This window comes from Vigna unguiculata, chromosome 4 (genome assembly GCF_037176805.1).
Source record: "Vigna unguiculata cultivar grain cowpea cultivar isolate G323 ecotype 2 chromosome 4, ASM3717680v1, whole genome shotgun sequence".
NCBI lineage: Eukaryota > Viridiplantae > Streptophyta > Magnoliopsida > Fabales > Fabaceae > Vigna > Vigna unguiculata.
Genome location: NC_140795.1, coordinates 32,128,016 through 32,200,104, shown reverse-complemented (window position 1 = coordinate 32,200,104; position 72,089 = coordinate 32,128,016). Strand labels below are relative to the sequence as shown.

Here is a 72,089-nt window from a genome sequence, read left to right as displayed (position 1 = left end):
TATAAATAAAACGGTTAATGAAAAAAAGATCAAGGTTGTTTCAATTTTGTTGGTTAAGATATATTAAAATATACATCTTTTATATAAAACCTTAAAATCATGATTTTGATGGATTATGGCTCCGGATGAGTTATAATACTAATATATATATATATATATATATATATATATATATATATATTCTTTTCTGAACTAGGTGCTCTAACCCCTTCTTCTTGAAATGGACTATCTCCAGACCAAGTTGTAAATGCCATGCATTGTTCAGGAGTTATGTATTGAAGAGGTTGTTTCATTGTTGTTGAGTAAAATTATAAAGGATGAATTGAAGAGGTTGGTTCATTGTTGTTTGATGCTAGTTGTTGTCGCACGTATGAAATACGTGACTCAATGGACTATAGGGATTCTTCAAGCTTTTTGAACTGTTGGTTCTAATGTTGTGCTCGAGCTGTGGGATGTGGCTCAGGAGCAGGACATTGCATGTTTTTCAATGCATTGGTGTAGTTGGCCTGGATATATGCTTTATTAATTGGCAACCTCAGCTTCTTCCTTGGGTGGGAAGCATTTTGCACAACTCTATGATAAGGCTTAGAAAGGCAAGTGGCTTGGTTGTCCCTCTAGACGTGGGTTTTGATAATGTAATTTTGAATATTTCCTCTGTAATCATGTCAACCACATCCAAAAGGTAGCCTTACATGATGCAGAAAATCAGTTAGGCTTGAAGAATTGTGAGGCTTGATACATGAGAGTTGGGAATGACGTTGGCAAATAGGATTGTCATCCAGGTTTGTGTAATTGTTCTCATGCTAACACTTAAGATCTTTTTTAGGTTTTCCACTTCTTCCTACCTCAAAAGTCTTTCCAGGTACACACAAGAGGTCAATGAGACTCTATAGACTGACATCCTTCATTAAGCTATGAAATTCCTCTCTTTCTTCCTCAAACATGGCTCCACTAGCACTCAGTAGCTCCCAAATCGTATCTCTATCTATAACACCTTCTTTCCTCCAAGAAGCATGATCTTACCTATTTAGATTTTTGCTTAAGTGGATAAGCATTGGCATAGAACTCCCTCACAATCAACTCATTATAATGGTTTGCAGGTTTGGTCAGCTTCTCCCATCTCTTTGCTCTATCACCTCGTGAATTCCTCATATTCACCTTCTTGAATTTCCACTCTCCTTTTAAAAGATTGATCTTTCCTCTAGTTGAGCAAACCTCAGTTGTTTGGCCTTGCTAAGGAATTTGAATTTGTCATGTCTCTCCTATCCTGGTGAACGCATTCCTTATGTAAGGAATTCATTTTGGGTGGTTTGTTATGCTCAAGCCCTTCTCCTACTGATTCACAAGTTGGTTAAGTAGGAGATGCCACATCAATTTGGGCTTTTTGCCTTTTAGATATGGGAGTGCTTTGTTGAGTTGGAGGTGTAACATCTTGGTCGGCTATTACTAATTTAAATAAAATTAAAAAATAATAAGAAACAATAAATCTGCCATTACGAAACCTCTTTCCCGAAGTGCGGGAAAATTTAAGATTTATTAAATCGCTGAAATCAAAATCCAAAAGTGGTCCATAACAAAACATGTTCCAACATTGTTTTAATCAAAAAATTACAAAATAGTCAAAATAGTAAAACAGTTCCTGAAAGAACCCTAATCGATAGCCCCCACTCCAACATTAAGCATCACCAACACCACCTGAAATATCATCGTCAAACACACACGGAAAGGGTGAGCTAAAAAAAAAGAAATAATAAGCATCACAATGTAAACCTACATCCCAACTTATTAAATTAACCCAACACTCCTTCGGAGAACCTTCATCCTCTGACACTAGAAATCACGGCCACTACCATGTACATCTAGAATTTACACACTCTGGTAATGGCCTTAAGATAACACTTGTTGCCACGATCCACCACTCTCGTTTCCACTTCTACAAGCCACCACTCATAGATCACACGTGCGGAAATATCATGTTACGAACCACCATCCTTAATGCCAAGTGGAGCTCCCCAATACGAACCACAATCCGTATTCTCAACACAAGATTCCCAACATCATAGGCCACTACCCGTGATTGCAAATCAAGTGGAGTCAACCAATACGAGCCATAACTCGTATGCTCACACTGGATTTCCAATATCACCAGGCCAATACCCGCGATCGCCACATGTTTACCATCCATTCTAAGCTACAACTCATGAATGGGCCTTAGCACGTCGTATACCCAAAGCCATTACCATAAGTCGTGTAAAACTCTCAATATCGTTAACCTGACCTATACAAGATCAGTACACACTCAACCTGGTTCAAGGGATTTCAATGCTTCCATGAACCTGCCCGCTCGTGATCCAACTCTACGAACCTCCCTGCTCACAACAACTCTTAAGTGTGAGCATAGAACATATGAACCTGCCCACTCGTATCCTCACACAAGAGTATCATTAATATGAACCTCCCCGCTCATATTAATCATGCGTTCCATAACCAAATCACGAACCTACCCGTCCATGATATTGTCAAGCATATCTTGGCCTAGGTTCGACATTTCAAATAAGCAACATGCAACAAAAACAACCAAAACAGCAATTGCATCCTGTGCTATTGCTTGGCACTGCCTAAGCGCGGCCAGGTGAAATTCTAGCACAGACCGCCTGATAGTCTCATCATGCCACCAGGTGCCGCTCGCTCTAGAGACTTCCCTGGTTCACATATTGCCTAACGGTTCTAACACAGACCGCTAGTGGCTACACTGGTAGCATGAAACTAATGGTTTTCGGCACCATAGAACAAGTTCTAATGTAATAGGCATGCAAAAACCACTTCCAAAATCCAAAATACATGTTCAAATAATTCAACATGACTCAAAATTTCACTATCACACATCATGTACATCCATTATATATATTCACATGTATTCACCAATTTAAAATCATACCAACAAGCTAACACATTTTCCATAACCAATTCGTCATTCAAACTTAATCTTTAGTTCTAAACCATATATGCTAAGAAATAGAAAGCTACTTTTACTATGTATATATATAACTTTACTACACCTTCATAAAATGTATTAGAAACATTGAACCCATAGTTGTCTCTTTCCATTTTGATACACATGATGAAGACATTCTATTGTGATTTCTTGTCTTGTACATTAATCATTGCCCAAAACAAAGTAATTATACACCAAGACCTCACAAAGCATCATCCTATCCCCATTTCATATAATGTTACTAAAAGAATAATGCCTCGAATGCCAAACCAAATCAAAACTTAATAATTAAAAACCATACCCGTAAAGCCTTCTACTATAATATCATAGAATATATAATGATAAAAACACCAAATCAAAGAAAAAGCCATATCCAACTTGCAACTGCCCTAAAAAAACCATTCCTCGAGTTGCCAAAAGTCATTTAATTCTTTGCAGTTAAACCAGACGAAATAAAACCTTAATACCAAAATGTATAAACCATGGCCACATTTAAGAAAACTAAAACCGGAAGTTCAAAATCAATAACCAATGATTTTATCTTTAAATAACCATGTACAACTTAACACGTGTTGCAACAATTTTGAGCCCAAATAAAATACTAATTTCATATACATAATAATTCCACCACTTAATTAAAAAGACATTCAATTTGCACTAAATAAAGTATTGGTGTTTTATATTCTGCATAAATCAATGTTTTCACCTTAATATAAGAATTTCTATATAATATCCATATAATTCTTCACCTCATTGCCACTAGAAATCAATTTCTAATTTTATAATACTATAATAATATAATATGTTTTTATCATACATTCAATTCATGTAATAATTCTATAATACCCATACAATATGCTCTTATATAATTTGTAAACTTTACTCACCATAACCCATTCTTCCTTAAAGTAAAGTTTCATTACCGATACCCATAATTAAAACTTAAACCCCTAACTTCTCCTTTGCATGTAAATGCTAATATCACAAGATATCTCTAAACAAAAAAGAAATTAAAGAAATTGTTGACTCCGAACGATAGAAAAATAAGAAAAATTATAAATAAACAATTTTGAACTACACCTGACGATAGAAATTACTACAAAATCAAAATATTCAAAACTGATTTTTAAACAACATCACCATCACCAAGGCGACTCCTTATTGCTCTAGCCTTCTTGTTACGAAGTTTCTCAATGCTCAGAAAATTCCTGAGCATGTGCCTCCTTCCCCCTCTCATTTTTCAGCCATCTCTTTACCTAATTTTCCTCCCTCTATTCTTTTAATTAGGTTAATTAAAAAATGAATCTTCACCTACCCAAAATGCCACTAAAGCTAAAAATAAAATAATATAATTTTGCTCTAGCATATGCACAACCATCAAGCCATCACATTTTTCTTAGCATTTCATGCACAATGCTTTATAATTTCGTATTCCACAACCATGCATGCAAACAAAGTAATTAAATAATAAAATTAGCACACTATGAGCATGCATAAGACTTGAACCTAAGTCCTCTCAACAACATCCAACACCCTCAACCACTTAAACTATCATTGTTCCTTGTCATAACTCTCCACACTAATTACTATAAAGATCCTTTCAGTTGCATTTATATTAAATAAATAATTATTTATTTATTTAATTTTCTTGGGTCTTATAGGTAGTGGTGTTCTTTGCCTCTTTTTTGGCCTCCTAATTGGTATTTTCTCAGGCCCCTTCTCCTTCTCAAGCCCATGCCTCTTCTCATGCCTCTTGATTGGAATTTTATTTGGCCTTTGATCTTGTTTTTGCTTCGTCTTTGCTTCTGCCCTTGGAGAGGACTTTGGCTAATGACGTCTTCTTTGTGGAATTGGTGCAGGAACCTTAGGGGTTGTCCTAGTGGATGATCCATCAGTAGATTCCACATTAATTGGGGTTTGCTCCTTGGTCATTCCTTTCCCTTTGCCTGAAGCTGCAATCCTTTGGATTTTCCTTGGTGTCATTTTGCACAAGTCAAATACGAAACATTCAGTCCATAATCCAGATTATGTCACAACTAGGGTAGTGTTTTCCATTCATCCAAATAAACTTTATAATGCAGCTTTGCTCATCAATGTACATGCATGTGGATAAAAATGTGATCTTTAAAGCTTAGATGAACATGCATGACTGAAAACACTCAATCCATGTTTTGATCATTCCGAGAATCAATTTTTCTTTGAAAATGGGGATTCAAAACTCAGGCAAACTCTGAACACAATGCATTGTCATTGAAAATCAAGATCAAAGTTCCTTTTTGTAGCACTGGCTCATGGGTTAGGCTTGAGCGAACCCTAAGCATAAAGATTGATCTAGAGATGATGAACATATTGAAAGAATTTTTGTTACTTGGATGCTTATGAATGCAATGCGGATGAGGGTTTTGATTTTTTTGATGTAGAGAACTCAAAGAATTTGGGTGAATGAGAGTTGAGAGAGTGTACAGAATGAGTGGAAGGTAGTAGATTTTAAATAGGTGAGTTTCAATATATATATGCTTTAGTTTGGAAATTTAAACTCCACCTCTTTAAACTCCCACATTTTGTGGTTGAGCACCAAAATTTGGAGCTCAAGCCAAAAATAGTTAAATTCAGTTAAAGCTTTGTTTCACTACCCTATGCACTTTCTTCCAACAGACCTCAATCAATATATCCTAAAAACTATATGCATCCTAAATCTAACAATTGAAAACATATATGCACACATAAACTTAATTTATATGCTTTCTAACAGTAAGAATTAAAAAACAATTACACATATATAAACAACTTGGGGTGCCTCCTAAGAGCACTTATTTAATGTCTTATAGCTCGACGTCTTTTTCGTTTTAGTCCTTGAATGTGAGGGTGACATTTCTTTCAAAGTCTCCACCATGATAGATCTTTGATAGAGGTCGTACCCCACCAAATTAAAACAGATAAAATGCAGTATATGAAAGTGAACCAAGTCGTCTCCCAATGACCAATATTTTTGTCCAAAGTTTCAATTTCCAGATTCAAACACAACAACACAGGGGGGATGGGGGGTTTGGTAGACAAATTTAGAATTTCAACACAACAACAAAACGTAATTACAATTTTTGATTAAACAACCTCAAAGACAGTAGTGATTCCTTGCTTCAAATGAAATTTCACCCATCACAAATTGCAAACTGAATTGGTTTCGTTATTCCTCATGAACTCACTATTAAACAACTAAGCGGAGGTTAACCACGAATTCAACATGCAATTAAGCAATACAAGCGTTCATGGATTTGTCAAAGTTCATTAAGCATGAAAATCAACTAAAAATGAGTTTCCCACTCTGAAAATTAAGCAAATTCAGATTGTATTCTTCAATTAAAACGCAAACACAAATCCATAATGGAGAAACAACAAAACCCACCGAACAAAACATTAATCTCAAGGTTTCATTTCATTCTTTGGAAAGGAATCAATGCGAAAACTTAGTTCCTCATGGAATCCGAATTAGGGTTCAACAGAATTTGCAATTCAACAATTCAAATGACTTCAAATTGATGTAGAAAACTTAAAATGGTGCAACAAACGAAAATAAGCAAGGAGAAACAGGGAAAGAACCAAAACAACCAACAAAAACGAAAATGCTTCAATATAAATGTTACCTAAGGTGTACAAAACGTGAAAAATTAGCCTGTGCCTCCATGGGTCACCTTCCAAAGCTTAAAAACATCAAAAATGGAGGTTGGAGAGAATGGAGAAGAAGAAGAGTGCGGTTGCATGAAGGAGAAGACCTAAATTTCGTTGTCACATCAAATCTACCACTCATATTTACAAAATTGCCATTATGGGCTGCATAATTATAAAAATACCACTACTAGGCCTCACATGTTGGCCCATTCACTCAGATGACGTGAAAATGACGTGGCAATGATGTAGCGACTCTCTTCAACTGAATATTAATGTCCAAGCTCTAAAATTTGCTTCACCCAAATACCTAAAAATAATTAAAAACGAAAATTAGGCCAAATAATGTGAAATTAGTCTAAATTCGGAACAGTAACCTAATAAAGCCCAATATATGAAAACACATTAAAGATGAACAATTAAGCACCAGACAACTGTCAAATGGGAACACAAAGGCTAGTGGAATGGAGAAAAATAATGACTCATCAATCTTCAATCTCTGTCCATTCACAATTGAGCTCTTGTTGGTTTAGGATCTTCTATTTCATTGCCTCCATACGGTCTAACATTTTTTACATTGAATGGTCCAAACCACTTTGATCTAAGTTTTCCTTAGAAAAACTTGAGCCTTGAATTGAATAGTAGAACTGGTTTCCCTTGTTTGAATTCTCTTTTCAAAATCTTCTTTTCATGATATTTCTTCACTTTGGTCTTATAGATCCTAGAAGATTCATAGGCTTGCAACCTTAGTTCTTCCAATTCGTGAATCTGCAACTTCCCTCTTTCACCATAATATGACATTTTCCCCAAATTAAGACTGAATTGGTCTCCACACATCTCGATGATTTTCTCAATTGGATCTAGAAAGATGGAAAGTATACACCTCTAAAAAGTTGTTGGAGCATTGCACTAGTCAAATGACATTTTTTTTTGTATGTGAAGATTGCAAATAGACAAGTAAAAGTTGTCTTCTCCTGGTCCAATGGATCCATTGTAATTTGATTGTAGCTTGAGTATCCATCTAAGAAGCAATAATATGCCTTTCCAACAAGCCTCATGATGAGATCATATTTATGCCCTTATTTAATGTTTAATTTTGAATTTTTTATTGCATTTTGGTTCTTAAAAGATTGATTTAATTGGGATTTCCTATAATTGGGTTTATTGAGCATGAGATACAAAAACATGTTAAAAATAGTTTTTTAGTTGCATAATTGTTTTTTGGGTATTTTTAGGTGTGTTATTGCAGCTCCAGGTAAGTTGAGCTCATGGAAGTGTGAAAACAATTTGATTAAAGCTTCATGACACCTTAATGATAAATCAAGAATAGAAAATTATCAAAATCACAAAAATCCAAGCCAAGCATTTCATGAAGACGGCAAGAAAAGTTTGAAAAAGTGAAGAAGTTTGGCTAAGCAAAGAAGAGGAAACGGGCAACAAAAATTGGACCTTGCAATTTTCTCTTTCTTTTTCAAGAAGAAGGGCTTTGATAATTCATAAATATTTATGATAAAAGATAATTCGGGAAAATATATCTTTAGATATTTTATTTGATATTTTTAAATAATTATCTTATTGAATTATATCATAAAATATCAAAAGATAATAACTACCAAATCGTTTTAAATATGACAAGATCTTCTTGAATCTTTATAGATCTCCACAACAAACAAATATATCTTGAAGATATTGAATTATTTAGAAGATAATTGGAGGAGATTATAAAAAGGAAAAAAATGGAAATTAGATCGAAATTAAGTTGTTGAATAATTAATTAAAGATTTTTTATTAATTATCTTTGATATATCTCAAAATTATCAACCAAGAAAATCTTCCAAATATTTTAGAAACTCATAAATTTTTTTAATTATTTTAGAAATATTATATCAAAAGATAAAAGATTTCAGCAACACATTATATAAGATTCAAGTCAATTCAAGGCCTATATAAAGAGACCAAAGGAAAGTAGAAAGACAAGCTCGACACTTCGGAGTTTAGAAACCCTTAGGGGGGGGGGCTAAGTTCTTCCTCTGTCTCCACTCCCTTCTATTTTTTTTTATTTTATTTTGCATTCCATGGAGTGCTTAACTTCTTAGGTTAATTCCATTGTAATTTCATTATGGATTCTGAGGTTAAAATGAAATAATTTCTTTGTTCTTTTTATTATTGTTGAGGTTTTAATTTGTCTATGTCTTTTATCTTTGAATCACATGAAAAGTAATGGTTTTTACATCATAGCTAATTAGTGAAATGTTTTAATCTATATGCATATCAATCCTGAGTTCAAAGATTTTTAATTTTAATTGAGAATTTACTATGATTAAATTTAGAAACTTTCATGTGATTGAATGAGTTTTTGCCAATGATTGAGAATGTAGTTTGATTAGAGGTGAAAACTTTAACTAGAATTAATCAAGAATGTACTTTGGTTAATTAGCTTTTTGCTTGATTTTAGAGGTAAAAGAATGAACATGATTAAGGATAATAATATTTAATTGAGAATGTACTTTGGTTAAATTTACTATGATTAATCTACAAAGTTCTTGCTTTTGATTGAGAATTTACTTTGGTTAATAGTGAGAACGCCAACAAATTAATTGAGAATTTACATTGATTAATTTGTAAATCTACAACAATAATTAATTGAGCAATAATCTTTAAATAAGCGATGATGGATCTATTTTGAAAAAGTAGTAGAATCAATCTATTTTTCTTCATCATTATTTTTTTATCTTTTTAAAATTTTATTTCTATATTCCTTATTTTATTTGATTAACCATTTTGTATAGTTTTTATAACAACTAATTTGTTAAAAATCAATTTCGCGTTCATTGGGAGACGACTTTGGGTTACTTTACCCTTTCTATTTTGTTGGCTACTTTCTTAACAATACTGAAAATGTTATAGATAAGTAGTATTAATTTGATCGCGTTAACAACAACATTATCAAATTTGGCACCATTGCTGGGGAACACGATTAGAATTGTTATCATTTAGTTCTTATTTTATTTTATTGTTTTTATTTTTGTATATCACTAACATTTTTTCCTTTATTTTTGTTTCTAACATTTATCTTTTTTCTTTAGTTATTTTAATTTTTTTAAGCATAATTTTTGTTGGGAAATTTGTGAAACTAGTTAGGGAAGGATCTGGCTAAGGAAAGATAAGGTACTTAAGTTATCCACTGAGACACACCTCTCTTTCTTGGAAGTCTGCTCAACAAGCTTTCAACTTATTTCTTTTTATTAAACATGTCTCAAAAATGCAAAATCATTTTTTATATGAAAATAATCAACAATGTGATTTTCAAATGAACGATGATTACTATCCACAGCAACCACATGATTCAAATGGTTATCAACAACACATTTTCGCACCTACTTTTGCACCTGATATAAGTAGGTTAACTATACATCAATTTAATTATCTATGCCCTAGATCATCTTTTTTGGAATGTGAGCAACCACTATATCATGAGCAACAACCATATTGTGAGTATTCACTCCAGCCCTCATATGTTCCCTTTGGTTCTCAACAACAACATGCACCATCACAACAAGTTGCACCAATCAATGGACCATCCTATAGGCAAGTTGTGTTATTAATAGATGGACTGATAGAGAAATTAGACACCATAGATGAAAGGTTGCGAGCTTATCAACGATGCAAAGATATTGAACAAGAATGGTATAGAAATGATAAAGTATTATACGACGTGATGGAGGATGCAAGTAACAACAAATTTGTAGAATTACTTTGTACTTTGTGAGATTATTAACTTTTTACTAAGTGAAACTTTTAAACAATATGTCTCATAAGAAATCCACCAAAAATATTTCCCTGCTTTCAATTAAACATATTGACATTGAATTTTTAGGATTTAATTTATAATTATAATTCTGGAAAAATAAAAGTCATGTTGATATGAGTGGTTTGTTTCTATGATTTGCTAATTGAGTTGATTTGAGAAATTACTTGATCAAATCTTTTGTGAAAGAGTTTGACCTTGTGAGTCTTGAGCCTTAATGTAAAGGATGGACCACCACATGTTCCATTCCTATTTTTCTTAAGTGACTTGCTTATGTTTTATTTATACTTAAATATTTAGCTTGATTCTTTTGTATTGCATCTTTTAGGCGAATATGCATGATTTGATATGATTGAGGCATTTCTTGTTTTTAGCTACTTGGTCAAATAAGCTCATCTTGATATTAATCCATTGGTAGCCCCTTTAAGCTTTTAAACATCTTTTTCTTCTTTTAAGCCTATTGCATAACCATGAAAAGAAAAATACCATATTTTACCTCAGGAAGAAAGAAATGAGCTAGTGGATTGTGTTAATGATTGAGGAATTAAGTGTGTGGGCAAGTACCTCACCCACAAATTAATAAAAATGGCAAAACGGAAGAAGAAAAAATGATGAAAGAGTTTTGAAAAAAGAGAGTAGAAAAATTATTCTTTTGTCAAACAGAGCAGAAAAAGAAAAAAAATGGTTGTTTTTGAAATTATGCTCCATTATTTTTTCTATATTTTAATTTTAAAAACCCAAAAGTCCTAAAATTTTTCCTACCTTTGCCTTGGCCCCAGTATAACTTGTGAAAAGTTCTCATGATCTTTGAATGCATATTTTTTGAAAGTTTGTGAATATTAGAGTCTTGTTAAGTACTAAGAGTGCTTACTTCATGAGTATTTTGAGTGAAAACACAAGCCAAAACACTTGAGCAAATTTTGGTGAGAAAATATACATTTAACTTGAGTGCTCTCTTTCATAATTGATTGGGTTGTAAATTTAAAATATTAACCCATGTGTGAAAAATAGAATCTTTTCGGTTGTATACACATGATAATTTGATTTCTAGAAGAATGTTTTGTTTCTAGTTGTGTTCTTTCCTTTGATCCAATGTTGATGTGAAGTAATATAACAACTTCAGTATTGTTAAGAAAGTAGCCAACAAAATAGAAAGGGTAAAGTAACCCAAAGTCGTCTCCCAACGAACACGAAATTGATTTTTAACACCTCTCTAATATTTGATCTACAAATGGAAGTGGGAAGTGATCTTTTCTAGTGGCTTGGTTCAATTTTCTATAGTCAATGCACATCCTCCACCCTATTACCGTCCTTATGGGAATGAGTTCATTGTTTTCATTTTGGATCACGATCATTCCACCCTTCTTAGGAACAATTTGCACAAGGCTTACCCAAGCACTATCTGATATTGGATATATCATTCCAGCTTCAAGTAACTTTGTCACTTCCTTTCTTATCACTTCCTCCATAGTGGGGTTGAGACGTCTTTGGGGTTGAGCCACAAGTTTGTGCATACAATAGGATAGACTAATACCTTTCAAGTCAGACAAGGTCCAGCCTATTACACCTTTATTAGCCTTCAACACCTACACTAACTTAGTTTCCTCCTCACTTGTGAGTGTGCTACTTAGAATCACTAGTGGGCCTCCATCTTCATCAAGGAAAGCATATTTAAGATGGGCTGGAAGCTGCTTTAGCTCCAATTTTGGTTGTTGCTGTTGTTCTTTATTTTTGGGCTCAAGCTCCAAATTTAGGGCTTTGAAAGAAGAGACTTCTTTATGTTGGTTCAGATCTTCTAAGCAATTTTGAATTTCCTCCTCCTACTGAGCAATTCACCCTTCTAGTTGTTTTGTCAAAACTTTCTCAAAGGGGTATGCTACTGCAGCTTTCTTGAACTCTAAGTGTAACATCCCGATAGGATATTACGGTTTTAAATAATAAAATAAAATCACATTTATTATAAGTCCATTTCCCAAAACGTAGGAAATTAAAACAAAACTTTAACTATAATATAATTCAAAAGTTCGCAAATTTCATTATTACAAAATCAACCAAAATTCAACATAATTAAAATTACATCAAAAGTCTTAACATGAAAATCCTTTCCAAAAGCCCAAGTAGCCACTGTACTCCGTCTCTAAGTATCTCTAGGGTGAGCTATGCACACACACACACACACACACACACACACACACACACACACACATATATATATATATATATATATATATATATATATATATATATATATATATACATATATATATATACACACACACACACATAAAATACTATGTAATCCATCCCAAAGAAAATAACATCACTAAAGGGTTTCATTACTTTCAAATTACCGATTCCCTAATCTCATAGTCCTTCATGAGTCATATGCATGAACTAGGTCTTGGGACTTCACTGTGCTCCCACAAAACTAACCCATTCGTGGTCCAACCCTATGAGCCTATCATGCTCATAGTTCTGCCTTACAAACTCCTCGTCCGTAGTAAAACATCCAAGCCTCCCTCGCTCGGACCATGGCACGCATGTAATCACCATACTATGGACTCCTCGCCCAATAGCAGCCGACGGGAACATAACAGTTCCTTGCCCATCGTGCGTCCGACGCATGTAATCACCATACTAAGGACTCCTCACCACTTAGCAGCCGACGGGAACTCCACAGTTCCATGCCCATCATGCATCCAACCATCAAGCACATCGCAGACCCTTATTGGACTTAGTCCTTCAAGCCCAAACACCACAAACACAAACATATAATTTCCTATATTTAAGAAAAGTAATAAACTAGCTCATAAAGCACACACAAACCTAGAAATTCACAGCAACTCGCTCAAGCCAGGGACCCTCACCTAAGCTAGTCCATCAGTCTCGCCCAAGCAACCCCGCCTCACCTAGGCGAGTGCATAACTATTACTGCACCACACCATCTCGCTTAGGCGAGCCCAACTTGCCTGAGCGAGCCATACCTTCGCTCAAACCACCAAAACCTCGCCTGAACAAGAATACTACGTGAACTACGTAAAACCACTGCGAGACCTTGCTTAGGCGAGCCATTCCCGCCTAAGCGAGAGTATCTGTCGTTGAAAACCTAAAACCCCTCGCCTAGGCGAGAAATCGCGCTTAAAGTGTTATGGATTTCATCACGACCTCACTTAGGCGAGTCACCCTCGCCTAAGCGAGAGACCAAGTCGCTCAATCCTGATACTGATCGCCTAAGCGAACTGCGCAAGCCAAAAACCAAAACGTGATCCTGCAACTTTTGCTTAGGCGAGATGGACTCCCTTGGGCGAAATTTGCAGAGTTTCTTCTCTTTTTACGTAACCAAACCATTGAGAGCATACCAAAACACAATACAACCATTCCAAACAATGTATATTAACATTACCCAATTACAAGACCCTGTTTTAATTCCCTTGAAATTGCTAAAATCGGAGGTTTAACCATAATCCCCAAATACAATACCAAACCCTCCTTTTAGACACCCAAAACATGCAAGACTCTACAGCAAAATCAATTTACCCCAAATTCCCAATCCCATTAAGCATATCATGAATTTCCTCAAGCATACAAAATCAATTGAGAGTGACAGTTCTACAAGACCATACACAATACATGTAATTCCCACACACAAAAGTCAGCACCCCTAACCTGGACTTCTTGCAGAGATTGTGATGATATAACTCTTCCTCTTGCCTCCAACGACTTTCCCCTCAATGTTCCCATAATTTTCTTTGTGCCAACTTTTAACTCTCTTAATCTCTCTCAATCTCGCTCTCCACTCTATAGGTAAGCTAAACCAATTGCAGAAACCCTATTTACTCTTCTTAAACTTTGCCTTTTATAAGTGTCTTAATAGAGGTTTAAGTTAAAAAACGAAAATATCCTTATTGTTTTTCTGGTTTTCTTTGCCTCTTCACATTCAAACCACAACTAGTATTTAACAAAAAGGAAGTCAAATTTGGGTTCACCAAGGTTTGAACCCATACCATTCCAATGTTCAATTCATTACACAACCATTTAACCAATACATGTTTCATGATACATTCCCACCAATATAAAGTTACATTACCAATTCCATGCTCATACATATTATTAAAAATAATAATAAAACAACGACACATAATTGGCATACTTAGGACTCGAACCCAAGTCCTTTCACACAATCAAAGTACTCTCAACCATTTGAGCTAGTACTTTTCCACGTCACACCAAACAATATTTAATGCCATAAAGGCTCTTATACCCGCATTTATTAATTAATTAATTATTTAATTACTTAATTTTCACGAGTCTTACATTTTCCCCACCTTTAAAAGTTTTCGTCCTCGAAAATAGGACTTAACAACAAACAGGTGAGGATAAGACTTCCTCATGAGATCCTCCATCTCTCAAGTCATCTCCTGGGTTGCCTCTTTCAAGAGAACCTTCACAGTCTGAATCTCCTTCCCTCTGAGCTATTTGACTTGAGAATCTAGAATTATCACCGGTCCAACTCCTAGAGTCAGATTCTCACGCACCTGGACATCATCCTGCTCCAGCACATGAGTGGGATCTGCCACGTACTTCCTCAGCTGTGATACATGGAAGATATTGTGCAGGTTTGCTAAGTGAGGTGGCAATGCAATCTCGTACGCCATTGGTCCGATTCGCCTCGTAATTTGATAAGGACCGATGAATCGAGAAGTTAACTTCCTCGACTTCAATGCTCTCCCAATACCTGCTGTAGGTGTAACCCTGAGGAACACGTGGTCACCAGCCTCAAACTCAAGTGGTCTCCTCCTCTTATCGACGTAGGATTTCTGCCGACTCTGAGTTGCACACATCTGATCTTGTATTACCCTTACTTTCTCAATAGTCTGTTGTAAGAATTCTGGCCCAAGTACCACAGACTTTCCATCCTGCTGCCAACACAAAGGTGTCCGACATCTCCTGCCATACGATGCCTCATAAGGTGTCATCCCAATACTGGAATGGTAGTTGTTATTATAAGTGAACTCCACCAACAGTAGCACATCACTCCACGTCCCGAGGTGATCCAGGACACATGTTCTCAGTAAGTCCTCCAGAGACTATATGGTTCTCTCAGACTGGCCATCAGTCTGAGGATGATATGTCGAGCTCATTCTCAGCTGAATGCCCAAGGTGTTCTGTAGTGACTGCCAAAATCTCGATGTGAACCTTGGGTCTCTATCTGAGATAATACTAGTAGGTACACCATGTAACCTGACTATCTCCCTGACATATAACTTTGCCAGTTTATCCAGAGACATCTTCTGATTGATTGGCAAGAAGTGAGCACATCAATCTATCCACTATTACCCAAATAGAATCATGCCCCTTCACTGACCTTGGCAGGTGTGTAACGAAGTCCATGGAAATGTTATCCCATTTCAACTGAGGAATGTCAAGAAGGCTCCAACGTACCATCTGGCCTCTAATGCTTGATCTTCACTTTTTGGCACACTAAGCAGGATGCTACATAATCTGCAACATCAGTTTTCATGCCAGTCCACCAGAAAGTCGCCTTCAAGTCCTTGTACATCTTAGTCATACCCGGATGTATGCTAAGACGACTCTTATGCCCTTCATTTAAGAGCAATTTCCTCAAAACCCGACTGCTGGGTACACACACCCTCTCTCTGAAACGCAGGATACCATCTCTGGCCATCCTGAAGTCCTTTCTCTTCTCTGTGCCCAACTCGCTAATAATCTGCTGCAGTTCCTGATCCTTACCCTGTTCCACCCGAACCTCATCCAGGAACTCATTAGTGATCCTCAACATGTTGCACCGTATATGACCTGCCTCCATATCCAGTCCCAGATTCATATCTCGCAGCTTCTCGATCAACTCCAACTCCTTAATCATCATGGACGACACATGAGCTCTCTTCCTGCTTAGGGCGTCTGCTACGACATTAGCCTTACCAGGGTGGTATAACAGCTCAAAGTCGTAATCCTTCAGGTATTCCATCCAGTGCCTGATAAAGGATTGATCCCTACCAAGGATGATGGCCCATGGCACATGCTTAGAAGAAAGGGAGTTCCTTGATCCCTTCCTTTGCTTTTATTTTCTTTACTTTAAAATTCCTTTAAGTTGGCTTGGTTGACTATTTTTGAGTTGACTTGTTGACCTTGACTTTGGGTTGACTTGTTGACTCAAAAGATTAACTTAACCTTAAACCAACATGCTAATAAATTCCTTAATTTGCTTTTGTAGGAATAAGAAAGGAGGAGGACCACATAGGAGACACTTGGCGTCCTAAGGAAGAGAGAGAAGGAATAAGACTTTCTAGAAGCATCTAGAAAGGGGAGGCCCACATGCCTTGGACACCAAGTCTTCTAGAATGTTCTAGAACCTTCCTTTGGGAGCCTTGGCCATGAAGACTTGCCACCTAGATGGCTTGGACGAAAATTCACCCATGTGCACCCTAGGATGACCTACTTTCTAGAACATGCTAGGTTTCTTTTGTAATCCTTTAACTTAGTTGTTTTGCTAAGGGGCCCCTAGACTTGTCTATTTAAGGGGACCTCTAACACTTGTACAAGGGTTGAACATTTTGAAGTAAAAACACTCTTGTGTCTCAACCATTTGTGAGAGTTTCCTCCCTTGGGAGTGAAACTTTTAAGCCTTATCTTGCATAGCAAGTGGCGGCACACATCCACTCATCTTCAAGGTTGCCATGGCTTCTAGCCTAGCCTTGTAGTGGCGTGCTTCTCACATTTTTACCATTTCTTTCCTTTCCATTTTATGTTTTCTTCTTCCTTTAATTGTTCTTGGTTTTCTATGGTTTATGTGCTTTCCATTTCCTTTTTGTTTTGAATCAATCCATCATCTTCTTCTCTTGAGCTTTGTGAAAGGAACCTTCACATCTAGATAGCTTGCTATCTTAATGTCCAGTGGGGATTTCGCTTAGCTTTCTTAATCAACTCACACCATATTCAATAATCTTAAAAAGGAACAAGATAATCCTTCATCAGTGCCTCTGCCTCATATTTAGCTCTTCTGATCAAACTAGTATTTTAAACTCTTGTGATCGCTGAATACCTGAAACTTTGCCCCAAACAAATAATGCCTCCATGTTTTGAGAGCAAAAACTACTACAGCTAACTCCAAATCGTGCGACGGGTAATTTTTCCCATGCACCTTCAACTAACGAGACGCATAAGCAACATGTCGTTTCTCCTGCATCAGCACACATCCCAAGCCTTGATATGAGGCATCACAGTACACCTCAAATATCTTGGTCGTCTCAGGAATAACTAATATAGGTGCAGTGGTCAATCTCCTCTTCATGTCCTCAAAATAGACTTCACACTCGTTTATCCAAGAGAAAGGCTGGTCCTTTCTAGTGAGTTGAGTCAATGGACTCACCATCTTGGAGAACCCTTCCACAAATCGCTTGTAATAACCGTTAGACCCAAGAAGCTTATCATCTCAGTAATTGTCTGTGGTCTCTCCCACTTCACCCCTGTTTCAATCTTCGTTGGGTCCACTACTATTCCCTAGGCTGAGATTACATGGCCCAAGAACTGTACCTCATCCAGCCAAAACTCACACTTCGACAACTTCCCATACAATTTATGCTCTCTGAGAATTCCCAGCACCACTCTCAAATGCTCTGCGTGCTCATCCCGACTCTCAGAATATATCGGTATGTCATTAATAAACACGACAACAAACTGATCCAGGTAAGGTCGGAATATCCTGTTCATGTAGTCCATGAAAATAGCAGGAGAATTTGCCACCCAAAACGACATCACTACATACTCATAATGCCCGTAGGGTGACCTGAAAGTTGTCTTCTGCACATCCTCCGGTTTGACTAAGATCTGATGATATCCAGACCTCAAATCAATCTTAGAGAACATTGCGGCTCCCCTCAGCTGACCCAACAAATCGTCTATCCTCGGTAGTGGATACTTATTCTTTATACTCAGCTTATTCAACTGACGGTAATCAACACACAACCTCGAACTTCCATCCTTTTTCTTTACCAAGAGCACAGGTGCTCCCTAAGGTCATGCGCTCGGCTGGATGAACTTCTTCTCAAGCAAGTCTTCTATTTGCTTCTTCAACTCAGCCAACTCCGCTGGTGCCATCGTATAGGGTGCCATGGATACTGGGCCAGCTCTAGGGATAAGATCAATGGTGAAATCTACATCCCTGCTCGGTGGCAATTCTAGTATTTCATTTGGAAACACATCCACATACTACTCCACTACTGGTATCATACTGATTTTCTCTACGGTGCTATTCTTCTATGTATGAGGCACTATCATAAAACAGGTGGCTCCAACTTCCACTTCATTTATTGCTCTCTGAGCTGAGATTAACTCTAACCCTTCATGTTTTGGGAACACCAAACAGCGCTGTCCACAATCAATTATAATGTGATTGTTAGACAGTCAGTTCATCCCCAAGATCACATCCAGTCCCTCCAAAGGCAAGCACACCAAGTTCACCTTGAACCCACGACCTGTGACTTCCATTAAACATCCAACACAGACTGAACTGGTAGCTACCTGACCCGAGGAGGGAGTTGAAACAAGCAACTCACACCCCAAATCACGTTTCACCAAATTCAATCTCCCCACTCACACATCCCAATCACCTGAGATGTCTGTAGTCAGTTGTAAGGCTTTTTCATCTACCTAGCCTGCGCGACATTTTTCTGATGTCTACTCACGTGACCAGGACCCTTCTCAAGATGCTCAGCACTCTTCACTTGCTCCACCAAAAATGGAAACCTCCTCTCCCGCAATGGTGTCACCACCTTCTTAAGCTCGTGTTTGAGTTCTCGCTCAAACTTTAAACATCTCCATTCTTCTGTGAATAATATCTCGCCAAGTGTTCAAATTTGTTCACATACTCCTGCACTGTCATTTCTCCCTGTTGCAGCGCGAGAAACTCAAACTCCCTGTCCTGCCTGGCTATGTCAGGGAAATATTTCTCTAGGAATCGAGTCCTGAAGCTAGTCCACTCCACCTGTTCGTCTCGGGTCTGCATCTGCTGTTGCATTCCCGCCCACCAATACTCTACATCATCATTCAACAGGTACGTGGCAAATAAGAGCTTCTGCTCTTCAGCGTAGTTCATCACTTTGAAGATCTTCTCACATTTGCGGAGCCACGCATCCGCTTCATCAGGAGAAGCTTTGCCAGTGAACTCTGCTAGCTTGTGGCGCAGGAAGTCCTCCACAGTCGGCACCCTAATTGGTGCAATCGCCGTTCTAGGTTGCGCTGCTACAGGTGTCTGCATCGCATCCACCATCTGGTGAATAGCCTCCGCGATGTCATAAGCACCATTACTCCTTCTTCTCTTGTTAGCAACCATAGCCTGGATACGCCACATTCAATTGTTAAGAATCAATTCACTTAGTTAAGCAAAGATACTCACCTAATTATAGCATTCAACTCATTCACACAAACAAACAACCGATTAGCTCACTCCCCAAAAGTCCCACAATATTTAAAATATTTTCAAAACTTTTGCTCTGATACCAATTGTAACATCCTGATAGGATATTATGGTTTTAAATAATAAAATAAAAATAAGAAAATAAAATCACATTTATTATAAGTCCATTTCCCAAAACGCGGGAAATTAAAACAAAACTTTAACTATAACATAATTCAAAAGTTCGCAAATTTCATTATTACAAAATCCACCATAATTCAACATAATTAAAATTACATCAAAAGTCTTAACATGAAAATCCTTTCCAAAAGCCCAAGTAGCCCCTGTACTCCGTTTCTAAGTATCTCCTGGCTCACCAGTCAAATCATCTGCTCCCGGATACCAAGTTATCTGATCATCACCACACACACACATATAGGGTGAGCTATGCACAGATATAAAATACTATGTAATCCATCCCAAAGAAAATAACATCGCTAAAGGGTTTCATTACTTTCAAATTACCCATTCCCTGATCTCATAGTCCTTCATGAGTCATATGCATGAACTAGGTCTTGGGACTTCACTGTGCTCCCACGAAACTAACCCATTCGTGGTCCAATCCTATGAGCCTATCATGCTCATAATCCTGCCCTACAGACTCCTCGTCTGTAGTAAAACATCCAAGCCTCCCTCGCTCGGACCATGGCACGCATGCAATCACCATACTATGGACTCCTCACCCAATAGCAACCGACGGGAACATAACAGTTCCTTGCGCATCGTGCGTCCGACGCATGTAATCACCATACTAAGGACTCCTCGCCACTTTGCAGCCGACGAGAACTACACAGTTCCATGCCCATCATGCGTCCAACCATTAAGCACATCCCAGACCCCTATTGGACTTAGTCCTTCAAGCCCAAACACCACATACACAAGCATATAATTCCCTATATTTAGGAAAAGTAACAAACCAGTTCATAAAGCACACACAAACCTAGAAATTCGCAGCAACTCGCTCAAGCCAAGGACCTTCGCCTAAGCTAGTCCATCAGTCTCGCCTAAGCAACCCCGCCTCACCTGGACAAGTGCGTAACTATTGCTGCACCACACCATCTCGCTTAGGCGAGCCCAACTATCCTGAGCGAGCCATACCTTCGCTCAAACCAACAAAACCTCGCCTCAACGAGAATTCGACGCGAACTACATAACACCACGAGACCTCGCTTAGGCGAGCCATTCTTGCCTAAGCAAGAGTATCTGTCGCCCAAAACCTAAAACCCCTCGCCTAGGCGAGAAATCGCGCTTAAAGTGTTATGGATTTCATCACGACCTCGCTTAGGCGAGTCACCCTCGCCTAAGCGAGAGACCAAGTCTCTCAATCCTCATACTGATCGCTTGAGCAAACTGCGCGAGCCAAAAACCAAAACGTGATCCTGCAACTTTTGCTTAGGCGAGATGGACTCGCTTGGGCAAAATTTGCAGAGTTTCTTCTTTGTTTACGTAACCAAACCATTGAGAGCATACCAAAACACAATACAACCATTCCAAACAATGTATATTAACATTACCCAATTACATGACCCTGTTTTAATTCCCTTGAAATTGCTAAAATCGGAGGTTTAACCATAATCCCCTAATACAACACCAAACCCTCCTTTTAGACACCCAAAACATGCAAGACTTTACAGCAACATCAATTTACCCCAAATTCCCAATCCCATTAAGCATATCATGAATTTCCACAAGCATACAAAATCAATTGAGAGTGACAATTCTACAAGACCATACACAATTCATGTAATTCCCACACACAAAAGTCAGCACCCCTAACCTGGACTTCTTGCAGAGATTGTGATGATATAACTCTTCTTCTTGCCTCCAACAACTTTCCCCTCAATGTTCCCACAATTTTCTTTGCACCAACTCTTAACTCTCTTAATCTCTCACAATCTCGTTCTCCTCTCTATAGGTAAGCTAAAACAATTGTAGAAACCCTATTTACTCCTAAACTTTTCCTTTTATAAGTGTCTTAATAGAGGTTTAAGTTAAAAAACGAAAATACCCTTAATGAGGTGTTAATTGCTATTCAAGAGCCATCATTTGATGGTTTTTCAGTCCTTATTATTTTCCCTTCTGTTTGGTTTTCTTTGCCTCTTTACATTCAAACCACAACTAGTATTAACAAAAAGGAAGTCAAATTTGGGTTCACCAAGGTTTGAACCCATACCATTCTAATGTTCAATTCATTACACAACCATTTAACCAATACATGTTTCGTGATACACTCCCACCAGTATAAAGTTACATTACCAATTCGATGCTCATACATATTATTAAAAATTAATAATAAAACAACAACACATAATTGACATACATAGGACTCGAACCCAAGTCCTCTCACACAATCAAAGTACTCTCAACCATTTGAGCTAGTACTTTTCCACGTCACATCAAACAATATTTAATGTCATAAAGGCTCTTCCTACCTTCATTTATTAATTAATTAATTAATTTTCACGGGTCTTACACTAAGCACACCTTATCAAGTTCATCCATTCCAAAGCAAACGCTTATGTCACGAGGATGCTTTATGGCTTCAAAACCATCAAATATGACCTCCTCATCCTTGATTCTTACTTTAAGTTTGCCATTGTCAACATCAATGATGACTTTAGCAGTTTTCATGAAGGGCCTTCCTAGGAAGAGAGGTACTTCTGAATCTTCCTCCATATCCATAATCACAAAATCTACTAGAAAGTAGAATTTATCTACTTTGACCAGCAAGTCTTGTACAATTCCATATGGATATTTGATGGATTTATCAGCCAATTGAAGTGTCATTCTAGTTGGCTGAACGTGTACATCTCCAGTGCTTCTTAACATAGACAAAGGCATTAAATTGATACTTGCTCCAAGGTCTAGCAACGCTTTGCCTACTACCAAGTTGCCAATAGTTGTAGGCAGTGTAAAACTTTCTAGATCCCTAGATTTTGGAGGTAGGGACTTTTGAATAATTGCATTGTAGTCAGCTTAATAGTCTCACCCTCTTCAATTCTCCTTTTCTTGGTTAGCAGATCCTTCATGAATTTGGCATATCTAGGCATTTGCTCCATAGCCTTTGTGAAAGGTAGATTGATCTGCAACCTTTTGATCATATCTAATTGTTTTGTGCTAAGATTATATTTTGTGTATCCAATTCAAGAATTCCTCTTCTATATGGTTGGCTTCTATCATGTTGCACTTGGTGGTCACTAGTTGATAAAGACTCAATAATTGAAGTTGCTTCAACCACATCCTTGGTCATCATGGATCCTTCTGCAGAAGCATCCAAAATTAGCTTGGTTTGTGGCTTAAGTCCATTATAGAAAATGTTTAGTTAAGCTAAATCATCAAATCCATGATTTGGACATTTTCTAAGAAGAAATTTGTATCTCTCCCATGCTTCACATAAGGACTCATATATTTCTTGAGAAAAAGTAGCAATAGCTAACTTGGCACCCACGTATCTTGATGGTGGAAAAAATCTGGAAAGGAATTTGCTCTCCACATCTTCCCAATTCACTAAGCTCTGATTTGGTTGAGATTGCAGCTAAATTTTTGCTTTTCTAGTTAAGGAAAATGAAAATAATCTCAAGTTTGTTGCCTCCTCATCCTCTCCTGATATTCCCATGGTGTCACACAATTCATAGAATGTTGTGAGATGATTGTAGGGGTCCTCATTATCCAAACTGGCAAACTAGTTTGCTCTTATAAATGATAGCAGACCAAGCTTAATTTCCACTCCTTTGATAGGTCTAACAATGCTTGAAAACCCCATTGACCCTTGTTGCTACACATAGTCTCCCACCAATCTCCTCTATTTTGTACGTTCTGCCATGATTTCCTCGTGATTATGCAAATTTGAGCTTTGAAAAGGTGAATTTTCTACAATCTAGTTTTGTTATCGCTCAAGTCGTTCTTGTAGCCTTTTTTTCTTGTTTCTATTGTTGTTTCTTCTAATGTTTTCTCTATTTTTGGATCAAATAATAGAGTTTCTTTTTCTCCTCTTGGCATGCACAACAAATCAAGATCAAGTGAGCAGAGCAAATTGAATATTTATAGACAAAATCAAAAATTCTACAAAAATGTACACAAATATACAATAAACTTCAAGGTAACTACGTGTATGTGGCATTCCCATTTTTCTTGAGTGACTGGCTCATGTTTTTCTTATACTCAAATATTTAGCTTGATTCTTTTGTTTTGCAACTTGTATATATGCATGATTCTATATGATTGAGACATTTCTTGTGTTTAACTACGAGGCCAAATAAGTTCACCCTGATATTGATCCATTGGTAGCCCCTTTGAGTTTTAAACCTCCCTTTCTTGTTTTAAGCACATTGCAAAACCTTGAAAAGAAAAAGACCATATTCTCCCTTACCTTAGGAAGAAAGAAGGAGCTAATGGATTATGTTAGGAATGAGTAATGAATAAAGTGTGTAGATGAGTACCTCACTCACAAAATAATAAAAATGGAAAAAAGGAAGGAGAAAATATGATGAAAGAGTTTTGAAGAAAAAAAGATGTAGAAAAAGGAAAAATAATTGCTTTCTCAAAAATAATAGAAAAGAAAAGTAGTTGCTTTTGAAATTATGCTCCTTTATTCTTTTTATATTTATTTCAAAAACCTAAAAATCCTAAAATTTTCTTACCTTTGCTTTGGCCTCATTACAACCTGTGAAAGTTCTCATGATATTTGATTGCATGTTTTCTCAAAGTATATGAATGTTGGAGTCTTGTAAAATATCACGAGTGTTTATTTACATGGGTATTTTAAGTGAAATCACAAGTTGAAACACTTAAGTGAATTTTGGTGAGAAAATATACATTTTACTTCGAGTGGTCTCTTTCATATTTGATTTTCTTGTAAATTCAAAAAATTAATTCATGTGTGAAAAATAAAACTTTTCTATTTTTATGTGTGTGATATCTTGATTTCTAAAAGATTGATTTGTTTCCAACAAAGTTCTTTTCCTTTGGTTTGTTAAATCTACATAACATATCAATCATGAGTCCAAAGGTTTTTAATTTTAATTGGGAATGTACTTTGACTAACATTAGAAACTTTCATATGATTGAATGCATTTTTGCCAATAATTGAGAATGTACTTTAATTAAAGGTGAAAACTTTAACAAGAATTAATCAAGAATGTACTTTGATTAATTAGTTATTTACTTGATATAAAAGGTAAAATAATAGACATGATTAGGCATAGTAATATTTAATCGAGAATTTACTATGATTAATTTATAGAGTTCTTGCTTTTAATTGAGGATGTACTTTGGTTAATAGTGAGAACACCAACAAATTAATTGATAATTTACATTGATTAAATGAATCCTTTAACCTTCACTTTAAATCTTATGCCTCTCCTACAAATGTTCCTCTTCAAAACGCTTAAATAATCACTCACATTTATCCTTAAGAAAATTTCTTACATTTCACTCTCTAAACCACTAAATAGTTTTGGATTTGAATGTCTTAGTGCCACCTTAGCTCACCAATTTATTGTGAAAATCTCAGCCAAAAAATTCAACTATTTTTGGAGAACATTGACTAACTAAACAATTTAGATTTATTATTATATTCATGAAATCTAATTCAATTTATAAACTCTTATAACCACTTTATCTTTTTAGAGAAATTGTTTAATATCTTCTTAGATATTATTCAACAGATGTTACTTCTTAGAAAATATTTTAAATGAAATAAATATTTTAAAGCATTATTAAACCCTTTTATATCTTAGAAATTTTTTAAATAAAATTAACTTTTTTAAATAAATCATTTTATCTCTTATTATAATCTTACTAAATAAAATAAATTTTCTAAATTAAATAATTAATAAATCCTTCTACTTTTATCATAATTTTTTTAAATAAAATAAATTTTTTAAATTAAATAATGGGTTAAATATGTTTTTAGTCCTTGAACTTTGATGCGAAATTGGAATTTGTCTCTATCCAAAACTTGACACATTTTGGTCCCTAAATTTTAAAAATGAATGGATATAGTCCTTTTAACTTAATTATATTAATTTTGTTTTGACATGTCAAACATGTTTTATGCTAGCATTTGAGTTGTTTACATGTTTACACGGTAAGAAAATGAAAGAAATATCAAGTGTGGAAAAGAAAGACTAAAGTCAACACTAATGGTGAAAGGTTTAACACAAGTGGAGAGAGTCGATTATAATAAAGTTTTATCACATATGGTAAAACATTGTTAGATAAAGATATTAATGATGTCAATAGTTAATAAGTACAATATGATTTTATAACAATTGGATGTCAAAACAAAATTTATGTAAAGAAAAAGTATATTTATAGAAAATACTTATGTGTAAAAATGTGTGCAATATGTTTGACTAGACGATTAAAGCTCATTAGACTAGTCAAGTCAACACAAACAATCTAAAAGTTAGAATATCCTAACTAGACGAGTACAATTTGTAGATGACTCAAATACAAGATTGACCAGAGGAGTAAAAGTTGTTGACTTAAAACAATTAAGGCCAAGAAGAGAGGTTGAATTTGACTTAAATGAAACCAATTAATCTTTTGAAAATTTTCGCAAACCTTTATTAAATCTATATGACCAATGGAACTTCAGAATCCTTGTAGCTGGACAAGAACATTTTAATCGATTGTAAAATGAAATCAACAAATTAACATGTTGTACAATTAACACGCAAGTGTTAAAATTCAAATTACAGATACTTAAAGTGGTATTACTCAATGCAAATCAACACAAAAACACCAACAATAATTTGATTGTTTAATTTGTGTTTAAAGAACTATGCAAATCATCTTTAAGTGTTATAAACGAAGAATCTTGTTTTAAACTCATGTTAGAGCCAAAAGTGTAAAGAAGACAAGCAAGATATCAGGATACACAAATTTTTATAATGGTTCACTCTTGTGAGCTATATCTAGATAACATATGCAACATAAGAATCACAATATTACAATTACACACAATCTTGTAAGATCAAACTCACCTCTTAAAACCTACAACTTGCCCTAGCAACACCTTGTTGCAACCTGAACACCCTCCAAAACCAACAAAAACACACCCAGTATAAAACAAGAAACGTTCGAACCTTGAAAATTTTCGTAGCTTTCTCAAGACACGTAATCTTGTCTAAAGAAATCAACATGTGAAGACAACCACAATCCCACAGATTCATAAGCTCCTCTTGATAAAAAAACTAAGGTCAGTCACATGAAAAGTTCGTTTTAGAATTACTCAAAGTGTTTCTCAAAAGTCTGCACTTTTCATAGAGCCAAAGTACTGATATAAAAGAGATAATCGTTGTCATACTCAATCGATTAATTTTAAGTCCTAATCGATTGATTTCACTTAATTAGTGAAATCAGTTGATTGGTAGTCAATTCAATAGAATGATATGATCATCATATATCTTGTTTGGAGGAGACAATTAATTTATTAAAACTTTTTTTGAGCAGATTAAAAGAGTCTATTACATTTGTATGAACATAATTATAGTTTGTAGAAATCTAATTACGATTTGAATCACTTATAAGTCTTTTTCCATTGGTCTTCACTAAGTTTTCAAGTGCCTCATATGGATTTATCAAATCAACATTTCATGTATTCATCAAATAAACACTTTATGAACTCTCCATGGTAACAAAAGTCAAGCAGACATTAGACGAGTATAAAGTAAGCTAAACCATACAAGTATGATGACCAAACGAGTCAAGATGTGTTGACTAGACTACATAAGAAAGTTAAAAAATCATCGATAATACATGAATTGAGTTTGATATGATAAATGAAATATGAATGTTGAAATTGAATATTGAATCAACAAGAAGAATATCAAGATCATAATATTGCAAATCGAGAATCGAAAGATCAACATTGATTGAAGAAATATTTGAATAAGATCAATACTGATTGAACAAGAATATTTGAAGAATATCTACTTTGATTAAAGTTTGTGAATACTGATATTATATTTGAAATCAATCACGAGAAAGGAATACTCCAAGAGAATATCCTGAAGATCACAACTACAATGGTGGTATATTTGAAGAAATTCAAATTGAAGAAATACAAGAAAGGAATGATTAGATAACTTGAGGAAGCAAATACTCTAAATGATATATCAAGACCTTCCAAATAAAGCAAGATGAAGACCTTCCAAATTATTCAATGTGCTTATAAATTATGAAAATAGAGCACAAACAAAATTGCAAAATACAAGAGGATTTAGAGAGAAAAGACACTAAGCTTATAGAGTCAATTCCATTGTTGAGTGAAATTGGGTTGAATGATAAACCATTGTAATATCCTTCACAAAGTGAAGTATACCATTTGAGCTTTATTTTATCTCTCTTATTTGAGAGTTGTTATTGTTATTTCAATTGAGAGTTCTCGATCTTAGGAGAAGATTTTAAATGATACTTGGAGAGGTTAAACTTGTTCTAACATGGAAAGGCTTATACTCATCATACTTGGAGAGATTGATACTAGTTGTAACTTGGACAGATTGATACTCATGCTAGTTAAGACATTTGATTCTTAAGCAGGTTGCTTAAGAGATAGACATATCCTTAATATGTAAAAATCAGTATAAATTTGTGAGTGCAATCTCTTCCATATACTCTTAATTTCTTTATTTGATTATTGCCAAAAATGTTTAAAGGCTTAAATACTGATTTGGTCATAATATTTGTTCAATTTTTTCAATTAGGTTCTAATATTATTTTTTTTGTTCAATTTGATCATAATATTTATCAATTTCGTTCATTTTGTTCATTTTTTCTAACATTGTTAAAATAGTTAACAAATTATGAATAGTGCTACCACGTGTCATTTCGTGGTTTTTTTTTAATATTTTTTAATTTCTTTTAATTTTTTTTTAAATATGTCCAAGTGTCAAGCCAATATCATGTCAAATGTCAAGATCAGTTTTCTATATTCAATTTGATTTTGATATTTATTATTTTCATTTAATTTGGTACCAGTTTTTTTTTAAATTGAGCAATTTTGTCCCCCTCTAAATTGAGACCAAATTTAATTTTTATATAAATGTTATACTGATATTTTTATTAAAATTCACATTTTTATTAAATATTTTTAATTTATAGTTAGAGTTGGTTTAAAATTAAAATTAAAATTTTTAAAGTAGGCAATAAGACTATTAATTTGAAATTTTTAATGGTTAAAAATAATATAAAGTAATATAAATGATTAGTATTATGTTTTTGTGATTTTTAACTTCTTAAATTTTTCAACCAATTGTGTTATTCGTCACTTTTAAAATTTTAGTTCTAATTTTAAACCAACTTTAACCTTAAACAAAAAATATTTAATAAAAATGTGAATTTTAAAAAAGTATCAATATAACATCTGTATAAAAATTAGATTTGGTCTCAATTTAAAGAAGTACAAAATTACTCAATTTTTAAAAAAAATTGGGAACAAATTAAACAAAAATTACGAATATCAGGACCAAATTGAATATAAAAAACTGATCATGATACATGGTTGATATTAGCTGGACACGTAGACATTTTTTTTAAAATAAAATAAAATTATAAAAATTAAAAATTAAAAAAATTAAAAATCAGGTGGCAATACTATTGAACGGTGTTGGTATAAAGAATCAAATTGAATAAAATTGACGAATATTATGATTAAATTGAAAAAAGAAATATTAGGACCAAATCGAGAAAACTGAACGAATATAAGAAACAAATCAGTATTTAAGTCATGTTTAACATGTCTACATACTCTATTCATCTCCCCTGATGAAATCTACCTTACACCAACACATTATTATTATTTTTATTATTTTATGAAATAAAATTTGTATCATCTTTAACAAACTTCAATCTACTTTATTTATTTTACCAAGCAAGCTTCCTTAAATATTTAATATAAAAGTTCAATTCTTTAATGAAATATAAAATTTATATTAAAAAACTTAATATGAGTAATTTTTTTTAAGGATATATTTTTATATAAGAGTGGTTCTCTTATTAATTTCAAAGATATATTTAGTATTTTAAGTTTTAAAATATTTTTGGAATATTTTTCTGTATTTTTTCTTTTCTAAAGACTTATAAACACAATTTTATACATTATTACGAATTTTTTTCACTAAATATTTTAATGAATAATTCTAGCTTAATCTTCTGCATTCACTATTTTAGATTTATAGATGTTGAACACAATATTTTAACAAATTAAAGGAAAGGTTTTTTAAAAAGTAAAGCATGTATACTTGGTCGAAGATCTTTCAACAAATCCATCAAACATAAATATTTAATTTTAAATCTCTTTAAATAACTATATTCATACTCATAAAATAGTTTAAAAAAATATAACCCTTACACGGGTACAATACCATAACCAGTTATCACAAATGTGCGATCATCATCCTTTCTTCTTTCCCCAAACGTGGCACCATTTTGGCTTCGGTTTTTCATCACTCAGTTTCAAGACATCGCCTCAAACAACCTCTGTGTCTTCCAACATCATCGAATCCAACTACCAAGAAGCCCTTATGCAACATAACCAACTTTTCTAAACTCCAACAAACCACCTTATCTGTGTATCTTTTCCTTCTTCTTTATCTACAATGGTGGTAACTAAGGCATTGTTACCCCCTCCTCCACACCCTCTATGTTCCCTTCCAATTTCCACCAAAACCAGAGGCCTCACACTCCACCAAGTAGACCCTTTGGTGAGGTTCAAGTTTGATGAGAGAAAGCAAAGGAAACATGTGGCTCATGTGTCACTCCATGACCCTTTAGTTTCTTCTTCTGCTCTTGCCGATTTCTTCATCCACCAACACCAGCAAAACCCTTATAGTCTTGTATTGTTGGCTGATAGTGTGGGTTACTCTTTGGCTAGCTATTACACTTCTTTGGGTCTCTTTGTGATCTCTGTGCCTGGCCTTTGGTCCCTCATTAAACGTTCTGTTAAGTCTAAGGTAATTTCCATGTTTATTTGTTAGATTCTGTTTAAAAAATGCTAGCAAAACTCTCTTTTTCAATGCATTTCTTAATAGTTCTAATTTGTGTTAGTCCTTAGTTAACTGTTTTAGTCTCTAATATAGTTTCGCATGACCGAGGCTAATACAGATTAAGAAACATGTTTGTGGAAACACTAAATGACTAACTTTTTAAGTTTACAAACTAGAACATGAAACATGTACGAATGAAAGAATAAGATGAGTGATTAAACCAACCAAAAATTACAATTTTATACGTCTTATCATCTCATATTTGATAAACCCTGTTTCTGGGTTTGTTTAGTTTTCAATCAATTTTATTGCCACTAGCCCTTTTTCTGTCAGATTGTTCCCATTTTTTTTTTTGTTGCATTGACTATTTTGGTGTGTTTTGGTGGATGGGGAAATAGATTGTGCAGAAGACGTTTATAGGTGAAGGTGAAAAGAAGGCACCGAATCAGGTTGCTGGGGAGATTTTATCGTTTTTCACTCGTAACAACTTTGCAGTGACTGATAGAGGAGAGACAATCACGTATGTCACTGTCTCATTCTTGTATAGTCATGTTCTTGCTTGCTTTGGATTTTTCTTGGTACCTTCCTTTCTATCAATCTATAATTAGGACACAGAATGTATTGTTTAACTGTTCTTTGAAAAGAAAGGTCCTTTCATGAAAGGTTCTCACAGGAATAATGAGTATGCTTATCTGGGTCTTTTTTTATTTTGAATCCTCAAATTTGTTTTAGGGAAACTTAAGCATCCACGTTTGTTTCAAATAATAGAAAGAGTTTGTATTTTTACATACTAATCAATGAAATTCATCACAGGATTGACTTTTAGAATTGTTATTATGATAGTCAACAAACTTGTCATGTATGATAATGTGTGATTACGTATGATAAGTGTATTTTAAATCTCTTGGTAATCATATTCAATTCTGATGTGTTCTTACACACAAGAATTCACCTTTTCCAAGTTCACCATTGGAGCGGCCGGGTAGGAGGTGTTTGCTTAAATGGAAGAATAGTTCTTATGTAGGAATATGCTGTTACATTAAATAAATAACTTTATTGCTCAGAATAGTGTGGGATCAGTTTCTGTTCCCTTGATGATGATGCTCTATGTGAAACTATGGTGGGATTTTTTCATTTTCAAGAATCATGGTCCATTTTCCCTTGCAGGTTTGAAGGACAGATGGTTCCAAGCAGGGGTCAAGCAGCATTACTAACTTTCTGCACTTGCATCAGTTTGGCAAGTGTGGCCCTTGTGCTTACCATAACCTTCCCAGATATTGGCAACAACTGGTTTTGGATCACCCTCTTAAGTCCATTGGCGTAAGTGATTAAACTGAAAACATTACAGTTTCTTTCCCTTGTCATTATGGTTACTGTGTTTTTTGTTGTGAGGGAGATTTAGCTGAGAGTTTGCTGTTATTAATGCTGCAGAGGCGTTTATTACTGGACTCGGGCATCCAGAAAGGAGCAGATTAAAGTGAAACTAATAGTTGCAGATGATGGAAACTTATCAGAGATAATTGCCCAAGGTGATGATCAACAGGTCGAGCAAATGAGGAAGGAACTCAAATTCAGTGAAAAAGGAATGGTGTATGTTAAAGGCGTTTTTGAAAGATGACCTCTATTTCTTCAGGCAGTAGTAGAATCAGAATGCTAAAGAATGTTGAGATCAATTTTATTCTGTATTTGACAATAGCTAACAATCAAAATCATATGAAAATTTTTATACATGATGCAAAATTTAATATTCCTGAACTTGTCACATGCTAAGCAAAAAGCCTGGCGATTATTGATACAAGTATCGCCAAAAGGTAACAGTTACATTTCCAAGTTACACAAACCAATGGCCAAACAGACTCAACAAGTTCTTTAAGGTAATAAGGCACATTGTAACTTACTCAACCCAATTTGTAAACTCATCTCATTTGTATGCAGAACAAACATTTTCAACCAATCAATAACTTGTTCTCATCCAAGAAGGAATAGGTAGGAACCTCTAGATTGTATGGTGCTGGTCCCTTCCTAATTCTGCCTGAAATATCATAATGTGATCCATGGCATGGGCAAAACCACCCACCAAAATCACCAGCATTTGGCAATGGAATGCAGCCCAAATGTGTGCAAACCCCAACCACAATGAGCCATTCTGGGTCCTTCACTCTCTCTGCATCCTGTTGGGGATCACGAAGAGATAGAACATCAACACTGTTTGCCAGCTTGATATCGTCCTCTGTCCGGCGCCTGATGAACACCGGCTTTCCTCGCCACTTTACGGTCACCGTGGCGCCAGGCTCAATGCTGGAGAGATCAACCTCGAGTGAAGCCAGAGCAAGAACATCCTTACTAGCAGACATGCTAAGCACAAACTTGAGGACTAGGAGACGGACCAGAGAGGCATAAGCAAACCTACCACCTGTAAGGACGAAGTAAGCAAATGCCCTCTTGCTAGGGTCACCTGGGGGAAACCTTTCATGGTTGTGCTCATCATAAACAATAGTAGAAGTAGGGTTCTTAACAGCAGCAACAGTTGCTGGAATCTCAGGAATAATGCTGTCTTTTTGTGTGTAGCTCAGTGATTCAGTAGTAAAACCTATACAAAATCAAATTCCATCAGTTAATTCATAATTCAGTTCCTTTAGTAAGAAAAAAATAACGAATTAAATACATTTGTAGACATCACAATAGGGGAATCGCTAGCTTTTAGTTCCTAAACAAGAATTATATCTTATGCAAATGTGTCAAGTGTGGTTCCTTCATCTTTACACATGAAATATATTATTTCAGTAAACCAGAGACCAAATCAAACAATTTTTTAGACTATAAACTTATTTAACCCAAAAGAATTTGTGTATGAATAACCGGACAAAAGGTATGGTTCAACCTAGTTGAAAAATCCAATTACAAAGACTAGGCAGAGGCACAACTCGCGTTGCAAAACTATTTTACGTTATGGATCACGTTTTTGACTACCATGGTTGTGCCTCTACCACTCTCTCTTCTGTTTTTTCCACCCAAACTCTGCTTAGCCACAATTTTTCCAAACTGTTCACTACCGCTAGCTCTCTTCTCTATTTTTTTTCCAATTTGTAAGATCTTTCGATTCATGTTACGATCTTCCGAATTACGATTTATATTTTCCTTTCCGATCTTGAGTAAGATCTCGATTTTGACTACCATGGGCACAACTAAAAACCATGTGCCAAAGTAAAACAACAAGCAAAACTATTTCCTCCTTTTCATTAGTATACTATAGACAATGAAGAGAAACACCAGCAACACTCTTTCTCATTAGCTATCACAGTCACTTTTTATTTAGACCATGTTTAGGTTAACTTCTCAATAAGAACTTGCAGAAGAAAAAGAAGAAAAATAAAAGCTTATATATATGCACAAGTTAAAAATTAAAACTTGGATAAACTATATAAATATGGAAAATATTCACCAAAGAAGCCCCTAATTAGTTTCCCCAATAATTTTGCAGTTTCTAATATAATTCAACCAATACAAAATATAAAATATGAGTTTGTAATTAGCCACAATGTTAGGGGGTTGTGTGACCAGAATTGCGTGCAGCACCACATCAACTATACCAGAGATTCTTATTTCTTTTTTTAAGTTAAAATTAACTTATAAAAGATAGAAAAAAAAATCCAAATTTGTAGAAGCTACACTAGAGAATTTTCTTCAAATTAGTTTAAATATAAACTAAGTCAACATAAACAATCAAAATGTATAGAAGCTAAAACAGAAAACTTTACGCAAATTCGCTTAGACATAAACTAATTGACATTAAATCATGTTTTTGTCACTTCACAGTGGTTTGGGCAACAATGATTAAAATTAAGTGAAATAGAAATAATTTGGAAACACTAGAGAGAGAGAGAGACAGAGAGGGAAATGGGAACCTCTGAAGGGAAGAAGGAAATTGGTGAGGTGAGAGGAAGGGAGGGATCTGGGGTCATGAACGACGACGTTTGGGGAGAGGAAAGCGGAAGCAGCGTGGTAGGGTCGGAAGCAGGGAGAGGAGAGAGAAGAGAGTCTCTTAGATGCAAGCCTCAACATGTTGTTCTTCCTTCTTCTTCTTCTTCTTCGCGTTGTTGTTCCTCTTCTGAGACTTTTGTGTTTGTTGCAGAAAATTGGAAGTGGTAAAGTTGGAGTTGTTGAAAGAATTGGAGTGTGTCTCTGAACGTGGATTTTCCAATTAAGAAGGAGAAGGAAAAGTCAGAACCGCTCCTTCAATGTCGGCTTCTTGCTTATTTTTATTTTCTATGTCTAATTTTGACAGAAATAGAATGCTGCATTCGGGTTTTTTTTTTTATCTTTTTGGGCCTAAACCCAGGCTTCCACTTCTTTAATTAATTAAGTTGGGTTTTTTTTTCTTCTTTCTGAACGCCATCGTCATTGCATTTATCTTCTTCAATTGGGAGGAAGAAGAAAAGAGAACTCGTTTTGGGAGTTATCATTTACATTTTGGAAAACTTGTATTGGAAACTTTCTTTTACAAAGATTTAAAAAAAAAACATATGGTATGCTTGCTTACCCTCAAGATATTATGAAACATCTTCAAAATATTTACCATTGATATCTTATAAAATAATAACCTATTATCGTATTCAATTATATCACTCAGATATCAAAATAACAATTTATTATCAAATAGCTCCAAAATATTATGATATAATAATTAATTATTTTCAAGTAACATAATTTGATTAAATACAAATATATATATATATATATATATAATTATTTTATTCTTGTATACTCACTTATCCTCTCTTATTGACTTGAGCGTCGAGAGTCTTTGCAAGTAGGTCTCTCTCTTGTAGTGATTCAAAGTTTAGCAATAAGGTCAACCCACCTGAGAGTGTATTCGGCAAAATCTGGTTAGAACATTTAGCATTCACTATGGGACCAGGTAAAACTTTATCTTGCCTCTATATTTTATACTATAATTACCTTGTGTAAAGAGAATTCATTACTAATGGGCATTTATGGTCAAAATTTTGTAATGTCTTTAATACCACTTCATTAGAGGTTATGCAGCTACCAACATCAATCAAAGACCGCAAGCAATGCCTTTAGGTGAAGATAGCAACATTACACAAGAGGATTCGAAAGAGATTGATTTAGATCCTTAGCCAGAAATTAAAAAGACTCAACCAAAGTACCAAAAGCCTACACTTAGAATTTAAATCAGGAAACATGGTAATGCCACCGACATAAGCAAATTATTTCTAAGACAAGAAATAAGTAGAATCTTAAAACATGACAATGATTAGAAAGATGATCGACAATTATACCATGTAACTCCAAATTGGATGATTTCGACTAATAATTATTTAATGCATGATGTTTCATCAAATCATAAGTCCAAAGCATGAAGAATTTAAGGACAACCATCCTTTTACATTGTAAAGAGTAATGAAAGGTGCTTGAGGCTGACACAAGTCAATTACGTATCGGCTGAGCCTCATGAAAGAATGCACTCGGAAGCAAGATGCAAGATTGAGTAGAATCTTGTACAAGAAGTACGAGAAGAGGCCCGTGGCATAAGAAATACCTCAAAAGCAAGATATGTGGTGAAGCTAAACTTTATACAAGAAGTACAAGAAGAGTCACGTGGCATGAAAAATACCTCAAAAGTAGCACGACATTATAGTACAAAAGTATTCCAAAGAGCTGACCTATTTTGGAGAAAGCTCAGGAAACTCGGTAAATCCGAGCCCAAGTGTCAAACCATGGACTTACTTGAAAAACACTCCAAGTACCTTATAAGAGTCTGACCATGGACCTACTTGGAAAACACTATAAGTACCTTAGGAGTGTCCAACCATGGACTTACTTGGAAAACACTTAAAGTACTTTACAAGTGTCTGACCATATACCTAATAGGAAAACACTCCAAGAATCTTACTAGTGTCCAACCACAAACTTACTTGGAAAACTCGAAGTACTTATTAGTGTTTGACCATGAACTTACTTAGAAAATAGTTCAAGTACCTTACAAGTGTCCAACTATGGACTTACTAAAAAAAAATACTCAAGTACGTTAAAAGTGTCTGACTATAAACTTACTTGGAAAAACTCCAAGTATCTTATAAGCATCCAATCATGTGACTTACTTCTAAACATCCAAGTACCTTATGAAGTGTCCAATCATGTGACTTACTTGGAAACATCCAAGTACCTTATCAATGTCCAATTATGTACACTTTTTTCTTAGTTTGGACCCCCCCCCCCCTAAATTGGATTTTTTTTTTAGAACAAGGTTGGGGCATATTCTTCTAAGTTCGGATGCAACCAACATCCGCAAGCTACAATTAATGGAGAATGATAAAACTCTTTCATCCATTAAACTGATCCACCTGCATTTGATTTTCAGCTTTTGAGCTGAAGGGCTTATGTACATACCCCTAAGATATTATGAAATATTTCAACGATATTTACGATTAATATCTTATGACATAATAACTTATTATCATATTTTGTTATATCTCTATGATATAATAATCGATTATATAATATCTTCAAAATATAATACTTGATTATCTTCATGTAACAAAATTTGTTTAATATATTTGTTTACTTATGATCTAGAAAGTTTATAAATACATGTCATCACAAGAAGTATAATAATCTCATAATTAATTTACTCTCATATATTTATTTATTATCTCTTACTAACTTGAATGTCGAAAAGTCTTTGCAAATAAACCTTTTCTTGTAATAATTCAAAGCTCGGTTATATATCAGCAATAACGTTAGCACACCTCATAAACTATTCGGTTAAATATGGTAAGAAACATGTTCAATTTAGAAAGTATCATACATATTTTAGAAAAGGAAAATGATAAACTGACTCCTAAAAGTTACTACTTTTTTTACTCCCTTACGTGTCACTAGCAGGTGGAATTTTGAAAAGAATTTTGATTTATTATTTTAATTGTTGATGTGGCATTGAATACGCGTTGAAACTTAAATCGGGAGAAAAAAAGGGACTAGGTTTTGAGTTTATTTCGTGTGTCTTGCTCAGAGAAAATTGTTCCTGCCTCTCACCATCATCTTTTGATACACACAATTAGAACCGAGACTCGGAGAAAAAGAAGTGACTAGGGTTTCATTAGAAAGAAAATGGCTTTTGGGTTTGCTTCGTCTCTCTTACTCGGAGTAAATTGCTCCCCCCTTTCGCTCATCGTCGTAGATCGTCGGACTGTCGTCGCTCCAGGCCGACGTAGGATCTCGCGTTCTCTTGTCGTTGCGTCGATGATGACCGTTTTCCCCTGTCGCTACTAGCGTGAGGTCATGTTTCTCCATCTCTGTTTCATTTTTTAATGGTGTGGTTTGGGTTCTGATAATATTCACCACCTAAAGAGTGAGCATGCCTCTTCAACTTTCAAGCATCCATCTAATGTTCCATGTAGTTTGCCCCAAATTGGACAATTTTACGTCTCTATGCTAAATCCTACTTTTTAAGTTCTTGTAATTTTTGTAGGTGGCCAAAGAAGAATTATCGCGTGAGTGTGATTATCGATTGGAGGCAATGAATCAAAAGTTGTACCAAGATCTTCTTGATGGGGTCGAGCGATTTTATTTTCCAATAGTTGTGGATGCTATTTCAAGTAGAAGAGTATTAACTATCGAGCTTGTTTATGGTAATTATAAGAACTTTAACCACTTATTTTTTATGCATTTTTCTATACATCTTTACATGCAATTTTTTGGTACCATAACTTGCATAGCCTGTTTACACACTTAAATGATTTAAGAGAATAAAAACATTTGTGGTGTTCGATGCAGTTGCATATCCTGTTTAGATGACAATGCTTTCAACATATATGTAGTAATTATTTGTGTGGAAGATATAGTTTTCCATATTGGATAGTAGATTTTCCCTGTAGATGGTCCTATTTTATCTCACATAATCTAATTTGGTAGCCATTTACTCAAAAAAAATTTGTAATTCATTAAAAGTGAGAAGAAATGTATGTTAACTATAAGAAAATTTATGTGATTAATTATATAATTATGTTTGGAGAAATTATCACCTTCAATCAGACACTTTTATGAACACAAATTTGTCCATGTTTTTAATCATTCTTTGGTACTTGTTGAGAGATGCTACTTGTCCTATTCATTGAACAAGGGATGATTTCCTTATTACTTCAATTTTTTGGTTCAGTTGGGGGAAAAATATTTATGAATTCTTGATTGCTTATTTAGTTTGATAATCAAACTGTTTACAACATTGAGATCAAATAAATAGAATGATATTCTTGTGAATTAAATATTTTGCTTATCTTGCCACAGGAATTACAATTGAAAAAGTGGCATCACTGGACCAGGAACTACAATTGCTTATTCTTGTGGATTTTTATTATTGTTTATGATGCATAATTGATTAGATTCTAGCATGTGTAAATGGTTATTGTTTTATAATAATTTTCATTTTGTTTTCTTGCATTCAATGTTAAAGAAAGTGTAGTACATTGCATCCATTGGGTTCTTTGGTGAAAAGGAATAACGGTGTTGAGGTAATTAAGGTTGAGGATTAAGTGGTTGATTACGTTTCTTGTGTAATTTTTGGATTTGAGTTAGAAAACAAATAAGCATCAAGACTATGAGACTAAAAGATAACAAGAAGTAGTCATTCATAGAAGAAATAATAATATATCTTTTAAATTGTATTTTGCCCTACTTGTATTTCATACTGACAATGGCTCTTCGAGTCTTTGAGCTTTGCATTAGAGGAAATGAGTCCAAAGTAATAAGATAATATTCTTGTAAGCAGTAAGGTGTGATGATCTTACTTGCCACTCTTTATACAATCTTTGAATTTACTGTGTATATTTAGATTCAAACATGGTATTGCTCCTGCATTTTGGTGAACATTGGAATAAATATATAATCTCTTAAAATGCAATGTTGTAATCTTTTGGAGGTAGAAATGTTAATAGATTTTTTAGTCCAATTGATTAAACTGAAACTTAGACAATTAATTGTTGAATGTGCAGGAGTTTTGGATAATGATTTTGTTGACATGGTGATTCATCAGCGGGAAGGCAACATTTTGGATGCATGTAGCTCATTATATTTTTTCATTCCTATTTCTAAATTCAAGAACAAGTATGATAATTCACGAGGTGGATTTCACAGAATTTGATAAATATATTAAGACTTAGACTAATTTGACGTATATATTGTTATATTTTTTTATTTTGTAAATTGAATTGATATAATTTTGTGATATTCTTGTAATTAGTAAAGACTCTTACTGTGTGCAAAAACTATTGGTGTAATGAGCAATCACATACCAAAGACCATTATTGTGTGCAAAAACTAATACTCAGCTCAACACTTAATATATCAAGGGTCAGCAATTAATAGTTCCAGAGTTATGATGTTTGTCGTATGGGAGTTGACCAATTATCCCACACCAGATTTCATTATGTAGAATATAGCTTCCAGAAACCACAATGATGTGTTTTAATTCCCTGAAACCGGTTTACATGTTGAGTGTTTTACCATAGACCACAAATTGTTACTGTGTGCAAAAAGAACCGCTAAGGTCAACACTTAATATATCAGTGGTCAGCAAACGATAGTTCCAGAGTTATGATGTCTATAATGTGGGAGTAGTGGACCAATTATCTCACACTAGATTTCATCATGTTCAATATGGCTTTTATACACCTTAGTGAAGTGATTTAATTCACTGAAATTGATTTACATGTTGAGTGGCTTACCACAGACCACAAATTGTTATTGTGTGCAAAAAGTACTACTTCGGTCAACACTTAATATATCAATGGTCATCAGTTAATAGTTCCAAAGTTATAATGTTTGTTATGTGGGAGTTATGGACCACAAATTGTTATTGTGTGCAAAAAGTACTACTTCGGTCAACACTTAATATATCAATGGTCATCAGTTAATAGTTCCAAAGTTATGATGATTGTCATGTGGGAGTTATGGACCAATTATCTCACTCCAGATCTAAGCATGTTCAATATAGCTTCCATATACTTTAGTGAGGTGTTTTAATTCACTGAAACTGGTTTATATGTTGAGTCGCTTACCACAGACCACATATTGTTATTGTGTGCAAAAAGTAATGCGTAGGTCAACACTTACTATATCAAGGGTCAGCAATTAATTGTTCCAAAGTTATGATGTTTGGCATGTGTGATTTATGGGCCAATTATCCCATACCAGATTTTATTATGTTTGAATATAACTTCCATAAACCTTTGTGAGGTGTTTTAATTCCCTGAAACTGGTTTACATGTTGAGTGTCTTACCACATATCAAATATTGTTATTGTGTGCAAAAAGTAATGCGCAGGTCAACACTTAATATATCAAGGGTCAACAATTAATTGTTCCAAAGTTATGATGTTTGGCATGGGGGCCAATTATCCCACATCAGATTTCATTATGTTTTGAATATAGCTTCCATAAACCTTAGTGAGGTGTTTTAATTCCCTGAAACCGGTTTACATGTTAAGTGTCTTACCATAGACCACATATTGTTATTGTGTGCAAAAAGTAATGCGCAGGTCAACACTTAATATATTAAGGGTCAACAATTAATTGTTTCAAAGTTATGATGTTTGGCATGTGGGATTTATGGGCAAATTATCTCACACCAGATTTCATTATGTTTTGAATATAGCTTCCATAAACCTTAGTAAGGTGTTGCAATTCCCTGAAATCGGTTTACATGTTGAGTGTCTTACCACATACCACAAAATGTTACCGTGTGCAAAAAGAACTGTTAAGGTTAACACTTAATATATCAGTGGTCAACAGTTGATAGTTCCAGAGTTATAATGTCTATAATGTAGGAGTTGTGGACCAATTATCCCACACCAGATTTCATCATGTTCAATATAGCTTCCATGTACCTTAGTGAAATGTTTTAATTCACTTAAATTGGTTTACATGTTAAGTGGCTTACCACAGACCTTGGATTGTTATTGTGTACAAAAAGTACTGCGTAGGTCAACACTTAATATATCAATAGTCATCAATTAATGGTTACAAAGTTATGATATTCTTATTCTTTGTGAAAAAAAAATGTAAGTTAATTTACTGACATATATTCTTATATTTTTTTTAATATTTAATTTAATTTCAAAAAATTTAACATTGACTTAATGAAAAAAGGTTACAAATTAATTTAACTCATCTTTTGATGAAATAATTTATTGTAAAAAACATACACAATTTTGCTGATTAATTTTATGAAAAAATATATTCAAAAAAAATTACATTTTTTTACAACAAAAATATACATTACATAAAAAATTGAAAATAAATAACATTAGATTAAACAATAACTTGGTGTTATTTTTGTTTCTCCAACAATTTATTGGCACTTATGTTTACATTAGAAAATCACATTAATTAGGAAATTATAAATATGATAGCGATGTTTTCATTTTATTATCAATATCTAATGTTATTAATCAGTAAGTCACGAACAAGAAAAAATATATAATAATTATGATTTTCATCATGACACCAAGTGGCACCATGCTATAGTAAAAAAAATGTTACACATTCATTGTTCTTAATCTTCTCTAATCTTATACCATTTCAGATTCCTTTTGTCAACTGCATTCTCTGTCCTTTAAAAAAGTCTCTGTTGTATGTTGCATCTTTGCTAAAAAAATAATGGTTTTAACCATGTCACTGATCAAAGGTCGAGTATGTGCTTCCTCCTGAATGCACATTGCTACAATTGCTAGTTTCCTCTACAAGAAATTCCCTGATTCCTTGGAATCCATTCCTTTTAAGTTTGTTCACAACAACCTGCATCAAAGTAACACAACAACAACCTGCATCAAAGCTACTTCTAATATTACTACTTTACTACTAGTATTTAAAATTGATACCTAACTTACCTAAACAGCAAACTCACATTCTAAACAACTTCTAAATGCTAAAAGAATGCTAAAAGCTAATCTAACTACAACCAAAAAATAAGAAATGCAAAATTTCACTATTAAGACATATAAATGCATCTTAGAGTAGGCTAAAGCTAGAACTTCACTAAATCAGAGAAGGAAAATGTAAAACATCTATCTAAACAAGTTTAGAATGCCTATCTTAGCTTTTATTGCAGCAAAACAAAAATTATTACAATAGCAAAACAAGTTTAGAAACCTTAGGAGAAACAAGCGAAAGACCGAGACTTTACGAGAAAATGGAATGCTTGGGAGAACACCCTACATCATTTGATTTTGAATCTCGCATTCCAAAAAGTGAAGAGTGAGGAAAGGGAATCAAGAGATCTGAACATTATGGTTAAAGATAAAATTCAAAGCCTATATATGTTGCCAATTCTCAATTTAGTTCCTTTATATAAAAACTTACGAAATCGTTCTCTGCAAACATTATCAATGTATTTAAAATTTCTTCCTAACTATAAGGAACTAAATTAAGAATCTATAGGACCAAATTAAGAATACATAAAGAAAATTAACTTTGACAAAGGACCAAATCGGCCTTTACACCATTATATCTAATTTAGTAAGGTTTTTTAAGAGGATCAAAGAGAAAAATCTTAACAGAAATAGGGGTTGAATTATATTTTTAACCTAAAAAGATTATTTAAAACATTAGAATAACCAAGTAAAGGGATTATCAAGTCCTTGAAATTGCATCCATCGACATCAAGAAAAAGGAAGGCAAGGGATTAGCAGTACCATGGCCACCCAATGGTCATGAAATTTAGAAACAAGAAATTTAAAAAGAACATATTTTGGTGAGCATGGATTAAAGTACATGAACCTTGAAATGATTAGATACGAGAAATAAGACGAGGGTTTAGGAGAATACATTTCGTATGAACTTGCTGAGGTTGCGGGGATTGTTGGCAAAAGTAAGAATGATTGGCATAGTCACGTAATTACCTAACTTGCCAATTTCTACAATCCCTTTGAAAGTGTCGAGAGACCACGTCGTACCTTTACCATCACCAACAAATACGAACACCAACTACAACAAATTCAAGTACTATGTTGGTGTTTTCCTTGAAATATAGAAACTGCTTATAAAAAGGAATATGATATTAAAAAACGAAATAGAGAGGGAGAAGCAAGACCTTGCCCTAGTAGCGACAGAGGAAAATGGTCCTCATCGACACAACGGCGAGAGGACGTGAGATCTGATGTTGGTCCAGTATGACAATTTGACGATTTGCGTTTCTGTGTGTATGGAGATAGAAGACGACTGTGAGCGAAAGGGAAGAGCGATTTACTTTGAGCAAGAGAGACTAAGCAAACCCAAAACTTATTTTATTTCGAACAAAACCCTAGTCCCTTCTTTTTCTCCCTGTCTCGGTTCCAATTGTGTGTACAAAAACAGAAGATGACGACGAGAAGGGGAACCACAAACTCAAAACCTAAATCCTTCTTTTTCTCCCAATTTAAGTTCCAACGCGTATTCAATGCCACGTCAACAATTAAAATAATAAATCAAAATTCTTTTCAAAATTCCACCTGCCAGTAACACGTAAGGGAGTAAAAAAGTAGTAACTTTTAGGAAGTCCGTTTATCATTTTCCTTTAGAAAACTTGTTTCAAAATTTATGTTCCAGAAAGTTTATTGTAAAATATATTTAATGTGTTTTATAAAACTTGTTCTAAAAATCTTAATTTGTAAATCTTATTATGAAAATCTTAACATGTTCTGAAAATTATATTCCAAAATTTATGTTTTGAAAATCTTGTTTCAGAAATTATGTCAGAAATTTTAGAAAGTTTGTTCTAAAAGTTTTTTTATACGGATAATTTGAAAGTCACTTTCACAAAAATAAACATTACGGCGGTGTAGTTAGAAATTACGGCGTATAAGAAGAAACGTACATTCGGTTCTTGTTTCTTGTCATTTGGTGCTTTCTTCCCAGTTCTAGGTTAATTTTGAGAAATGTGAAAAACATCTTTCATGCTATTTTGTTAAAATAAATTTAGGTTGATTGATTCAAAATATTATTGGATTGTATAAAAAATAAATATTATATTTTGGATTATACAATTTACAATTAGTTATGTATTAATCAAAAATATATTTTCTAATTGTAGAATTCAAAAAATGATTTTTTTACTTGCAATTAATTACTTTTTTTACTTTTAGATTGATCAGCGTGGAAGTTTTTTCTTTTAATCTAAATGTCACATTAGTTTTGATCCAAAATGTTCTCTTGGACAATATGAAAGCCGCAACGAATACATCTTTGTTCATAGTTTTTCTTCGCATCTTGTGTTGATGTTGCAGAGTAAGGACTACGATGACCTATGCATTTTACAATTTCAAAGAGATATAAAAACGAAAGAACAAAATAGGTATATGAATAAAATAGGAGTGCAGGAGAAAAATATAGGGGTGCGGAAAGTAATACCCATTAATTGATTTCAGCATAAAAGTAGAAACATGCCCTCTCATACTTTAGCCAACGTAAATTTAAGTTTTATTTATTTCCTTATTATTACAAGTTTTTAAAATCTTAATCTGACTTGTTTATCGGAAGTATGTTCTTGAGTAAATTTGCAAGATAGCTACATGTTGGTATCTTATTCATGTCATGACTATTTTTTAAATGTTCTTAACTTTGTTTGAGTCATGTCTTACATGCTAATTTGAAGCTTTTTTTTTCTTTATTTCCTATACTTGAACATATATGAGGATATGCTTAGCCTAAGTTGCATGTGTTTAGATTTGATTGGTTGAGCCTAAACATATAAGCTAAGTGTTCATATTCATCTAACAACTAAATAGCCATCTTAATTCAATTATAAAACCGAGTTTGAAATCGGTTTTAGGTTTAGAAATTGCTTTATCGAGAGTTATACAACCTAAATTTGAGAAGAATTTGTGCCAAAATTTCACATGTTATTTTGATTCTAGAATTGAAACTTCTAAGGTGTGTGGTTGAGTATGACAAATTAGCACCATCTTTGTAGGAAACTAGTCATCTTTGCAAACGCACCTGGCGAAAATTTTTCATGTATGTTTAAGTGTGTTCTATAGTCTTCTTGCTAGCTTTTCTCTTTTGGTCTCACAAATAGTTTTCGTTGGAAGTAGCATTTTTTTTTTGAGCTTTTCTTGTTTGTCTTTAATTTTTTTTTCTTTTTTCAAGTTTTCTTCTTTTTCATTCCTTAAGTGATTGTGGTTGGCATGTTCCTTTCACTTGAATTGCCTTCTTTTGAGAGTATGCACTTGTGAAGCCTTTAACACTTTTAGAAAGGTCTTGAGAGTGAGTGAACCACACATTAGGGAGCTAGTCAAACACTTGGAGAGTTGTTTTATTTGATTTTAAATTTCACTTTGTGCTTAACCTTATTCTAGTATGCTTTGGTGTTTTAGATTTTTTTGTTAACATTGTAGGTAAACATGTCCTCTTCATAATCACCCAAGGATGGGCAACCCATAGTGACTCAACTTAAAAATGAGTCATATCTAGTGGAGCTTCTCAAGGAAAAGGAAATATCTAGGAAAGAGAATGATAAACATTTAAGGGAGACAATTCAAAGACTTGAGATAGAGAAGGACCAAGAGAGATAAAATGAGGATTCACTCACCCTATAGATGTTAAGAAGAAGAAGAAGAAAAGAGATACTTTGGGAGGAAGAGGGATAGAAACGTTTCCAACAAGGAAACCACCAACCAACTTGAAGACCCCTAAGTTCTATGGAGGCAATGATTAAAATGTGTATCTTGAGTGGGACGCTAAAATATACCAATTATTGAATGTATATTGATGAGTCCATGACTCCTCATTTGAGCTTAGAGGACCTTCCTAGGAGCATGACAACAAAGGGGGCCTCTAGCCTGTCATCTTTGACTTTATTTAGCATTTCTTTATGCTGACTTTTCTTTTATTGAACGCGAGGTTGAAAGGGAGCACTCTTCTCCCCCTTTCCCATCAAGAAAAAGTTCTTCTCACTCTTCTTCCTTCTCACATGAGGATGAAATCAAACCATGTGAAGGAGACTTGGTAGTAGTGAGGCGCAAGGCCAAGTTCCAAAAGAGCTTGAGCAATCTCAAAGAGAAAATACTTTTCACTCTAGGTTCATCATTAATAACAAAGTTTGCTCTCTAATCATTGATAGAGGTAGTTGTGTGAATGTGGCCAACACAACGGTGGTGGGCAAGCTTGGCTTGGAAACTAGCCCTCTTTCCAATCCCTACAAGTTATCATGGTTAAGAGAGAATGGGGAGATTGAGGTTAATAAACAAGTTCTCATTAATTTCTCCATCGCAAAATTATCATGACAAAGTGTTGTGTGATGTTGTTGTTAGTTTTGAAATGGTGATTTAAGCCAAGAAGGGGGAGGAGGGGGGGGGGGGGGGGTTTGAATTGGCTTTTTAAATTTTTTTTGAAAGCTTAAACCTCTTTTCAATTGAATCAAATAGACTAGAAAGTTACGATGTAAAAGCAGCAGACCAATACACTTTCAATCAATTAAAAAATAAAACAACAGACTATTTTGTTCTTGAACTATGAAATAGTCGATTAAAAAGACAAATCAGTCGGCTAAAATACTGGAGATTTTCCAGAGAGAGAGTTTTCCAGAGAAGAATGACAAATTTTCGTGCTCATAAACTCAGAAACGCAACTGTGCTCTTGAAAGCATAACATATATAGTTTGGTTTAAGTGAAATCAGTCGATTGAATTTTTCGTACAGTCAGCTAATTTCACTTGGCTTAAATGAAATCAGTCGATTGAAAAATAATTCAACTGACTGAATGCATTCATACCAGAAACTATATACTGCAAGCCTTTTAACTTGTTAAAACCCATTTTAACAGATTAAAAGAGACACACTAAGGCACACAAGACATCTAACCTATGTCATATAGTCTACTAACATGATATAACAACAAAACATTACATTTAACATGTTATTTTCATATTTAACACACTAAAACTTAATCTTCAAGTGGATCTTCATCAAACACCTATATCACATTGGTACCTCTCATGAGGCTCATGCATCATGTGCTTAGATCCTACATAGGCAAGTTTGTAGTGGTCTACTTTGATGACATTCTAGTCTATAACTTGTCTACAAAGGAGCACATGAACCATTTGATAAGTGTGCTATAGACCCTTAGGAAGGAGTCCTTGTATGCAAATAGAGAGAAATGCATCTTTGGCATCGACCATGTAATCTTCCTAAGGTCAATGGTATGCTCCAAAGGAGTTCAAGTGGACCAAGAAAAAGGATTGGGCAACCCCTAAGAGTGTGACTAAAGTGAGGAGTTTTCATGGGTTGGCTAGTTTCTATAAGAGGTAGGAGGTTTGAAAGGGACTTTAGTACCATAGTCGCTCCCTTGAATGAGATAGTAAAGAAAGGTGTGAAATTCAAATGAGGCATTGATAAAGCAATGACTTTTACACAATTGAAAGAGAAATTTATCAATGCACCACTTCTAGCACTTTCTAACTTTTGTTAGCATTTGGTGTTGAAAACCCCATTAGACAAGTTTGAGAATGAATAAGTTTTGATGAAAAAAAACATATAATGAATTAGACCGAAATTAGCCAATATACATGTTCTATACAAGCTTAGATTGATTAGAAATATATCTTAGGCAAAGCTTTGGACATGAAAAAAGGCCAGTTAAGTAATAGACTTCATTAGATGTATGAACATGACCATTAAACAACCCATGAATTTATGTACTGACTGCTTGTAAATATGAATATGCATGTGTATATGTTTTGTTTAGCTAACGTGTGTTCAATGAGTTTAAGAAAAGCACAATGAAACAAAGAATGAGTTAGTGCTTGAAGGAAAGAAACAAACATATGAAAGAAGCACGGCTTAGATGAGCTTAGTTGAAAGCACGAGTTAAACGACTTGAAGGATGGATCAGATGACCAGGCCATTAGATGATTCAAGTTCTACATAAGTGTCAAGCAATTTGAGGTAGTTGAATGCGTTAGACGGTTCAAGACTATAGGTCAAAATATAAGGACCAGATGACTCCAACAATGCAGAGCGAAATGAATGTATCAGATGACTACATTGACCCGATGAGTCAACTGCAAGTGATAAAGCATTGGACTTCTACAAAGGAGTAGACGAGTCAAATGAAGCGTGAAATGAGTAAAGAAAAGAAGCATTAAACGAGTAAGATAAAAAGCATTGAAATGAAGCATCAGACGAGTAAATGCAAAAGCACACAAAAGATACTAGACGAGTATCTATTGGATGAGTCAACATCAACTCATTAAGCAAAATGTTGAAACACCTATTAGATGAGTGCTTCCATTAGGTGACCTAATTAGAATCATGACTAGATGAGTAAAAGGTTAAAGTATTAAACGAGTATCAAATTGATCATACAAATCAAGTTCAGAATGTTGTGAAAGAAATCCATCCAATCACCAAGTGATCATGATCATTTACAAATTGATCAAAAGAATTTGAATGATTAGTTGAGATTTGATGATGTAAAACCTATAGAATTTAATTAATTAAATAATTAATTAATTAATAAATGCGGGTAGGAAAAACCTCTATGACATCAAATTCTAATTCGTATGATGTGGAAAAGTACTAGCTCAAGTGGTTGAGAATACTTGATTGTGTGAGAAAACTTGGGTTCAAGTTCTATGTATGCTAATTGTGTGTTATTATTTGTTATTGTTTTAAATATATGTTAATCATGCTGTGGAATAATATGATATTTGAATTATATTAGTTAGCATGAAATATGAATTGGTTGAATGGTTTGGCATTTAGTTGGCATTGCATTTAGTGGGTTCAAACCTTAGAGAACCCAAATTAAACTTTATTTTTGCTAAACTTTAGTTTGGGTTTGAATGTGAAGAATTGATGGAAAACCTAGATGAATGGGCAGTCTGGAAGCTTGTAAGTGGCTGAAAAACAGACTATAAAGGATCATTGAATGGTAATAAACATTACCATTAAGCCTATTTTTCGTTTTTGGTAATTAAACAAGCATTAAGGGCAATAATAAAAGGTTAATTATGAGAGAGAGGAGGGCTTTGGAGTCTGAACATTAGGGGTATTGAGGGCTGCACGAATTCAAAGAGAAATAGTGAGTAGGGAGTGGAATTGAGGGGCTGGACAGTGGAAGAGCTTAGGGGAATTATTGGAACTCAAGGAAAGAACTCAAGCACTATATTTAAGCAAAGGAATTCCAGGTTAGGGGAGGTTTATCATTTTGTTGTTATGCATGATTAATTTATATGATGTATAGCTTGAATTGTATGTTAAACCTTGAACTTTGTTCGAATTGCTGAGTTTCTGGAAAAATTCCAGAAACCGCCTAGCGGGCTATGCATAGCTGCTAGGCGGCACGTTCTGTTCTTGGTGTTTCTGGGTTCCTGCGAGGAACCGCCTGGCGGTAAGCTCCCGACCTCTAGGCGACACAAAGCTTTTCACTAGTTTTTCTAGGTTTTGGATGAAGGGCCTGGCGGTGACTGTTGAACCGCCAGGCGACGCGAACTAATGTGGTTCAATTCTGAAGATTTTGGGGTTCTAGGGTGTTTTTGATCATAAGGAAATCATGTGATAGTTGTTAAGTGTTGATATAATGTTGTATGCCTATGAATTTCATATCTTTGAGGGACAAATTTGAATGGATCAGTGAGAAGGTGTCTTAGGGTTGGAATTTAGGGTTCTGATGTCCAAACGAAGAAAAATTGGGAGTTATTTGCATTGGAAAAAGTGAGTGAATACATTGAAATGAGAATCTGGTGCTAGGGAACTGGAGATTCGATTGGAAACGCTGCGGTGCGTAAAAGTTCAGATTCGTAGAACAGAGAGAAAATAGGAGATTTTTGGAGGCTGCAGGAACCGCCTGGCGGCACCGTGACTACCGCCAGGTGCTGCACCAGAGTTGCAGGAATATGTGTTTTGATGAATTGGGGAAACCATCAGGGGTTGGAAGATATAATTGTGAGATTGGGAGTCTGTTTGGAAGTAGCCCAAACTATAAAACTATTGTCAAAGGCATATATGAGTTTCCTAAATAAATTTTGGGTTAGTAATCGTAGTTTAGGAAGAGGCAATGAGGCAAAGGAAATAATGCAATAAGGATTATGGTACCAGCAGTGTGTACATTTGACTATGATGAGGATTCCTTATCAGTGGAAACGTACTAACGATACTTAAAGGAATGGACTCTAAGTGTAATGATATAAATTGAAGGAATGAAGATTGACTTGGTAGTTTGATGGTACTAGTACGATGTACATTGCTATTCAGTGGTGTGTTGATAGTTAAACCTTGCTGCTGTTAGTAATCGTCTAAGTTGTAGGATACTGGGAAAATGACTAGATGAGTAGGATGTGAGGGATTGTGCCTCAACTGGAGCAGAAAACACTAACATGCAATACTGTCATGGCGCTTGGCGGTGATGTGCAAACCGCCAGGCGGTAGTGGTGATACAGTGAGGTCTTTGGTTTTGGGGCGCCTGGTGGTAGTTAGTTTCCGCCAGGCGATGGCTGCTATAACAATGGCATCTGAAGCTCGTGCACCTGGCGGTAGAGGTCATCCCGCCAGGCAGAATCTACAACGTTGTGGTTTATAAGGTGCTTGGTGCCTAGCGGTACGTGTCCCCCGCCAGGTGGTCTGGAAGCCGGCAGCGCCTGGCGGTATATGCCCCCCGCCAGACGATTTGACTGTTGCAGCCTTAGGTGCTGGATTTCTGAATGTGTGATCTACAAGGCTTTTGGTGGTGCTTCAAAGGTGGGATTGATGAGTGCATATTGTTGTTGTTTAGAACCAAATGGAACATATAATGGCTGGAGTGGACACACAGAATATGGAGGTGTGACAATTTGTTGCTGATAATTGTATGGGTAATGTGGTTGATGTGGATTATAGTTCACTTGAAAATCACACTATTGATTATTTTCATATGAAAAATGATTTTGCATTTTTGAAAGAGGTTTTTTTGAAAAGAAATAAGTTGAAAGCTTGTTGAGTAGACTTCCAGGAAAGAGAGGTGCGTCTCAATGGATAACTTAAGTATCTTGTCTTTCCTTAGCCAAAGTGTTCCCCAACTAATTTCACAAATTTTCCAACAAAATTCCTCAATCAAAAATTATGCTTAAAAAAGAATAAAGTAACTAAAAAAATAAAATAACTAAAGAAAATAAAATAAATGTTAGAAAAAAAATTGAGATAAAAAAAATGTTAGTGATAAACAAAATATAAAATCAAAAGAATAAAAGAAATAAAAAAAAAAACTAAAATGATAAAAATTCTAACCGTGTTCCCCAACAACGACGCCAAATTTGATAAAGCTGTTGTTGACGCGATCAAATTAATACTACTTATCTATAACAACTTCAATATTGTTAAGAAAGTAGCCAAAAAATTAGTATGGGTTAAGTTAACCCTAAGTCGTCTCCCAACGAACACGAAATTGATTTTTAACAAGTTAGTTCTTATAATATCTATACAAAAGAGTTAGTCAAATAAAATAAAAAATATGAAAGATAAATATAAAAAGATAAAATAAGATAGAAACAATAGTAAAGAAAAATAGGTCGATTCCACTGCTTTTTCAAAATAGGATTCATCATTGGTTTCCTAAAGATTATTGTTATTGATTTCTTGTTTAAGACTTCAAATTAATCAATGTAACTTCTCAATTAATTTGTTGGCGTCCTTACTTTCAACCAAAATAACTTCTCAATCAAAAGCAAGAACTTTGTAGATTAATCTTAGTAAATTTAACCAAAGTAACTTCTCAATTAAATATTACTAATCCTAATCATGTCCATTCTTTTACCTCTTATATCTAGTAAAAAGCTAATTAACCAAAGTAACTTCTTGATTAATTCTAATCTAAGTTTTCACCTTTAATCAAAGTAACTTCTCAATTATTAGAAAAAACTCATTCAATCATATGAAAGTTTCTAAAATTAATCAAAGTAACTTCTCAATTAAAATTTAAAAACCCTTGGACTCATACGATTGTTATGTTATTTAGATTTAACATCGTACTAACTTGCTACAATGTAAAATCATTACTTTTACTAAATTAAGAACCAAAAGACATAGATGAAAATAAATCTCAACAAGAATCAAAAGAACAAACAAATTAATTGATCTAACCTCAAAATCCAATTAAGAAATTACAATGGAATCAACCCAAGATGTTCAACACTCCATGAAATACAAAATAGAAATAGAAGAAGAATAGAGAGAGAAAGGAAACGAAATTAGGCCTCCTTAAGGGTTCCTAAACTCCGAAGTCCCGAGTTTGTCCTTTCTGCTTCTCCGTTAGTTTCTTTATATAGGAATTGGACTGGGCTTTTTTGTTGCTAAAATCTCTCAAATATCTTTTAAAATAAAGATAAAGATAAATATTTAAAAATATTTGGAGAGATATATACTATTTGACAAATATAATTGTTTGATAATATCAATATCTAATATAATTAAATAAATAAATTAATTAAAGATATATGATAAATTATCACCAATTAGTATTTGTATTAATTTTCCAAATCAACCCTTTGCAATCTCCTTAAATTATCTTCTAAATAATCCAATATCTTCAAGATATATTTGTTTGTTGTGGAACTAAAAAGATTCAAGAAGATCTTGTCATATTTAAAAAGATTTGGTAGTTATTATCTTTTAATATTTTATGATATAATTAAATAAGATAATTATTTAAAAATATCAAATAAAATATCTAAAGATATATTTTTCCCAAATTATCTTCTATCATAAAGATAAAGAAAATCGCAAGGTCCAATTTTTTTGTTCCTCTCTTCTTGGTTTAGCCAAACTTCTTCACTTTTTCAAGCTTTTCTTGTCGTCTTCATGCGATGCTTGGCTTGGATTTTTGTGCTTTTGATAATTTCTTATTCTTGGATTTATATTTAAGGTGTCATGAAGCTTTAACCAATTTATTTCCACACCTCCATGAGCTCAACTTAGCTGCAGCTGCACTAACACACCTCAAAATATCCAAAGAACATTTATGCAACTAAAAAGCTATTTTTAACATGTTTTTGTATTTCATGCTCAATAAACCCAATAATAGGAAATCCGAATTAAATCAATGTTTAAGCACACAAATTCAATTAAATACCCAGAATTGAACATTAAATGAGGGCAAAAATACGTACTCATCAGGGATTGATGGTGTTCCTTGAGTTGAGCTCGGAACGTATCCCTTGAGTTGAGCTCGGGATAGGGGTTAAGCACGTAGCATTCCTTGAGTTGAGCTCGGAATGGCATCCCTCGAGTTGAGCTCGGAATGGCATCCCTCGAGTTGAGCTCGGGATGGCGGATGAACATGAGGAACCCTTGAGTTGAGCTCGGGTTGGCGAGTGTTGCCGGTGTGAGTGTGTTGGTTGTGGCTAGTACAGATGGGTCCAGATGGATGGCCCTCCTCAGCAGATAGCTAACGAGTTTGGTAGTCTTGGGACATTACAAACTACGTTCGTATTTGGGAACTCCACCTGGCGTTACGGTGTATGATCCGTAGTAATGGTTCCCGCACGTGCTCTATCGGTTGTGGCAGATAGGTATGGCAACAAGTCACCTTGGGGTAATCACTAAAAGAGGTAGAACACGAATGACCTGGTTGTGGCCAAGGGAGAGAGAATCGAAGGAGGATTTTTGTTTGGCGGGTTGCATGAAGTATATAAGTGATTTATATATGTGTATGAATATATTTGTATGTTTATTTTGTTAAGCTTACCCTATCTGCTTGTGTTTGGCGATGATCGTATGCGCGGTACACGTGAGCAGATGATGTTGATGCAGGTGGTGCTGGTGAGGCTTAGCCACGGAGCGGGGATGTCATGAGAGTTTCATGTTTAAGTTTTATATCTTTGGATTTGTAATAAATTTTAAAGGCTTATGGCCTATTTGATAACACTTTCAGTTTTGTAATTGTGGATTTCAGATTATTTATTAATCTAATAAAAAGTTAAATTTCCTGCGTTTTTGGAAAATGAGGTATTATTAAATGAAACTGATTATTTTTTTTGTTATTTATTATTAAAATCCGAAATATCCTGACGGGATGTTACAAAAGATATTCTGATTGAAGATTTAATCTGAAGAATATCAAGAGTAATTGAATAGTTAAGAAAGGAAACATTCTCTTATTGAAGAATGTGAATGTTGCCATATATTTATCAGCCAATCACGAGAAAGAAATACTTTGCAGATCAAAGATTACAAGAGAGTATCCAAATGATTTAAGTCTCAATGTTATAGTGTTTGAAATTAAAATGATTCAAGTCTCAATGTTATAGTTTTTGAAATTCAAATTATTGAATGGATAAAAAGGAAAGAACTGATGATTCATACAAAGAAATGCACTATGATTGAATATCACGAACTTCTAAGTGAAGAATGACGAATATATTTGAAGATATCAAAATATTCTACGTTAACAGTCAAATGGCATAAACACAACTATATATATATATATATATATATGTCTTTCTGATTGTAACTATGAGTTCTTAATATCAGGGGGGAGATTGAGAGAAAATACGTGGAAAGGTTAAACTCATTATAACTTGGAGAGGTTAATACTTACTGCTAAATAGAGGTGTTGATTAATGAATTTCTTAAGTAGGTGGCTTAAGAGACTAGACATAGCCTTCAATGGAGGTCAGCTATTATAAATCCTTATGTTCATTCATCTCTTCCTTTTGACTTTAATTATATTTGTGATCCATAGTGATCATGAATCTCTAAAGTTTGTGTTCATAGTGATCAAGAATTTATAAAGTTTTCTAAGGACCAAGGCAAGGTAAGTAAGAGGTATGCAAGGTGGGTAGAGTTCATTGAACAATTCCCTTACATGATCAAACATAAGCAAGGAAAGAGCAATGTGGTGGTAATGCACTATCTAGAATACACACTTTGCTTTCCCTCCTTGAAATAAATTTTTTAAGTTTTGATCATGTAAAGGAGTTGTACCCAAAGGATGTGGACTTCTCCATATTCATAGTGAGTGCCATCATAGGGGACATAAGAACTACTACCTACACAATGCCTACCTTTTCAAAGGTAAGAGACTTTGTGCACACCAAGGATCCTTAAAGGCCTCACTCATCAAAGAGGCACATGAGGGGGGTTTGATGAGGCGTTTTGTAGCCTCTAAGAATGTAGAAGTCTTGGAGGAGTGTTTCTTTTGGCCTTATATAAGGAATCAAGTAGAAAAACATTATGAGAATTGCATCACATGCAAGAAGGCCATGTCTATAGTCTACCCTCATGGTATCTACACCCCTCTCCCTATCCCCACTTTGCCTTGGGTAAACATTTCCAAGGATTTTGTACTAGGGCTTCCAAGGAAAAAGAGAGGAAAGGATTCTATCTATGTGGTGAATAGATTTTCAAGCTGGTGTTTGAGTTGTTTACACAGTTTGACATGTTCTAACTCAAATGTCAACCTAAAACGTCATTTAGCATGTTATTGGGTTAAAAAGACTATATCCATTCATTTTTAAAGTCTTGAAACAAACAGATATCAAAGTTGTGGGCAAGAACGAATTTCAATTTTACGTCTAAGTTTAGGGACTACAAACAAATTTAATCCAAAATATAAATAGTCATTTCAATCAAGGATATCTAGGTCGCTCACTGTAAGACCCGTGGAAATTAATTAATTAAATAAATAAATAATTAATAAATGCGGGTAGTGGAAGCCTTTATGACATTAAATTCTAATTTGTATGACGTGGAAAAGTACTAGCTGAAATGGTTGAGAGTACTTTAATTGTGTGAGAGGACTTGGGTTCAAGTCCTATATATGCCAATTGTGTGTTATTTAATTGTTATTATTTTTAAATTACATTGAACATGATTGAGAATAATATAAGCATTGAATTGTATTAGTTATCATGAAATATGAATTGGTTGGCTTTGGCATGATTGTGGGTTTAAGCCTTGGAGAACCCAAATTAAACTTTATTTTTGTTATTTTTGGTTTTGGCTTGAATTTGAAGGGTTAAAGGAAACCCTAGCAGACATGGCAGCCAAGGGTGGCTGAAAAACAGAATGCATTAGGCCATTGAATGGTAATTAACATTTGATTAATGCTATTTTCGTTTTTATGCAATTAAACCACATTAAGACCACATTAAAAGGCTAATTAGAGGTAACATAAAGGGTTTTGGTGGGCTGCCATTGTGGTTGCAGAAGAGAGCACGAAATTTGAGAGTGGTGAGTATTGAGTGAAGCTTTAGGGGCTAAATTGAGAAGAACCAAGGAGGGTCTTTGGTGATCAAGGGAGAATTTTTCGAGTGTCAAAGTTTTAAGCAAAGGAAACCAGGTTAGGGGAGTTTTACACGTTAGAACTTACGTTTGGGATTGAATTGCATGACATATTCTGAATTGTATGATTGTTGTTCATTTTTGGTTGCAATTTCGTGTTTCTGGAAAATTTCAAGAAACCGCCTGGCGGACTGTGCATAGCCGCCAGGCGGCACATGCATTTCTGGCCTTTTCTAGGTTCCTGATGAGGAACTGCCTAGCGGTAAGCTCCCAACCGCTAGGTGACACATACTAATTCCACCTAGTTTCTGGGTTTTTGATGAACTGTTTGGCGGTGATGAACACCCGCCAGGCGACGCGAGCGATTTTGGGTCAATTTTGGTATTTTCTAGGTTCTGGGTTAATTTTAATCGAGGAAGAAGATATTATTAATGGTTTGGTAGTGATTGGAGGCTAAAATTTGCTAAACTATTTATAATTAAAGTCTCGATTGGGTGGAAATGGTATGAACATTATTTTAGGGTTGATTATTTGGGATTATTCCAATACGCACTATCTTGATTGGTAATTGTTGCTGGAAATAAGTATATTGTGAATTTGATGAATGAACCGTGATTATAAACACATGGGAGCAGCCATTGGATCGTAAATACAATTAAAATCAGAAGAGTTGGGGTTGTTTGGAGTTCGCAGGTGTTGAAATTCTTGAAAATTGCCCAGAAGTATAAGCACCTCCTGGCGGCAGGGGATTGGCCGCCAGGCACCAGCGTAGTGGCAATGAAGCTGTGTGGCTGTGATGGCAGGCATAGGGGTGGGTTCTGTTATAGTTGAATTTGGAACTAGGGGATTGATTGGTGATAATCTTGGGTAAGTATGGTATAATCCTCACGTATGAATTAACCTAGTGGGTTAAACATTGAATTGGATGGTAGTAAATATTTTAGGACTGATTAAATGAAAGTTGATAGAGTGTAAATTATGGATGGGGGTAAGCTATGTGAAGGAGGTCCAGAAATGTGACTTGTTCCTTGATAGGGTTATATTTATGAGTGAAGGTTGGTAAAGATGTAAGAAGAGCGAATGGAAATTAAATACCCAGCTGATGTTTTGAATGTGAGTGGAATTGGCCAAGATGGGAGTGTGGTGTAATTTTGTTAAGATATGGATGATGTGTCATGAGTCTTAGAAACCTATGAGTGATTAATAGAGTACTAAAGGTATAAGGTTAACAGTGGTATATGGTAAAGTTAGAAATGTTGAACTAAACAAGGTGAACTATTGGTAAACCTAGGTGGGTGAACCAAATGGAAATTAAGAACATGAGAAAATGAGTTAAATCACATGGATTTAAGATTAATTAATTTGGTAAAGTTCAGTGTTGGGATTGTGCAAAGTGAGATATGGAAATTAGTGAGGGAGAACTCCAAACCCAATAACTATTGTTGTTACTGATACAACGCCTGGCGACTTCGATTCTGCCGCCAGGCAATAGCTGCCAACAGAGAGCTATGGAATGTGTGTGTGCCTGGCGGTTAGGGTCGTCCTGCTAGGCGATATCTGCAACGAGGATGAAGCAGAGGCGCTACGCGCCTGACGGTAGACTACTGAGAAAGTAAAAGTGATACATGATCGAATGCGTGCAACTCAGAGTCGGCAGAAATCCTACGCAGATAAGAGGAGGAGGCCGCTTGAGTTTGAGGAAGGTGACCATGTGTTCCTCAGTGTTACACCTATAGTAGGTATTGGGAGAGCATTGAAGTCGAGGAAGTTCACCCTCGATTCATCGATCCGTATCAGATCACGAGGCGGATTGGACCAGTGGTGTACGAGATTGCTTTGCCACCTCACTTGACAAACCTACACAATGTCTTCCATGTATCACAGTTAAGGAAGTACATTACAGATCCTACTTACATGCTAGAGGAGGATGATGTTCAGGTGCGGGAAGACCCGACGATCGGAGTTGGACCAGTGAGAATCCTGGATTCTCAAGTCAAGCAACTCAGAGGAAAGGAGATTCGGACTGTGAAGGTTCTTTGGGACAAGGCAACTCAGGAAATGACGTGGGAGATGGAAGATGTCATGAGGAGGTCTTATCCACACCTATTCCCTGGTAAGTTCTCTTTTTCGAGGACGGAAATTTTCAAAGTGGGGGGAATGTAAGACCCGTGGAAATTAATTAATTAAATAAATAAATAATTAATAAATGCGGGTAGTGGAAGCCTTAAATGAGTGTCTTATATATGTAAAAATATAATTATGTGTTTAATTCGTTAAGCTCACCTTATCTGCTTGTGTTTGGCGATGATCGTGTGCACGGTACACGTGAGCAGATGATGTTGATGCATATGGTCTTGGTAAGGCTTAGCTACGGAGCAGGAATGGCTTGGGAGTTTTATGTTTTTATTATTATTGGTTTAGAAATAATTTGTAAACATTTGCGAGATGTTTTTATATTATTTCCAGAAGTTATAATTTATGGATTTTGCTTTATTATTTGAAGTAATAAAAGTTTTAAATTTCCCGCACTTTTGGAAAATGATGTTTTATTAAATGCAGAGTAATTATTATTTTTTCTTTATTTTATTAAAATCCGTAATATCCTGACGGAATGTTATACTCACGCCTAAGTGTATTCAACCCTTATAATATGGCCATCAAGTGAGAAAGCTTGGCCGGCTACGTATGGGCTAACAAGGAAGTATTCCTCACATGTCTGAATACATCTTGACCACCCATGCCTAGATGTACTCGACCCTCACAGTATGATCCAACATCATGATAGCTTGGCCAAATACAAGGCGACCAATCAGAGTCGACATATGGAAAACATTGATCGAATTGACTTACTTAAGATCATGATTAAGGTGTGATTAAGCAGATTGATTAACTCAAGACTAATCGAGGTAATTAGCCAAATGGATCAAGCCTATCCATGTAAAAAGCCCATAAACATATTATAGATAGCACAATACACGAGGTACATTATGATATTCATTAATTATTGCATTTATTACTTGTTGATACACTTGGTTGACTTGAGTGTCGAAGGTTTTTGTGTAGGGACAACCCGTACTTAGTTGGGAGAAGAGGAGTACCCTTAGAGTGGTCAAATATTCTTGAAGTTAAAGTTTGGCCCATTTTGAATTCTTAGATATATATGAATATATATATATATATATATATATATATATATATATATATATATATATATATATATATATATATATATATATATATATATATATATTCATATAAAATCACAAATCGATCATAAGAAATATTTAACTATTATTGTATTAACATTAAAAAAAATAAGGAAACACATTTAAATGGCATGAAAAAAAAAGAAAGAAATAAAGTAAAATTTGGATGAATGGAAATTGAAACGTTAAATTTTTTTGTAAAAGTTACAATAAAAATAAACTTGTTTGGTTTAAGAAAAACATAAAAACAAACTTGAAATAAGTTATGAAGAAGACGAGATTGTTGTTTGAGGGGTGGAGAACGAACAAAAAATGGAAGACGAGATTGCATGAAGATGAGTTTGCTTCGCGAGTGACAATGAAATTGATGATGGAAGACTAATATGAAAGAGGAGAGCGCGAGAGTAAGATTTATGGTGGAGTGGCTGCTTCACCGCGAGTGGAAAAAAAATTAAATATACGATGACAAGTCTTCTAAAATGAGACACAATAACTTCACTTATTATGACATGCCTACTGCACACGCCAAATTTGATAACACTGCACACGCCAAATTTGATAACACTACCGTTGATGCGATCAAATTAATATTACTTATTTATAACAACTTCAGTATTGTTTAAAGAGTAGTCAACAAAATAGAAAGGGTAAAGTAACTTAAAGTCGTCTCCCAAAGAACATGGAATTGATTTTTAACAAATTAGTTGTTATAAAAACTATACAAAATGGTTAACCAATCCATTCGCCCAATTCATGCTTTTAAAAGTAATTGAATCAATCCACAAGTTCAAGTTAAAGTAAGGAATTAAAATTCTGCAACAAATCTCGCTTAAGCTAGACTGATCTCGCTTAAGCTAAAATCTCTCGCTTAAGCTAAACTGATAGCTTTTCACTAGTTTCAACATGTAAGAACACAAAATCCCAAACAACAAAAACTAAAGAAAACACAAACCTGTTGCATAAAACGTTGGCATCATATTTTCATGCTTTAAAAGGGTAAACAAATCAATCATGGGAGCATACAAGTATTTAAACAACTCTGTCGTCAATCTCGCTCAAGCTAAGAAGCTCTCGCGTAGGCGACATGGGTCTCTCGCTCAAGCGAAAAGCTTTTGCTTAAGCGAGATTGAAAACAGAGAGGACTTCGAGTTCTCGCTCAAGCTAGCCCATCTCGCTCAAGCGAGAAGCCTTCGCTCAGGCGAGCACTCGAAACCAAAGGGGGGGCGAGTTATTGCCATTCTCGCTTAGGCGAGAGCTCCTCGCTTAGGCGAAAGCTCATTGCTTAGGCGAGAGCTTCTCGTTTGGACAAAAAATAGATCACTTAGGCAAGCATAGCAGATCTCACTTGCTCTCACGCATGCCAAGCCAAAAATCCATCCATAAACAATACACAAATTATTTTCACACCATCAAAAGCACATCAAATCATCAAGAGCACCCAACAGAACCAAAACATGCACATTATTTATAAAAGCATAAAAAAAAATCCTAGCTTCCCTTACATAGAAAGGAGCTAATATCAGGCTTCGACTCTTAACCCAACGGGACCGACAGCTCCAAGAGTAGATCTAAGAGGTGAAGACGAGCTGAGTTTAGAGCTAGCTTGACCAAGATTGGGGCTAAACCCTAGCAGAGCCTCTGTGGGGGTAAAGGAAAGTGTGAGAGTACTATTTCTGCAAGAATGACAGAAGTGAGAGGGGTTTGACTACCTTAGGGGCCTTGGACACCCTATGGGCCAGCCCTTAGGCCCATAAGATTAGGGGCATCCCTTTAAAAATTAGGATAGAATAAAATAGAGTTTTACATTCTCCCCAACAACAAAAATTTTCGGCTTCGAAAATTCACCGATGGGATAGGAAGAAAACTACGTTTTCCTCACGCCTTACGACAATCACCACCTAGAAACTTTGCCTTTGTGCTATGCGATATATGTTCAACAATGTAGGTTGGTTTAGTCACTACGCTCGAACTAACTTCCAACTTGGAACCTTAAAACTTGAATGCTCCTTCATACTTGGCCAACTAACTTGTATCTGATATACTGACCCATCCACCATATGCTCTCCACTACCTCTTGTAGGTGTTTATCAAAGTCTCATATCACTTTAAGTCTCAAACTAAAGCATGTTCGTTACCACTCCCCGTCACCTTGTCCACTCCTTTATGCATCACTCCACTGACTTGATCACGATTGAGTTTTGGCCTACTGCCTCACCATCAACACTCTTGACCACTTTTATGCATAACGACACTCATAACATCTAGCCTCCTTGACTGACTTCAATCAATGGTAACAAGTCCACAACCAAGTCATTCCATTTCCAAATTAAACTTTCCTCTATCACAACCACCAAATTCATTTCAGCATCTCAACTTCATTTCTGATTTACTAACTCATAATCATCCTTCCTCAAAAGCCTTAGAACCATGTCTTTTCTTGACTTGAAATTTCTAGTGTGATTCATTCCAAATTTCTAGTGTGATTCATGCCTATCAATTCTAAGATACTTCTCAAACTATGATTTTTCTGAATTGCTTTTTTCCCCCAACCTTGTTGAGAGATTCATTAGTTCTAGTCAGATGACTAGACCAATGAAATCTCTTCACATCTTCTCCTCCCAACTCAGACACTTACTTCTCCACCAACTCCTTACTCGCACCTCTTTAAACCTTGATCTTGAGTTCCCTTCTTTGGCTAAGCACCTACCCTTACTTCCTTACTTTCAGGTTGGTACCCTAACTTGAAATCATAACTCAAACCATCTCCTACTTCTCTTGCCCAACTTTCTCTGAGTAACTCCATAATTCCAACTTTAAATGATCACTGAACATCCTTACTTAATACTCGTAAGAACGACACTTTCACTGTTCATGAAGAACTGGTTGTCGTAGAAATCACTAGGTCATGAGTAAGATAGTTCTTTCCATGCACCTTTGACCCTTCACAGGTATCACTTCCCACCATCTTGCCGCGCCACTCTGATCAACACACAAGTCACTCATTCGTTCACTCAAAATGATGCTCCTTTCATATCTGCCATGACAAGGAGGCAATCATCGCTGAGAAACCTTCCTCCAAAACCTCTATGGAACTTGCAAAACCCTTTGGACTCACCCCTTTATAGTCTTAACGTCCCATTTTCTCAACATCGTATCCACCCTTTTTAAACCATATGTCCTACTAGTCACTTCAACCTTTGTCAATACCCTCCTTGGACATTCTAAAGACTCTGTTTGCACTTGGAAACTCACCGTTAAGCCTTGAAATTCCTTAACTTCATCATGTTTCCACTCTTTACAACCATAGGCCCGAGAAGCCAATCTTCCATTATCCAACATTTACCCTTGAACAATCTATCCTACCACTACCTCTCCTCTAAGATTCACCCAAACTTGCAGTCATCCTTATGGTTATACTTAGTATAAGCCACTACTTCTCCAACATCTCCTCCACTTCTGTATTTACTTCAATTTCATAGTAGTAATCGTTCCATTAGGAACTATTGTCACCGGTTCTTCCTCAGACACCCACACAAAAGTTAACTCCACCACACCAAGGTCAAAACTCTAGTACTTGTTTCAGAACACGTCTATAATCCTTTTACCATTTAGATCCTCTTCGTCTATTATTCATTTTCCTTCGTCAGATGTCTTTGATTCACATGAAGCTCTGCCCCCACTATTTAGCTTGATCCATACTTCATACGCAATCACTGACTCATCTCTTTTTAATCTAAGAACATCACCTCGTTGGTTGTCCCAGCTCATCGGAGCGAGATTGAGAAAAAAATTGATTCACCCTTGAGACTATGTTCCAACCTTGCCAAGGGAAGAATTCAAATTAGGTTTGAATTTTTATACTTTGATCACCATGAGGCACCACACCCGAGCGAGTCTCCACTTGGTTGCAATTGTAGCAGAAACCATCATCTCAACTACAACCCTTCTTAAAGACAACCATGACTCCTTTATCATACTGGCGACACAAAGGAGTACATGATCCCAAGAAATCTGGCTCTTAGTCCAAGCATCTCTTTGTAAGGTGCATCTCTGGATGAGATTTATTCGTGCTAACCACTTTAGCATCAACCATCGTAGACACCCTGTCAAGCACTCAAAACTTTTCTTTCCATCCCCTCCTTCTGGTGCGTGAAACCTTCCACTTTATACCCAAGGTCAAATGTCCTGCTCATGGGGACTACTTTTCCTTGAAACATCCCACTAACAATTTGAAAAGATCCATCCTCACCTGCTGACTATTAATCTTAGTATGAATCCCTTATGTCACTTCTTCCCTAACCATAAATTCTTTTTTCCCCTACTTAGGAACGTCACCTTTCCTGACTGATCAGTAAACCCCTATCCATCTCAGCCTCTCACTAAAGGTTCGTTATCTTTTCGCACTTCACGGTCTCCTCCCTTCCTAGCTTTCTCGTTGCCAAGCAATCTCTCCACTTTCTGTAACCTAGAATTTGCCAATTGTTCCTCCTCCACCACTCCAAGAAGCGCTAGGTGTGACCATATGACTATATTCAATGACACTTCTCCTAACACTATGTCTTTGCATGACTCTGAACTTCAACATTGTCGGGATGTAGAATCAGGTTGATTTTCCTCAAACGATGTGGCCTGTAACATCCCGTCCGGATATTTCGAATTTAAATAATAAAACAAAAACATAATAATAATACTTCATTTATTATAAATCGTTTCCCTAAAACTGCGGGAATTTAAAACTTTATTACACTAATAAAACCAAATCCAATCGAAATATTTATTAAACACAATACATTATCAACTCAGTCTCATTATAAAGCCAAGTTCTGTAATTCAAATGATTACAAGAAAATTCTTAAAACTCATAAAAATGATAAAATGTTGTCATAAAGTTTCCCAACTAGCCCATGCTCCGGCTCTACGTTGGACCAGTACCACCTACAACATCATCTGCTCCCATGTACCGCATACACGATCATCGCCAAACACACGCAGATAGGATGAGCTAAAGGAATATAAACATATGCAACAATTTATATAACAAAACACACACATTAAAGGAACTCCATCCTTTGGTCTCATCACACATAGTCACCACCATGTAATCCATGTTCTACGTCTTTGGTTGATAATCTCAAGCTATCGTTGTTGTCCAACCTACAAGCCACCACTTGTAGAACACATGCAGGAACACTCGCTATTTCGAGCCACAACTCAAAGAATGATCATATGACCCTCCATCCTGAGCCACAACTATAGGAATACTCTAACATCTGACCCTTGAGATATCGCCCAAAGTCTCGTAGACCACGCACATCCAAAGCAAGCAAAACACAATGTCTGCTTCATCAAAAATCGCTTGGCACTCCACACGAGTTGCCAAGCGCAAAGGCTTCCAGACCACTTGGCGGGGGACACGTGCCGCTAGGCGCCAAACGCCTCTAATGCTATTGTTTCTACAAGTATCACATGGCGGGACAACCCTTATCGCCAAGCGCTACACGCTTCAATTCTCTACTGGTTTTGTAGCTATCGCCTGGCGGTCAAACACCACCGCTAGGCACTATACCAATACTTGCACAATACTAGTTTTTAAGCACCCAGAACAAGTAAAATCAATCCGTTAACATTTCATATATATATATATATATATATATTCCCCTTTTAAATCCATGCTAACATTCAATTCTAACTTATGAATAATGCATGCTCAAACAAATATAAGCAACAACACTCTAACGATTTAAGCACATGATCCTATGCACCAATGCAATTAATATTGACACACCCTCCTTCATCAATAACAAATTCTCCACATGTGACTAACCCAAAGGAACATTCAAATTGATAGAGACTTACCACATAACCCAATCATGCTTCATTAGAAGTTACAAGGAATTACCAAGAGGTTATATATGCATTTTAACGACTCCAAAATCAGCAATATTGAGTAACATATATCTCTAGCTACTGGCCTCCAAATCCAATCTGCACCGGTCAAAGTGAAGAACCACATGTTATGGACCACCTGTCAAAATTTCACCTAAATCGGACGGTTAACGAATCGGGAAATGCAGTTTTACGAAAATTGCGCAAACCGGAAAAATGATGGCGCTTAGCGCCCAAAAATGAGGAAGATGGCGCCTGGCGGTACTAAACCACCACCCAGCGGTTCCTGTTGCGTGAAAAGTACAAAAAACAATGTGTTTCATGAATAGAACACCACGTACCTCTGGTGTGGCGCCTGGCGGCACCCAATTGGGTGCCGCCAGGTGGTTCCTATTGTTCCAAGAACCCAGAATCTTCCTCAGCACTTGCGAATCTTATCCAATCCCCTACAATTCTTCTTCCACTCGATTTACCATCCAATAGGCTACATTCATATGTTTATATTCATTATTCCTTCATAAGACTTCTTCATATACGAAATTTCACTAACCTTACCACTTAATCTAGTGCGACTAAGAAATCCCCAATTTATCAACCCAAAAATTTATATTCTTGCAATTTTTACTCAATCGAACCTTCAATTTTATATACTTCAACGAATTCAGGCTTCCAATAATTTCCAAATAGTTGGCACTATCTTTTCCCCTGAACAGAATCAACCCAAAAACCCCAAAACACTAAAATCGAGCCAAATTGACTCGCGTCGCCTGGCGGGTAATCATCACCGCCAGGCAGTTCATCAAAAACCCAGAAACTGGATTGGCACACATGTGTCGCCTGGTGGTCAGGCTCATACCGCCAGGCGGTTACTCATCTGGAACCCAGAAAACAAGCAAAATTGTATGTGCCACCTGGCGGCTCATTCAAAGCTGCCAAGCGATTTCTGGAATTTTCCAGAAATCTAGAATTCGAGATATTTGGTAACCAAAAACAATGCATACTCATTTCATACATCAATTATTAACCAATTACAAATAAGTTACGAGTTCAGCACCCCTAACCTGGATTCCTCGCTTTTAAATTGATTGCTCACGTTTTGCCTTGGTTCCACAATGATTTTCTCCCTTGCCTCCACTCAACCACACGTAGCAGCCTTCCCTTTATCTCAATTAGCACAATGTATGCTCTGTTAATGCACCCCTCACAACCCTCACAAAAACTAGTCAAGAAAACTCTCCCACTTTCCCTTAATGGTCTCTTTAAACATGGCATAATGGTGGTTAATGTTAGAAAACGGATTTCCATCATTAAGAGATGTAATTGCCTTTCAAAAGTCATTACTTCATGAGTTTTCCAGCCCCTCTTGGCTTCTAGGATTTCCTTGCCCTTTCACATTCATGCCAAAAGAAATTTTGGCAAAAAGAAAGTTTAATGTGGATTCACCAAGGTTTAAACCCATAATCATGCCAATGTCAAACCAATGCACAACCCTTTAGCTAATTCATGTTTTGTGATAATTCCTATAAAAATATGATTAAATTATCACTCATTATAATCAAGCATATTATTAAAAATAATAATAAAATAAATAGTATAGAATGGCATACATAGGACTTGAACCCAAGTCCTTTCACACAATTAAGTACTCTTAACCACTTAAGCTAATACTTTTCCACATTATAAACCTAACATTAAATACCATAAAGGCTTCCACTAACCGCATTTATTAATTAATTAATTATATTTCACGGGTCTTACATGGCACTTTCATGCACTGATACCTTTTAGTGTTCTAAATCTTTGGATTCAACTCCTTTTAGAAAACTTATAGTATCTGTTTCCGAGAGTCTATCCTTAAAGCCCCCTCTGACCAAACGTTATTTCATGAACTCTAGCATCTTCTCCAGTATATTAACCCAAGTCTTGGCTTTCCTTGCTCAATTATATACATCCTACATCAACTTCCTATCTTTGAGGCAAAAAGTTGTCTCAGAGACCTCATCCAACACTTGTAAAGGAAAGCAAGCCAAGTTGACATTGGATTTGCATTCCCTTATTCCTATAGGTACCAGACACAGAGTACAGAGGCATAACAAAACAAAACTAGAACATACGAAGCAACACTTCATCATCTACAAACAACCAAACCTTTTCGTCTGTCACCCTTCTTTCCTAGCCAGTAGAATTAAGAAAGGAAAAACAACCTTTAATCTAGTCATGAGTGTGCACCCTCATTACTTTATCAAGACGTTCTTCCGTTCTTAAAACTTTTGGTTTAACTGACACACTTGACTAGACATGACTACTCACGCTTGTGAGGCACGACAAACCCACAACCTCAGGTCATCCTAAGGACGAACTACTCTGATACCATAAATGTAACACCCCATTTAATTAATAACGCTAATTATAGGAATGTCACGCAGAATAGTATTAGAAACAAAGTCCTGGAGTGTAGACACTACTCCTCACGATTATCCAAGAGAAAACCCGAATAAGAAAATGGCACACTACGATGCCATAACAAAGTATAAAATATAAATCATCAACATTTAGAATTTTAAGCCTAAAGACCAGCGGTACACGGGCCATAGCCCTAAAGGAATGTCCAAATAAACCTAGATCCAGTCCAAGCAGACTATGCAGCGGAACCTCCATCACCTTGGTGATTATGGGGAGTTCTCACCTCTGCTCACATCAACAAGTTGATGATCATTGCAAAAGAAAAGACCACACCACAGAATATACAACAAACAACAGAAGGGTAAGTTAGAGCCAAAATTAGTTTTATCATGCAATCATATATACTTTCACAGTCCAATATACATACATCATCCAAGCATGTTATGATCTTCCAATCAATACACTAAGACTCGACTCGACTCATCCGGATACATATAATCTGGTCGGATTCAAATCAATCTCTCACACACAAGGTTAGCCCTTAGTGAGTTTCAAGCCTCTTGCTAATCTCACCACAAGAGTCAGTTCGCTCTAAGTGAGACTAACTGACTCCTTAGAGTGTTAGGATACAACCTTACCTTGAATCCTTACCAAATTATACAAATGGGGCACCACCATGGACACCCACTAACAGGGGCCATGGAATTACGTCCCGACCTAGAGATCTCAAGGAATTATGCACTGACCCTCGACCAATCATGCTCAAACAATCGAATAATATTTATCATGCAAATAATCTCAAACCAACCTTTATAAACCATACTCATTCATATTCGAATGTAGAATCGATACCAACTCATCCTTCCCAAACCATGAATATAGAATTTCATCTCATACCAATACCATGTCACTTTAATTACCAACCATCTCATATATGCCACATGCCAAGGTCATGTTAAACTTATCAATCACAGACCATAACCCATTCTACTCATACACATTCGCCCAATTCATGCTTTTAAAAGTAAATGAATCAATCCACAACTTTAAGTTAAAGTAAGGAATTAAAATTCTGTAGCAATTCTCGCTTAAGCTAGACTGATCTCGCTTAAGCAAGAAATTCTCGCTTAAGCTAGACTGATCTCGCTTAAGCTAGACTGGTCTCGCTTAAGCTTGAAATTCTCGCTTAAGCTAAAATCTCTCGCTTAAGCTAAACTGACAGCTTTTCACTGGTTTCAATATGTAAGAACACAAAATCCCAAACAACAAAAACTAAAGAAAACACAAACCCGTTGCATAAAACATTGGCATCATATTTTCATGCTTTAAAAGGGTAAACAAATCAATCATGGGAGCATACAAGTATTTAAACAACTCTGTCATCAATCTCGCTCAAGCTAAGGAGCTCTCGCTCAGGCGACATGGGTCTCTGGCTTAGGCGACAAGGGTCTCTCGCTTAAGCGAAAAGCTTTTGCTTAAGCGAGATTGAAAATAGAGAGGACTTCGAGTTCTCGCTCAAGCTAGCCCATCTCGCTCAAGCGAGAGGCCTTCGCTCAGGCGAGCACTCGAAACCAAAGGGGGGGGGGGGGCGAGTTACTGCCATTCTTGCTTAGGCGAGAGCTCCTCGCTTAGGCGAGAGCTTCTCGTTTGGGCAAAAAATAGCTCGCTTAGGCGAGCATAGCAGATCTCACCTGCTCTCACGCATGCCAAGCCAAAAATCCATCCATAAACAATACACAAATTATTTTCACACCATCAAAAGCACAAAAAATCATTAAGAGCAACCAACAGAACCAAAATAGGCACATTATTTATAAAAGCATAAAAAAAATCCTAGCTTCCCTTACCTGGAAAGGAGCTAATATCGGGCTTCGACTCTTAAACCAACGGGACCGGTAGCTCCAAGAGCAGATCTAAGAAGTGAAGACGAGCTGAGTTTAGAGCTAACTTGACCAAGATTGGGACTAAACCCTAGCAGAGCCTCTATGGGGTAAAGGAAAGTGTGAGAGTACTATTTCTGCAAGAATGACAGAAGTGAGAGGGGTTTGACTGCCTTAGGGGCCTTAGACACCCTGTGGGCCAGCCCTTAGGCCCATAAGATTAGGGGCAGCCCTTTAAAAATTAGGGCAAAATAAAAGAGGGTTTTACACATATAGATTAAAACATCTCACTAATTAGCTATGATGTAAAAACCATTACTTTTCACGTGATTCAAAGATAAAAGGCATAGAGGAATTAAAACCTCAACAATAATGAAAAGAACAAAGAAATTATTTCATGGGATGCAAAAGTAAAATAAAAATAAAAGAAAAAAGTAGAGACGGAGGATGAAATTAGGCCTCGCAAAAGGGTTCCTAAATTCTGAAGTGACGAGCTTGTCCTTTCTTCTTTCCCTTGGTTTCTTTATATAAAACTTGGATTGAGTTTTTTTGTTGCTAAAATCTCTCAAAATATCTTTTAAAATAAAGATAAAGATAAAGATAAATATTTAAAAATATTTGGAGATATATAGACTATTTGACAAATATAGTTGGTTGATAATATCAATATCTAATATAATTAAATTAATTAATTACTTAAATATATATGATAAATTATCACCAACTAATATTTGTATTAATTTTTCAAATTAACCCTTTGCAATCTGCTCAAATTATCTTCTAAATAATCCAATATCTTCAAGATATATTTGTTTGTTGTGGATCTAAAAAGATTTAAGAAGATCTTGTTATATTTAAAAAAGATTTGGTAGTTATTATCTTTTTATATTATATGATATAATTAAATAAGATAATTATTTAAAAATATAACATAAAATATCTAAAATTATATTTTTCCCAAATTATCTTTTATCATAAAGGTAAAGAAAATCGGAAGGTCCAATTTTTGTTGCCCATTTCCCTCCCGTTTGGTTTGGATTTTTGTGAACTTGATAATTTCATATTCTTGGATTTAGATCACAAAGCTTTAATCAATATATTTTCACACCTCCATGAGTTCAACTTAGCTACAGCTGCACTAACACACCTCAAAATATCCAAAGAACATTTATGCAATTAAAAAACTATTTTTAACATCCTTTTGTATCCCCTGCTTAATAAACCCAATCATAAAAAATCTCAATTAAATCAATCTTTTAAAAACAAAATTTAATTAAAAATTAAGAATTAAACGTTAAATGAGGATAAAAGTACACACTCATCAACATGTCATAATAAATTTGCACTCTTTAGTTATTATACTACTTGTTCTTTTACCTATCATAATAATTTTTTTATTATAATTACATTTATACCACCATATTTCATCAAATATGACAATTCCATTACACCTATCATATACTACAAGAAATACTAATTTTAGCAGAGGTTTTCTAGGTAGAGTTAGAATAACCTCCGATAATAAATATAC

The 72,089-nt window shown here is 35.2% G+C and overlaps 5 protein-coding genes, 1 long non-coding RNA gene and 1 other non-coding gene across 7 annotated transcripts; 3 read left to right on the top strand and 4 right to left on the bottom strand.

Annotated features, from left to right (window-relative positions):
* Positions 1-14,938: 14,938 nt before the first annotated feature.
* LOC146887036 (uncharacterized) lies at positions 14,939-15,442 on the bottom strand. The gene has a single exon (XM_085671992.1). The coding sequence runs from the start codon at positions 15,440-15,442 to the stop codon at positions 14,939-14,941; it is 504 nt and encodes a 167-aa protein (XP_085528118.1).
* A 111-nt stretch (positions 15,443-15,553) lies between these two features.
* On the bottom strand, positions 15,554-16,455 carry LOC146887035 (uncharacterized). The gene is made up of 2 exons (XM_085671991.1): positions 16,117-16,455; positions 15,554-15,757 (listed from the first exon to the last, which is right to left on the bottom strand). The coding sequence occupies exons 1-2, from the start codon at positions 16,453-16,455 to the stop codon at positions 15,554-15,556; spliced, it is 543 nt and encodes a 180-aa protein (XP_085528117.1).
* A 6,824-nt stretch (positions 16,456-23,279) lies between these two features.
* Positions 23,280-23,386, top strand: LOC114182790 (small nucleolar RNA R71). Its single transcript, XR_003604226.1, has one exon. It is a non-coding gene; the product is annotated as a small nucleolar RNA R71 (small nucleolar RNA).
* Positions 23,387-30,330: 6,944 nt separating this feature from the next.
* Positions 30,331-32,660, top strand: CCB1 (cofactor assembly of complex C). Its single transcript, XM_028069154.2, is given in 5 exon segments — positions 30,331-30,899; positions 31,331-31,452; positions 32,100-32,252; positions 32,364-32,529; positions 32,531-32,660. Coding segments are annotated over 5 exon segments (837 nt in total). The 5' UTR covers positions 30,331-30,545; the 3' UTR covers positions 32,573-32,660.
* On the bottom strand, positions 32,630-35,186 carry LOC114182306 (cytochrome b-c1 complex subunit Rieske-4, mitochondrial-like). The gene is made up of 2 exons (XM_028069155.2): positions 34,838-35,186; positions 32,630-33,522 (listed from the first exon to the last, which is right to left on the bottom strand). Exons 1-2 carry the CDS (start codon positions 34,992-34,994, stop codon positions 32,879-32,881), a joined length of 801 nt encoding a protein of 266 aa, XP_027924956.1. The 5' UTR covers positions 34,995-35,186; the 3' UTR covers positions 32,630-32,878.
* A 7,229-nt stretch (positions 35,187-42,415) lies between these two features.
* LOC114181192 (uncharacterized) lies at positions 42,416-44,281 on the bottom strand. The gene is made up of 3 exons (XR_003603763.2): positions 44,043-44,281; positions 43,778-43,936; positions 42,416-42,748 (listed from the first exon to the last, which is right to left on the bottom strand). It is a non-coding gene; the product is annotated as an uncharacterized LOC114181192 (long non-coding RNA).
* A 13,698-nt stretch (positions 44,282-57,979) lies between these two features.
* Positions 57,980-59,346, top strand: LOC146887034 (uncharacterized). Its single transcript, XM_085671990.1, has 2 exons — positions 57,980-58,050; positions 58,923-59,346. Exons 1-2 carry the CDS (start codon positions 57,980-57,982, stop codon positions 59,344-59,346), a joined length of 495 nt encoding a protein of 164 aa, XP_085528116.1.
* The last annotated feature ends 12,743 nt before the right edge of the window (positions 59,347-72,089 follow it).

Coding starts and splice junctions, on each gene's coding strand:
- LOC146887036 (XM_085671992.1), bottom strand. CDS start 15,442: ATGACACCTTATGAGGCATCGTATGGCAGGAGATGTCGGACACCTTTG.
- LOC146887035 (XM_085671991.1), bottom strand. CDS start 16,455: ATGGAATACCTGAAGGATTACGACTTTGAGCTGTTATACCACCCTGGT. Junction 15,758..16,116: donor TCCTGCGTTTCAGAGAGAGG/GTGTGTGTACCC, acceptor CCAATCAATCAG/AAGATGTCTCTGGATAAACT.
- LOC114182306 (XM_028069155.2), bottom strand. CDS start 34,994: ATGTTGAGGCTTGCATCTAAGAGACTCTCTTCTCTCTCCTCTCCCTGC. Junction 33,523..34,837: donor TTTCCTTCTTCCCTTCAGAG/GTTCCCATTTCC, acceptor GATTTTGTATAG/GTTTTACTACTGAATCACTG.
- LOC146887034 (XM_085671990.1), top strand. CDS start 57,980: ATGGCAGGCATAGGGGTGGGTTCTGTTATAGTTGAATTTGGAACTAGG. Junction 58,051..58,922: donor TTGATTGGTGATAATCTTGG/GTAAGTATGGTA, acceptor CACCTATAGTAG/GTATTGGGAGAGCATTGAAG.